Genomic DNA, 72089 nt, shown 5'->3' with positions numbered 1-72089 from the left:
GTGTGTTTAATCCATCACTAGAAATATGTCATAAAGCTCAACGTGACCAGTAGGATATCTGGACATCTGTGTCCTTAGAGTCCAGTGTTCTGTCTAACTCTGTTATACACAGTGCCCTCTATAATTATTGGGACAGTGAAGCATTTTTTCCTCTGTTGGCTCTATATCAAATCAAATCAAATTCAAACCATGAGGTTAAAGTGAGAAAGTTACAGACGCACAAATATCATACCCCCAAGACATGCTTACCTCTCACTATTACAATAACAGGGGAGGTTAACATTTTTAGGGGGTATGGTATTTGTGCGAATGTAACTTTCTCACTCATCAATATTCACCATTCTTTCAGGATTATCCGTAATCGTGGTAGCATCCACATTAATGTACAAGTGTTTAGAAACATATTCCATTCTTATTTACAATAAAAGTGACTCCAAAATGACACAATACATTATTTACCATTCATTTCTTTTGGAAACAAAATAATCTGAAACACAACCAAAACAAACAGAAAATCCATCCAACAAATGTGTAGTCACAAGCTTGACATAGCCATTGCATGCTATGAATATGGTACCAAATACTACACTTTTTACTACTTTAATACACATATAAGTGAATATGCCTTTGCTGCCCTAAAATGTTGGGACTATGTACAAAAAGGGCTGTAATCTTTCAATGGCTCGCCCGATATCGATGAAAATATCCTAAAATTAAAGCTGACAGTCTGCACTTTATTAACCTCATAGTCGTTGTTTGATTTCAAGTATAGAGCCAAAAGCAGAACAAATATTTTACTGTCCAAATAATTACGGAGGGCACAGTAATATACTTGTGTTGTCTCACTGGCAGAATTCACCCCTTGAGTGCTGCAGAACCTTGGGGCATCTCTCCATTTTCACTAGTTCTGTCTCAGTCCCTCAGGTGTCCAGTAAGTGATATGCACAAGCTGCATCTTTGAGTTACGTTCAGGTTGTTGAAACATTCCCAAGGTGTTCCTGAATATGGATGTGCAGACTGTGGCCCCCTGAGTTACGTTCAGCTCGACTGCACTGTTTCCACCTGTTGTTAAGAATTGATTACAGCACAACAACAGATTGGGAAACCAGTCTTCTGTGAGAAGACAGCTCTGTGAACAGAATCCCAGAGCTAGGAGAGAGGCCAGAGAGGGATGAAGTTGTGAGACAGCTAGTGAAACGGAACACCTTTTCTAGAGTTTATATCCATGGGACAACTCTGAAATGTTCCAGTTTGTTATCTTTTTGCTTTTTTTCAAACTAAAATGTTATGATTTAGCTAGATCTTGTGAAATCAACTCAGAATGAGTCATTGTTTTAATGCGAGAACATTATTAGTGCCACAGTTGCTGTTTGTGCAGTAGACCTGTGTAAGAGCAAGAAGAGAAACATAGTCCAGCAGAAAACATTTATTTGTATTTTTACATTTAGTTTAATGATGTAATTATGCATACAATGACCCCAATACCTTGCTGTTGAAACCCCAGTGCCATACAATGACTGAGGACAACAATAAGGCAAAGGGTTGTTTCTATGCATTCTGTTGATTGCAGGATTCTCCACCTCCTCTCTCTTTTTTCAGCTCAAATATGCCAAATTCTTAAACAATGCTGCTCTCTGATCTGTCCAATCTCTCCTAATTTTCGACTGTACTCTCTGATCTTTCCAAACTCTCCTGCTTCTCCACAGTACTCTCTGATCTTTCCAACCTCTCCTACTTCTCCACAGTACTCTCCGATCTTTCTAACCTCTCCTACTTCTCCACAGTACTCTCTGATCTTTCCAACCTCTCCTACTTCTCCACAGTACTCTCCGATCTTTCTAACCTCTCCTACTTCTCCAGAGTACTCTCTGATCTTTCCAACCTCTCCTACTTCTCCACAGTACTCTCCGATCTTTCTAACCTCTCCTACTTCTCCACAGTACTCTCTGATCTTTCCAAACTCTCCTACTTCTCCACAGTATTGGTTAGAGCCTGTAAGTAAGCATTTCACTGTAAGGTCTACACCTGTTGTATTCGGTGCACGTGACAAATACACTTTGGTTTGATTTGAGTACTCTCTGATCTTTCTAAACTCTCCTACTTCTCCACAGTACTCTCTGATCTTTCTAACCTCTCCTACTTCGCCACATTACTCTCTGATCTTTCTAACCTCTCCGATTTCTCCACAGTACTCTCCGATATTTCTAAACTCTTTTGCTTCTCCACAGTACTCTCTGATCTTTCTAAACTATTCTTCTTCTCCACAGTATTCTTTGATCTTTCTAAACTCTTCTACTTCTCCACAGTACTCTTTGATCTTTCTAACTTATCCTGCTTCTCCACAGTACTCTGATCTTTCCAACATCTCCTACTTTTCCACAGTACTCTGATATTTCTAAACTCTTCTGCTTCTCCACAGTACTCTCTGATATTTCTAAACTCTTTTACTTCTCCACAGTATTCTCTGATCTTACCAACCTCTCCTACTTTTCCACAGTACTCTCTGATATTTCTTACCTCTCCTACTTCTCCACAGTACTCTCTGGTCTTTCTAATCTCTCATACTTCTCCACAGTACTCTCTGATATTCCTAACCTCTCCTACTTCTCCACATACTCTCTGATCTTTCTAATCTCTCCTACTTTTCCACATTACTCTCTGATATTCCTAACCTCTCCTACTTCTCCACAGTACTCTCTGATCTTTCTAACCTCTCCTACATTTCCACAGTGTCACAAAACTTAACAAGGAGAATTAACTCTCTTTAACTCCCTGACATGTTTGTTTCCCAGACAGGGAATAAAATATAGCGTCGCTGTTGTGTATCACAAAATATATCACAATGTCAGAACAGAAATGTGTTTTGCCGTTATTTAAGTAAGTCAGTGTGTGTGTGTGTGTGTGTGTGTGTGTGTGTGTGTGTGTGTGTGTGTGTGTGTGTGTGTGTGTGTGTGTGTGTGTGTGTGGGTGTGTGTGCTTGTACCGTCTTTGCTGAAATTGGAGGAGTTTCCCCTTGGCAGCCTTTACAGAGGCTCTCAGAACCTTCCATCTGTGCTTGTTAACAAGATGCCAGTGAGCTGTACACATCATTTCAGCCCTCCCCTCTACCTCATAGACATAGTATGTGTTTACTCGCAGAGGAAAGCTGTTTCACGGTCCAGAAATGAATAGGGTAAGGGACTGAGTCAGGGAGATAATGACTCCCATTTTACGCAACGCCATTCACATCGTCAGATTAGATAGTGGGTGAAACTGTTTAGCTAAGATGTGTTGTGTAAATATCACTCTTAGCCTAATCTCTCACTATCTTGCTGATAATGGGAGGAATACCTACTTGCGAGTTTCTAGACCTCTGAGACACAGAGAGACATAGGACAATATAATCCTCTGCAGAAATATATATCGCTATCTTGGATGTCGATTGCTTACTGTTGACGGGCAGTAGGGGTAGCTTTCTTGGGAGAATATTCCTTCATTTAAACTAAAGTAGGTTGACTGTTTTAGTGAGATATACACTACATGACCAAAGTATGTGGACACCTGCTCGTTGAACATCTCATTCCAAAATCTTATGAATAAATATGGAGTTGGTCCCCCCTTTGCTGCTATAACAGCCTCCACTCTTCTGGGAAGGCTTTCCACTAGATGTTGGAACATTGCTGCAAGGACTTTCTTCCATTCAGCCACAAGATAATTAGTGAGGTCAGGCACTAATGTTGGGCGATTAGGCCTGGCTTGTAGTCGGCGTTCCAATTCATCCCAAAGGTTCTCGATGGGGTTGAGGTCAGGGCTCTGTGCAGGACAGTCATGTTCTTCCACACCGATCTCGACAAACAATTTCTGAATGGACCGCGCTTTTTGCATGAGGGCATTGTCATGCTTGTAAAGGAAAGGGCCTTCCCCAAACTGTTGACAGAAAGTTGGAAGCACAGAATCGTCTAGAATGTCATTGTATGCTGTAGCATTAAGATTTCCCTTCACTGGAACTAAGGAGTCTGAACCATGAGAAACAGCTCCAGACCACCAAACTTTACAGTTGGCATTATGCATTGGGGCTGTTCTCCTGGCATACGCCAACTCCAGATTCGTACGGCTGACTGCCAGATGGTGAACCATGATTCATCACTCCAGAGATTGCGCTTCCACTGATCAGAGTCCAATGGCAGCGAACTTTACACCACTTCAGCCGACGCTTGGCATTGCGCATGGTGATCTTGTGTGAGAATGCTCGGCCATGGAAATCCATTTCAATAAGCGCCAGACGAACAGTTATTGTGCTGACGTTGCTTCCAGAGGCTGTTCAGAACTCGATAGTGAGTGTTGCATCCGAGGACAGACGATTTTTACATGCTACATGGCAGTCCCGTTCTGTGAGCTTGTGTTGCCTACTCCAAATACACCTCTGCTGTTTTCAATCAAGATCGCAGCGATCACTGCCTCATTGCCTGCATCCGTAATGGGTCTGCCACCAAACGATCACCCCTCTTCACTGTCAAATGTTCCCTAAAACACTGCTGTGAGCAGACCTTTCTAATCAACCTTTCTAATCAATTGAGCATTTTAATAAGCATTTCTCTACGGCTGGCCATGGTTTCCACCTGGCTTCCCCTACCCCGGTCAACTGCCCGGCACCCTCCACAGCAACCCGCCAAAGCCCCCACCATTTCTCCTTCACCCAAATCCAGATAGCTGATGTTCTGAAAGAGCTGCAAAATCTGGACCCCTACAAATCAACTGGGCTAGACAATCTGGACCCTCTCTTTCTAAAATTATCTGCCGAAATTGTTGCAACCCCTATTACTAACCTGTTCAACCTCTCTTTCGTATTGTCTGAGATTCCAAAAGATTGGAAAGCTGCCGCGGTCATCCCCCTCTTCAAAGGGGGTGACACTCTAGACCCAAACTGCTACAGACCTATATCTTTCCTACCCTGTCTTTCTAAGGTCTTTGAAAGCCAAGTTAACCTGTTGGGGCTAGGGGGCAGTATTTGCACGGCCAGATAAAAAATTTACCCGATTTAAACTGGTTACTACTCTTGCCCAGAAACGAGAATATGCATATTATGAGTAGATTTGGATAGAAAACACTCTAAAGTTTCTAAAACTGTTTGAATGTTGTCTGTGAGTATAACAGAACTCATATGGCAGGCAAAAACCTGAGATGATTCCATGCAGGAAGTGGCCTGTCTGACAATTTGTTGTCCTTCTGTTGCATCTCTATTGACATTACAGCATCTGAGCTGTTACATGACACTTTCTAAGGCTTCCATTGGCTCTCTAAAGCCTTCAGAAAGCGGATTGACGTGTCTCCTGTCTCTGGGCAGAGTACAGGAGCAGAGTTTGTCAGTGGTCTGCCTGGGGACAGAGAGACTGGAGATGCGCGTTCACGAGACCTCACAATTTTTTTCTTTCCCTCTTTGAATGAATACAACGTTGTCCAGTTGGAATATTACTGCTATTTTACGAGAAAAATAGCATAAAAATGGATTTTAAACAGCGTTTGACATGCTTCTAAGTACGGTAATGGAATAATTTTAATTGTTTTGTCACGTCACCCTTCGGATAGTGACTTGAACGCACGAACAAAACGAAGCTATTATTTGGATATAACTATGGATTATTTGGAACCAAAACAACATTTGTTGTTGAAGTAGAAGTCCTGGGAATGCATTCTGACGAAGAACAGCAAAGGTAATCCAATTTTTCTTATAGTAAATCTGAGTTTGGTGAGGGCCAAACTTGGTGGGTGTCAAAATAGCTAGCTATGATGGCCGGGCTATCTACTCAGAATATTGCAAAATGTGCTTTCACCGAAAAGCTATTTTAAAAATCGGACACCGCGATTGCATAAAGGAGTTCTGTATCTATAATTCTTAAAATAATTGTTATGTTTTTTGTGAACGTTTATCGTGAGTAATTTAGTAAATTCACCGGAAGTGTTCGGTGGGAATGCTAGTTCTGAACGTCACATGCTAATGTAAAAAGCTGGTTTTTGATATAAATATCAACTTGATTGAACAAAACATGCATGTATTGTATAACATAATGTCCTAGGAGTGTCATCTGATGAAGATCATCAAAGGTTAGTGCTGCATTTAGCTGTGGTTTTGTTTTTGTGACATTATATGCTAGTTTGAAAAATGGGTGTCTGATTATTTCTTGCTGGGTACTCTGCTGACATAATCTAATGTTTTGCTTTCGCTGTAAAGCCTTTTTGAAATCGGACAGTGTGGTTAGAATCTAACCGTTAGATAAAGGAGAGTCTTGTCTTTAAAATGGTGTAAAATAGTAATATGTTTGAAAAATTGAAGTTTTGGGATTTTTGAGGAATTTGTAATTCGCGCCACGCCTATCATTGGATATTGGAGCAGGTGTTCCGCTAGCGGAACGTCTAGATGTAAGATTAACAAACAGATTACCGACCATTTCGAATCTCACCGTACCTTCCCCGCTATGCAATCTGGTTTCAGAGCTGGTCATGGGTGCACCTCAGCCACGCTCAAGGTCCTAAATAACATCATAACCGCCATCAATAAGATACATTACTGTGCAGCCATATTCATCGACCTGGCCAAGGCTTTCGACTCTGTCAATCACCACATTCTTTTTGGCAGACTCCGCAGCCTTGGTTTCTGAAATGATTGCCTCACCTGGTTGACCAACTACTTCTCTGATAGAGTTCAGTGTGTCAAATCAGAGGGCCTGTTGTCCGGACCTCTGGCAGTCTCTATGGGGTGCCACAGGGTTCAATTCTCGGGCCGAATCTCTTCTCTGTATGCATCAATGATGTCGCTCTTGCTGCTGGTGATTCTCTGATCCACCTCTACGCAGACTACACCATTCTATATACTTCTGGCCCATCTTTGGACACTGTGTTAACCTCTATGGGACCGGCGGGACGAATTCGTCCCACCTACGTAACAGCCACTGCCATCCTGTGGCGCGATTTTCAAAATCTTCAAAATCATATTACTTCAATTTCTCAAACATATGACTATTTTACAGCCATTTAAAGATAAGACTCTCGTTAATCTAACCACACTGTCCGATTTCAAAAAGGCTTTACAACGAAAGCAAAACATTAGATTATGTCAGCAGAGTACCAAGCCAGAAATAATCAGACACCCATTTTTCAAGCCAGCATATAATGTCACCAAAACCCAGAAGACAGCTAAATGCAGCACTCACCTTTGATGATCTTCATCAGATGACAACCCTAGGACATTATGTTATACAATACATGCATGTTTTGTTCAATCAAGTTCATATTTATATCAAAAACCAGCTTTTTACATTAGCATGTGACGTTCAGAACTAGCATACCCCCCGCAAACTTACGGGGAATTCGCTAACATTTTACTAAATTACTCACGATAAACGTTCACAAAAAGCATAACAATTATTTTAAGAATTATAGATACAGACCTCCTCTATGCACTCGATATGTCCGATTTTAAAATAGCTTTTGGTGAAAGCACATTTTGCAATATTCTAAGTACATAGCCCAGGCATCACGGGCTCGCTATTTAGACACCCGGCAAGTTTAGCACTCACCATAATCATATTTACTATTATAAAAATGTCATTACCTTTTGTTGTCTTCGTCAGAATGCACACCCAGGACGTCTACTTCAATAACAAATGTTGGTTTGGTCCAAAATAATCCATCGTTATATCCGAATAGCGGCGTTTTGTTCGATGCGTTCCAGACACTATCCGAAATAGTAAAGAAGTGTCGCGCTTGGCGCAATTCCTGACAATAAAATTCAAAGTATTCCATTGCCGTACGTCGAAGCATGTCAACCGCTGTTTAAAATCAATTTTTACGTCATTTTTCTCGTAGAAAAGCGATAAAATTCCGACAGGGAATCTCCTTTTCGGCAAACAGAGGAAAAAATCCCAAAGGCGGGGGCGGTCGGGGTCACGCGCATAAGCTAGTGTCTCTTGATGGGCCACTTGAGAAAGGCGATAATGTGTTTCAGCCTGGGGCTGGAATGACGACATTCTCTTTTTTCCCGGGCTCTGAGAGCCTATGGACGACGTGGGAAGTGTCACGTTAGAGCAGAGATCCTTAGTAAATGATAGAGATGGCAAAGAAGTTCCAGAAATGGTCAGACAGGCCACTTCCTGTAAAGGAATCTCTCAGGTTTTGACCTGCCATTTGAGTTCTGTTATACTCACAGACACCATTCAAACAGTTTTAGAAAATTTAGGGTGTTTTCTATCCATATGTAATAAGTATATGCATATTCTAGTTACTGAGTAGGAGTGGTAACCAGATTAAATCGGGTATGTTTTTTATCCAGCCGTGTCAATGCTGCCCCCTAGCCCTAACAGGTTAATTAACCTCCAGACGAGCTTCAATGCCATACAACTCTCCTTCCATTGGCCTCCAACTGCTCTTAAATGCAAGTAAAACTAAATGCATGCTATTCAATCGATCACTGCCCGCACTTGCCCGCCCGTCCAGCATCACTACTCTGGTCGGCTCTGACTTAGAATACGTGGACAACTACAAATACCTAGGTTTCTGGTTAGACTGTAAACTCTCCTTCCAGACTCACATTAACCATCTCCAATCCAAAAGTAAATCTAGAATCGGCTTCCTATATCGCAACATAGCATCCTTCACTCATGCTGCCAAACATACCCTTGTAAAACTGACCATCCTACCGATCCTCGACTTAGGCGATGTCATCTATAAAATAGCCTCCAACGCTCTACTCAACAAATTGGATGCAGTCTATCACAGTGCCATCCGTTTTGTCACCAAAGCAAAATACACTACCCACCACTGCGACCTGTACGCTCTCGTTGGTTGGCCCTCGCTTCATACTCGTCGCCAAACCCACTGGCTACAGGTTATCAACAAGTCTCTGCTAGGTAAAGCCCCACCTTATCTCAGCTCACTGGTCACCATAGCAGCACCCACTCGTAGCACGTGCTCCAGCAGGTATATCTCACTGGTCACCCCCAAAGCCAATTCCTCTTTGTTCGCCTTTCCTTCCAGTTCTCTGCTGCCAATGACTGGAACGAACTGCAAAAATCACTGAAGCTGGAGACTCATATCTCCCTCACTAGCTTTAAGCACCAGCTGTCAGAGTAACTCACAGATCACTCCACCTGTACATAGCCCATCTGTCAACAGCCCATTTATCAACCTCATCCCCATACTGTATTTATTTTATTTATCTTGCTCCTTTGCACCCCAGTATCTCTACTTGCACATTCATCTTCTGCACATCTACCATTCCAGTGTTTAATTGCTATTTTGTAATTACTTCGCCACCATGGCCTATTTATTGCCTTAACTCCCTTATCTTACCTCATTTGCACTCACTGTATATATACTTTTTGTTTTCTTTTTTCTTCTGTATTACTGACTGTATGTTTGTTTTACTCTATGTGTAACACTGTGTTGTTGTATGTGTCGAACTGCTTTGCTTTATCTTGGCCAGGTCACAGTTGCAAATGAGAACTTGTTCTCAACTATCCTACCTGGTTAAATAAAGGTGAGAAGAAAAAAAAAATGGATAAGCCATTCATGGATAAGCCATTGCTCCTAGAAACATTTGCATGGTTTTGTGCTTGATTTTACACACCTGTCAGCAATGGGTCTGACTGAAATAGCCGAATCCACTAAGTTGAATGGGTGTCCACATGATTTTGTATATTTAGTATAACTTTACTGTTGAAGTATAATTTTACCCAACCCAGTTTCAACCAGCGTTTTTTTTCTCCACCCAATAGTCTCAGAGTAGGGCAGAAACATAACACTTGGCAGGCTTTGTCATCCAGGACAGTGGGGGGTTAGGGTAATGAATGCCCTACAGAGGAAACCAGGAGAAGGGGAAGTCAGCAGCCTCGGTGCCCAGGGCAGAGAGCTCTGGATGGGACAGGAAAGCTCAGAGAGTTCCGCTGCCCTGGTCCTCTGGGAAGGAAGAACACGGCCGAGGAGAAAGAGGCTGTTTATGTAATGGAAGGAGAGAGGAAAGGGGAGATGGAGGGGAACGAAAGGAGAAGGGAGAAGAGAGAGGTGAAGGGGGATGAGAGAGGACGAACGGGGGACGGCGGTGCAATGAGTACACACATACAGACGGGTGCTTTAGACATTAGGGGCTGCAGGAACTCTGTAGTGATGGATGGGGCTGGAGTAGAACTGGGAGAAGACAAATGACTAAGGCCTTGTGTGGCCCTCCTAACCCCTCAACACACTGCCAGAGAGAGAGCGAGGGAGGGGGGGTTAGTAGAGAGTAAACAAGATAAATAAGTAAAATATAGTGGGAGTGAGAACCCAGTTGAAGAGAAAATTGAGAAAGATAGACTTTAGTATGCATTAATCAATTCTATGTGAACATCAAAATCAAATCAAATGTATTTATATAGCCCTTCTTACATCAGCTGATATCTCAAAGTGCTGTACAGAAACCCAGCCTAAAACCCCAAACAGCAAGCAATGCAGGTGTAGAAGCACTGTGGCTAGGAAAAACTCCCTAGAAAGGCCAAAACCTAGGAAGAAACCTAGAGAGGAACCAGACAGGAAGACCACGTCAGTGACTCAACCCACTCAAGTGACACACCCCTCCTAGGGACGTCATGAAAGAGCACCAGTAAGCCAGTGACTCAGCCCCTGTAATAGGATTAGAGGCAGAGAATCCCAGTTCGAGAGAGGGGAACCGGCCAGACAGAGACAGCAAGGGCGGTTCATTGCTCCAGAGCCTTTCCGTTCACCTTCACACTCCTGGGCCAGACAACACTCAATCATAGGACCTACTGAAGAGATGAGGCTTCAGTAAAGACTTAAAGGTTGAGACCGAGTCTGCGTCTCTCACATAGGTAGGCAGACCATTCCATAAAAATGGAGCTCTATAGGAGAAAGCCCTGCCTCCAGCTGTTTGCTTAGAAATTCTAGGGACAATTAGGAGGCCTGCATCTTTTGACCGTAGCGTACATGTAGGTATGTACGTCAGGACCAAATCGGAAAGATAGGTAGGAGCAAGCCCATGTAATGCTTTGTAGGTTAGCAGTTAAACCTTGAAATCAGCCCTTGCCTTAACAGGAAGCCAGTGTAGGGAGGCTAGCACTGGAGTAATATTGTCACGGCTGTCGAAAGGAGCAGACGAAAGTGCAGCGTGTTTGTAGTTCCACATTTTATTAAATCCGTGAAACTTTTGCAATACACACAATAACTGAAATTTACAAAAACAACAAACCGTGACACAGAGAAAAACAAACACTACTCAAAAGATAACAACCCACAAAAACCCAGGAAGAAATACCCCTACTTAAATATGATCTCCAATCAGAGGTAATGAGGACCAGCTGCCTCCAATTGGAGATCAACCCAAACAACCCCAACATAGAAATAGTAAAACTAGAACTTAAACATAGAAATAGAAAACATAGAAAAACACAACACCCCCTGTCACGCCCTGACCTACTCTACTATAGAAAATGATATCTTACTAGGGTCAGGACATGACAGTACCCCCCCCCCAAAGGTGCAGACTCCGAATGCAACATAAACCAACCAAAAGAAACCACAATGGAAAAGGGAGGGTAGGGAGGGTGATAATTGTCAATGGCGGCTCAAATGCAGTCCACATAAGCTTAACCTCCCCGCTCCACCCGCTGATCCCTCCGCTCTAGTACCACCGGACCGTGGATCGTCGTCGTCGAAACCGGACTGTAGATCTGGGCTGCAGGCCGCCGCCGGAGGTTCTGGGCTGCAGGCCGTCTCCAAAGGTTCCGGGCTGCAGGCCGTCTCAGGAGGTTCTGGACTGCAGGCTGTCTCAGGAGGTTCTGGACTGCAGGCCGTCTCAGGAGGTTCTGGACTGCAGGCCGTCTCCGAAGGTTCCGGACTGCAGGCCGTCTCCGAAGGTTCCGGACTGCAGGCCGTCTCCGAAGGTTCTGGACTGCAGGCCGTCTCAGGAGGTTCTGGACTGCAGGCCGTCTCAGGAGGTTCTGGACTGCAGGCCGTCTAAGGAGGTTCTGGACTGCAGGCCGTCTCAGGAGGTTCCGGACTGTAGACTGTCTCAGGAGGTTCCGGACTGTAGACCGTCTCAGGAGGTTCCGCCATGGATCATCTCTACAGGCTCCGGCCATGGATCATCCCTACAGACTTTTTGCCATGGATCATCTCTACAGGCTTCGGAAACATAGATCATCACTGGAGGCTTCCTTCGTGGAGCTGGAATAGGTCTCACCGGACTAGGGAACGTCGCTGGGAGTTCTGGACTAGGGAACGTCGCTGAAGGCTCTGGACTGGAGAGTGTCGCTGGAGGCTCCGGACTGGGGATCGTCGCTGAAGGTTCTGGATAAGGATAACCTGGGCCGAGAAGACGCACCGGAGACCAGGAACGCTGAGCAGGCATACTCCTTCCTGGCTGAATGCCAACTCTAGCATGGCACCTGGGAGGAGCTTGCACTGGCGACATAGTGGTGACACAGTGCGTATCTCAGCATAACATGGTGCTTGCTCGGTCACTCGCCCCCCACAGTAAGCACGGGGAGTTGGCACAGGTCTCCAACCTGACTCTGCCAATCTCCCCGTGTGCCCCCCCCCAAAATGTTTTGGGGCTGCCTCTCGCACTTGCCTCGCCGTTGGTATCGTGCCTCCTCTCGTCACCGCTCAGCTCTCGCTGCTTCCACTTGTTCCCATGGAAGGTGATCCCATCCAGCCTGGATCTCCTCTCATGTCCAGGATCCCTTGCCATCCAGAACTTCCTCCCAGGTCCATTCTTTTCCACACTGCTTGGTCCTTTTATGGTGGGTTATTCTGTTACGGCTGTCAAATAAATGGGACCAAGGCGCAGCGTGTAGAGTGCTCATACTTTTCTTTAATGAAGCACTTATTCAAAAACAACAAAACGACAGCCAACAGTTCCGTCAGATACACTTGACAAAACGGAAAACAACTACCCACAACAACACATGAAAAACAGGCTGCCTAAGTATGGCTTCCAATCAGAGACAACGATAGACAGCTGCCTCTGATTGGAAACCATACCTGGCCAAAACATAGAAAACGAAAACATAGAATGCCCTACCACCTATCACACCCGGACCTAACTAAACAAGAAAAACACACCTCTCCTAGGTCAGAGCGTGACAAATATGATCAAATTTTGGGGTTCAAGTCAGGATTCTAGCAGCCGTATTTAGCACAAACTGAAGTTTATTTAGTGCTTTATCCGGGTAGCCGGAAAGTAAAGCATTGCAGTAGTCTAACCTAGAAGTGACAAAAGCATGGATACATTTTTCTGCATCATTTTTAGACAGAAAGTTTCTGATTTTTGCAATGCTACGTAGATGTAAAAAAGCTGTCTTTGAAACAGTCTTGATATGTTCATCAAAAGAGAGATCAGGGTCCAGAGTAACGCCGAGGTCCTTCACAGGTTTATTTGAGACGACTGTACAACCATCAATAATTGTCAGATTCAACAGAAGATCTCTTTGTTTCCTGGGACCTAGAACAAGCATCTCTGTTTTGTCCGAGTTTAAGAGTAGAAAGTTTGCAGCCATCCACTTCCTTATGTCTGAAACACAGTTTTCTAGCGAGGGCAATTTTGGGGCTTCACCATGTTTCATTGAAATGTACAGCTGTGTATCATCCGCATAGCAGTGAAAGTTAACATCATTTTTTTGAATGACATCACCAAGAGGTAAAATATATAGTGAAAACAATAGTGGTCCTAAAACGGAACCTTGAGGAACACCGAAATTTACAGTTGATTTGTCAGAGGACAAACCATTCACAGAGACAAACTGATATCTTTCCAACAGATAAGATCTAAACCAGGCCAGAACTTGTCCGTGTAGACCAATTTGGGTTTCCAATCTTTCCAAAAGAATGTGGTGATCGATGGTATCAAAAGCAGCACTAAGGTCTAGGAGCACGAGGACAGATGCAGAGCCTCAGTCTGACGCCATTAAAAGGTAATTTACCACCTTCACAAGTGCAGGCTCAGTGCTATGATGGGGTCAAAAACCAGACTGAAGCGTTTCGTATACATTGTTTGTCTTCAGGAAGGCAGTGAGGTGCTGCGCAACAGCTTTTTCGAACATTTTTGAGAGGAATGGAAGATTCGATATAGGCCGATAGTTTTTTATATTTTCTGGGTCAAGGTTTGGCTTTTTCAAGAGATGCTTTATTACAGCCACTTTTAGTGAGTTTGGTACACATCCGGTGGATAGAGAGCCGTTTATTATGTTCAACATAGGAGGGCCAAGCACAGGAAGCAGCTCTTTCAGTAGTTTTGTTGGAATAGGGTCCAGTATGCAGCTTGAAGGTTTAGAGGCCATGATTATTTTCATCATTGTTTCAAGAGATATAGTACTAAAAAACGTTAGTGTCTCCCTTGATCCTAGGTCCTGGCAGAGTTGTGCAGACTCAGGACAACGAACCTTTGGAGGAATACGCCGATTTAAAGAGGAGTCCGTAATTTGCTTTCTAATGATCATGATCTTTTCCTCAAAGAAGTTCATGAATTTATTACTGCTGAAGTGAAAGCCATCCTCTCTTGGTGAATGTTGCTTTTCAACACAAATCAGTGGAGGCTGCTGAGGGGAGAATGGCTCATAATAATGGAATCGCATCAAACACCTGGAAACCATGTGTTTGATGTATTTGATACCATTCCACTGATTCTGCTCCTGCCATTTCCATGAGCCCGTCCTCCCCAATTAACTTCTATGGGCTAGGTGGGACGTTAGCGTCCCACTCTATTCAACAGCCAGTGGAATCGCGTGGCGCGAAATACAAATACCTCAAAAATGCTATAACTTCAATTTCTCAAACATATGACTATTTTACACCATTTTAAAGATAAGACTCTCGTTAATCCAACCACATTGTCCGATTTCAAAAAGGCTTTACAGCGAAAGCAAAACATTAGATTATGTCAGGAGAGTACCCAGCCAAAAATAATCACACAGCCATTTTCAAAGCAAGCATAAATGTCACAGACACCCAAAACACAGCTAAATGCAGCACTAACCTTTGATGATCTTCATCAGATGACACTCCTAGGACATTATGTTATACCATACATGCATGTTTTGTTCAATCAAGTTCATATTTATATCAAAAACCAGCTTTTTACATTAGCATGTGATGTTCAGAACTAGCATACCCACCGAAAACTTCCGGTGAATTTACTAAATTACTCATGATAAACGTTGACAAAATACATAACAATTATTTTAAGAATTCCTGTATAGATACAGAACTCCTTTATGTAACCGCTATGCCAGATTTTAAAATAGCTTTTCGGCGAAAGCACATTTTGCAATATTCTGAGTACATAGCTCAGCCATCACAGGCTAGCTATTCAGACACCCGCTAATGTTCAGAACTAGCATACCCACCGAAAACTTCCGGTGAATTTACTAAATTACTCATGATAAACGTTGACAAAATACATAACAATTATTTTAAGAATTCCTGTATAGATACAGAACTCCTTTATGTAACCGCTATGTCAGATTTTAAAATAGCTTTTCGGCGAAAGCACATTTTGCAATATTCTGAGTACATAGCTCAGCCATCACAGGCTAGCTATTCAGACACCCGCCAACGTAAACTCAGAATTACTATTAGAAAAATTGGATTACCTTTGCTGTTCTTCGTCAGAATGCACTCCCAGGACTACTTCAACAACAAATGTTGTTTTGGTTCCAAATAATCCATAGTTATATCCAAATACCTCCGTTTTGTTCGTGCGTTCAGGTCACTATCCAAAGGGTAACGCGCAAGCGCATTTCGTGACAAAAAATTCAAAATATTCCATTACCGTACTTAGAAGCATGTCTGTCACGTCCTGGCCAGTATAAGGGTTAATTGTTATTGTAGTTTGGTCAGGACGTGGCAGAGGGTATTTGTTTTATGTGGTTCAGGGTGGTGTTTTTGTAGTAAGGGCATTTGATTTAGTATTCCGGGGTTTTTGGGCACTGTTTGAGAGTCATGTGTTCTGTGTTTAGCCTTGTGCCTTGCCAGACTGTTTGTTGATCGTTCCTTCTCTTTTTTTGTTATTTTGGTGTTCATTTTGGAATTTATTAAAAGTCAAGATGAGCATACACATACCTGCGGCATTTTGGTCCTCCTTAACCAACGACAACCGTGACAATGTCAAACGCTGTTTAAAATCAATTTTTATGCTATTTTTCTCGTAAAATAGCGATAATATTCCAACCGGACAAAGTTGTATTCATTCAAAGAGGGAAAGAAAAAAATGGCGAGGTCTCGTGAACGCGCATCTCCAGTCTCTCTGTCCCCAGGCAGACCACTGACAAACTCTGCTCTTGTACTCTGCCCAGAGACAGGAGACGCGTCAATCTGCTTTCTGAAGGCTTTAGAGAGCCAATGAAAGTGTCACGTAACAGCTCAGATGCTGTTATTTCGATAGAGATGCAACAGAAGGACAACAAATTGTCAGACAGGCCACTTCCTTTATGGAATCTTCTCAGGTTTTTGCCTGCCATATGAGTTCTGTTATACTCACAGACACCATTCAAACAGTTTTAGAAACTTTAGAGTGTTTTCTATCCAAATCCACTAATAATATGCATATTCTCGTTTCTGGGCAAGAGTAGTAACCAGTTTAAATCGGGTACATTTTTTATCCCGACGTGAAAATACTGCCACCTAGCCCAGACAGGTTAAGGTGCCACCAACCTCCTGTGACACACATACACTCACACACACTTTGCACCATCTATAACTGTATGCATTATCTGTGTATTTGGTCTTCCTGGGAAGTGGATGTGAAGCTAGTTATGGTGTGGGAATGCCATCGCACCAAGTAATCTCCCGTTCGTGGAAATGTGAGCAGTCCTGCTAACAAAGTTAATGAAATACCCATATTTGGAGACCCTATTTGATTTTTAAAATTATATTCAGTCTGGTATGAAAACGCTAGCCCCTATCTGCAAAAGCAGGTGTCTGCGGAAAGCTGAGTATCTTGGCTATTGATCTGTGCCTTACATTCTTTGGTGTGACTTACTAAGATATATGGGGATAAGATGGCTGCTACCTACATTCCGATTAGCGTTGTGAAGCATAAACAAAACAAACACGGTATACGTTGATTCACACCGAAAGCCGTGACTCCGCAGATCATGATGATGTCTTATTTGTCTGCCTGTGACCTACCGTTATTGATCACCAGCCCGTGAGTCAAAACTGTTATTTTACACGTTTTCACCAAACATCTTACACAAGCTAAGCTTCAATTTGGTCTGTTTGAGCTATAGCTACATAGGGGGCATGAAATTAATCCTTAGGTTGGTAGGAACAAATCCAGACTATTGCCAATGTTATCTGATGATGTATGACTTAATGTCAACATCGACTGTCCACCATGTGACTATATCTTTCTGCATGAAAAATAAGATGAAAACACTTGGATATCCCCTGTATGTCCCCCGACACCACCACAATGTTTGAGAGAGGTTGGTGTTGTGTAAATGTAGTTTTATAGTGAACAATAACTGAAAGATTACTTTCAAAATAAAAAAAATGAAAAACTATTATTTGTGTGTGCTTGATCTTGTTTATTCTGAACTATGTAAGTCCTCCTATCTATCTTTCCTCATATCCTTCCTCATAATCTCCTAGATGTATTCTTTCCAAATATACAAAGTTTTGTCATGTCAGAATCATGTAATTACATATGAATAGCAGTTATATTTGGGTGTGTCTATTTAGGCGGAAATCAACATTTTGCCATTACATCGAAGGGGTTAAAGGGTACAAAAATGACTCACACACATGCTTGAACACACGCACAAATGAACACATCTTCTCAGAACCAGAGAATAAAAGGGGATTGGCTCCCATTGATGATTTCCATTCGTCCGGATGAGTCAGAGGCCTCTGCATGTGTGCGTATAGTCAACATGTTGATGTGTGACACGTGTCTGGGTTTGCGTAGGCCTGTGTAAATGTGTTAATTATTTAGTCGATAATATTCCCTCATTCTTTCAAACTCTGTTCTAGCCCAGTCCCACCATCTCTCCACTAGCTTACTGGGAACAGTCGAGCCAATTGGGTATGTGGTTCCACAATCACTGAGAATCAACGCTGGAATTTGACCCTGTATGATCAGTCACTTAGCAAAGCCAACATGGTATCATTGATAAGCCACAAAAAGTTCTGCTTTTGTGAAAAGATATGCATCACAAACCAAGACGCGTGGCACAGTGGTGACTTTCTCATCATAAAGTAACTGTCAACAAGTGTTCTGTTAGTTTTGGAATACCAGAGCGTCCTTGTAGAATTATTGTAGAAAGTTGTGTTCATTCAGAATGTTGTGACTTCCATTTTGGTACAATGTTGTAGAATCCGATTTAAAACACACACACAGGCCAAACTGTCTGGGGCTGCTCTACTGCTGAGGAGCGAGAGATGAGCCTTGGCTTAAGCTACTGTTGATTGCGAAGATGGAGGCATTTTTAAAATGGAAGTTAGAGAGTATGCCTATAGTGAAAAAGCCACATGATAGGGCTCCAGACTGCCACCATTTTGACGCATTTTGCAACCCGTTGACTTGGCCATGTGAGTTAAAACATTTATTGGTTACATCGGTGTGAGCTGCACATTCAAAATGTCCTTTTTTTTAGGAGGTGTAATTTTCCGTATGTTCAATATGAATAATAAAGTAAGGTCCAGACAAAGATCAAGTTGATGGTCGTTTATCTAAAAGCGTTGCATGGCTCACACACTCACGTTCATTGCTTGACTGACTACCATACATTGTAATACATCCACCATGAGATGTCATGTTAGGTTAGAGTTGTCGTAAACAATTATCAGTCTTACTTCAATGTTGTGTCTAAACATTACAGCATTCTTGTTTTTAGTTTTTTTCAGAATTTGAATTTGACTGTTTGCATGTAATCACAGTAAGTTAACAATTTACTCAAATGCAAACATGAAGCATTGTTTTGTCTCTCAACTGAGCATACAGTGCTTTTAAGACACAACTGAGCATACAGTGCTTTTAAGACACAACTGTCTCTTGTTTTTTGAAGTCATTTTTTAAATAATTATATTATTTCATTTTTTCAGCGTCTCTTGTTTTGTTGCAGTCTTTGTTTGTAGTCCGTGAGACTTGTCATAGTCACGGAGGTACGATGGAGGCTGTCTGTTACATCTAGTGGGGCACCTTTGTAGTGGTAGTGTGACAGTGACGGTGGCGTCTTCATCCGACTCAGGTGAGGAGTCCTTTATCTCCAGGTTGAGCTTCTTGAAGAATGATTTGTTCTTTGTGATGTAGTGTCCATACCTCATGGCCGTGACCATTGAGCCTTTGACCTTTGACACAGTGTAGGGTTCTGTGTTGTAGGGCGGTGTTTATTGTGCTTGGGTTGGCGGTGTAGCACGATATCACCTGGAGGAGGGAGAATATTAGGTGTGGCATCTGCGTTTGAGTGAGCCTTCAAATTTGCCTTGCCTTGTTGTCTCTGGTGGATTTCACAGTTTGTGTCACCTGGCTTGGTGGGGATAACTATGGGGATCTTTGTGTACATTTTGGGTTGAAACATAATTTCAGGCAGGTGCTGTCTCTGTGGTGCTGTGTGGTGTGGAACAGAACGGTACTCACGGATGAAAGTGTTGAGGTACTGTCTCCATGGAACACCTTGTGTTCCTGCCATGCGGATGGTTTTGCCTAGAGTGCACATGAACCGTTCTGCTGCAGTGTTAGCCTGCGGCCAGAGGGGTGTGATCGTGAGGTGGTGAAACCGTAGGTAGGTTGCAAACTGAGTCATTCGGTCACTGTTGAAAGGAGGGTCGTTGTCTGTTTTAATAACTCGGGGGATCCCAAACATGGAGGACCCCTTATCCATGATTGCGATGACAGCATTGGCTGATGTAGAGTGAACAACCTCCACAGCTGGATAGTGAGAATACTAATCTACAATGACTAGTAGATACTCTCCTGCACTAACACAATGCCAGGGGGCTTCTGGTAACTCAGCCATTTGAAGTGGTTCTGAGTGAGTGACTGGGGGTATTGGTCTGACACACAAAGCAGTTTCTAACAGTGGCTTCTGCCTGTCGGTCTCTGGAGGGAAACATTTTCTTGGAGGACTGTCTTAGTCTTAACAATGCCCTGATGTCCTTCATGGGTGAGCCGAAGCACTCTGCTTTGAAGAGCTGGGGGCGATGACTATCCTGTTGCCTCGTAGGATGATGTCATCGTTGGTTGACACAGTAAGCTCACTCCTAACGTGTTTGTGTCGTTTCACTGTAGCAGCGTGTGGTGTGTCATTTGTGATTGTGTGTCGTGTATTGTCTCTGATATGCAATTCGCTACACCAGCAATAACATCTGCTAAACCATGTATGTGACAAATAAAATTGGATTTGATTTGGGCACTGACCTTTTGTAGGGTAGGGTCTTTGTGTCTCTGTTTTGATTTCCTCCAGTGTCATTGCTTTGGGTGTGGCGTTCAGTGCCACGAAATTTACATTTTCTCCTGCCACTTTCTCTGCTCGTCAGCTGCCTTTGCTGGGAGTGGGTGATGGGACATGTAGTCTGCTGGGTTGTCGGCTCCTTTTCTACATTCGACTCTGTAGTTATATGGCTGAAGCCGGAGTCCCCACCTTTCGATCCGAGCAGGTGGCTTTGACCTCGGGTTGTTCCAGATCATCTCCAGTGGTTTGTTATCTGTTACCAGAGTGAATGGGTTCATATGTACACATGGAAGTGTTCACAACTCCATACAATGGCTAGTGCTTCGCGTTCTGTTTGCGAGTAGCATCTCTCCACGTTACTGAGTGCTCGGCTGGCGTACGCAACGCTGCGTCTTTCTCCCCGGTGTTTCTGGTAGAGCGTGGCACCCAGTCCGACTGGGCTGGCGTTCGCAATGAACTCTGTTTCTTTCTGTGGATCAAAGTATGACAGGGTAGTGTTGCTAGTTAAAGCATCTTTTAGCTTTTCCAGGGTTATTTCTGTTCCTCACCCCACTGCCATGGAACGGTCTCCTTTGTGAGCTCCCATAGTGGTTCAGTGATGGTGGCATAATCCTGGATGAAACATGAGCAGTAATTGGCCATGTTGAGAAGTTTCTTGATTTCACTTGCATTTTGGAGATTCCTGGCCTGGTGAATAGCGATGACTTTTTTTCGGGTCAGCTGTGATGTTGCCAGCAGGGAAGATGAACCCAAAGAACTCCAGTCTGGATTTATTGTCCTCACAATTATTGCAGTTGAGAGTCAGTCCACTCTCCTTGAGCCTCTGGAACACCACTCTCTGGCTGTTGTCGTGGTTAGCTTGTGTTGCTCCATACACAATGATGTCGTTGCTGGGGTTTTTTAACAGCTGCAATGCCTTGGAGTGTCTGACAGATGGCATTCTGGAACACCTCTGCAGCTGAAGAGATACCAAAGTTCAAATGCTTATACCTCCTCAGGCCTAGATGAGTGGGGAACGTGGTGATGTACCTGTTTTGGGGCTGTAGTTCAAGTTGGTGATATCCACCTTTCAGATCCAGCTGGGAAAACACTGTGGCTCCGTTGAGCTCATGGATGATGTCATCCATGGTGGGTGTGATGTTATGTTCACGTGGAATGGCTGTATTTGCTTCGCACATTTCTATGCAGATTCTGACCTTGTTGGGGTCCTTGGGCTTTGTGGGTGTCACGATGGGGAAGACGCAGGGTGTAGTGCCTGTCTCGACGATATCATCGGTCTCCAGTAACTGTAGCTCTTCTTCGACCTTCTTTCGGATGTGGAATGGTACACGCCTGTGTGGTTGACATATGGGCTGGGCATGGGTGTCTATGTGTAGTTTTACATGGAAATATTTCAGCTTTCCAATTCCATTGAACAGCTCTGGATGGCTGTCCATCAGTACATTTTCCACTGTGCGCTTGACTGGTGGGACGAGATGCGGAGTTGATTATCTTGATCAGGCCTAGCCTCTCAGCTGTTGGGTAGATTAGCAGGGAGTGGACATCACCTTGAATTACATAGAATGGGCTCTGAGTGTTCTCATCTCTTGCCTCTACATTGCATGTGAGTCACAGGAGGCTGGTGGCACCTTAATTGGGGAGGCCGGGCTCGTGGAATGGCTGGAGCGGAATTATTATGAGCCGTCCTCCCCTCAGTAGCCTCCACAGTGCACCAGCGATGGGCAATGGGATTGTGGAGCCATCAGAAAATATTTAGATTTTTGCTGGACTGAGCTGTGGCTATGGCTTCAGTGTATTGAAAACCACCTCACTGATAATGTTCACTGCAACCGCTGAGTCTATCAGAACTGCTACTCTGTTGTCGTAAACAATTATCAGTCTTACTGCACTGTCGTGCCTAAACATTACAGTACATTATTCTCATGAAACAACCTGTACTCAGGGGTAGATGTAACATAGTAAATGTAAATCTAGGACACTCCAGTTATTATTATATGTTATGTTTTGAATGGCATGTATTCATTTGTGGATGTCCATCATCCATTTCTTACAATATGTTATGAATTGCAATTTGTGCAATATGCAAAATGTTTGATATGTTACAAATTCCAATTTGTTGTGGCTAGGTGGTTAACTCTAACATTAGAGTTGGTCCTGTGTGGCTCGCTTGGTAGAGCATGGCACTTGCAATGCCAGGGTTGTGGGTTTGATTCCCATGGGGGACCAGTATGAAAAATGTATGCACTCACTACTGTAAGTCGCTCTGGATAAGAGCGTCAGCTAAATTACTAAAATGTAAAATTTTTTAAAATGTTAGCTAAGTGGCTGTTGTTAGCTAATTTAACGGTTAAAGTTTGGATTAGGGCTAGGGGTTAGGGTAAAAGTTTGGATTAAGGTTAGGGTTAAGGGGTTAAGGTTAGAGTTAGGGAAAGAGTTAGCTAACATGCTAAGTAGTTGCAAAATAACAAAAAAAGTAGTAAGTAGTTGCTAAAGTTGTCCATGATGAGATTTGAACATGCAACCTTTGGGTTGCTAGACATTCGCGTTACACCCTACTTTAGTTTTTGCATTAAGTAACCTTCTGTCTAGCCTTGTCGAGAACATGGCTTCTACTGCACAAAACCAGCAAAAAAAGTGTGGGAAATCAGTGATGCCTCGCAACACGTTACACTAATAAAATGCCTTGCTAATCAAAATGTGTTGATGTATGCTGTGTTTGTGGTGAACCGTGTGACTGTAACAGGAACAAACATAACCTTTTGCAAGGTGATGGGTTTAGAAAAGATAACTGGACCTGTCACACTGAGTGATGGCTTTAGAAGGGATAACGGGACCTGTCACACTGAGTGATGAGTTTAAAAGAGATAACGGGAGCTGTCACGCTGATTGATGGGTTTAGAAGAGATAACAGGACCTGTCACGCTGATTGATGGGTTTAGAAGAGATAACGGGACCTGTCACACTGAGTGATGAGTTTAGAAGAGATCATGGGACCTGTTACACTGAGTGATGGTGCCAATGACGTGGAAATAATCGGCTGTTTTTTGACGGAGAGAACAAATTCTAGAGTTAGAACGAAAAGATGTGCCACAACTGTCTCAACCCCTAGTAGTACCAAAAGAGTGTCTATTCAGGGACCCAGCAACAGACGACCAACCGCAAGACATAGGAATTCAACTATCAGTTGTTGGTTTTCATAAGTGACAACAATGAAAGTAAATACTCTAACTTCTAACAAAATAGCTATCTACAGCTAAGCTATCCTCTCTACAGCTAAGCTATCCTCTCTACAGCTAAGCTATCCTCTCTACAGCTAAGCTATCCTATCTACAGTGAAGCTATCCTCTCTACAGCTAAGCTATCCTCTCTACAGCTAAGCTATCCTATCTACAGTTAAGCTATCCTCTCTACAGCTGAGTTATCTACAGCTAGGCTATCTACAGCTTTTGGCATTAGGCCATGCAGCTACAGGTGAACTTTTGTTTGATTGTTGGTTTGTTTGTTTATTATCCCAGTATTAATCCTTACACTCTTCATAGACTTATATAGGAAGAAAACAGTGTTGAACAAGTCCTACAGGCTCACATTTGTAGGCTACATTTAATAATATCTTCAGTTGATCATAGTGATAATTGTAGCCTAGATAATTTATACCTAGTTCGTTTTTTTCCCTTGGCAAATTGCAAATGTGTTGCATAATGCATTACGACCGTCTCAGATATTAAAACCTTATTTTCCTTTTATTAAAGGTCACTGTTACAACTACTTCTGGTACAAAGTCATGGATACTTAGACGTCGTTTGGAAAGAATTGGTTTATGTCTTCAAGGTAATCGGCCCAGAGCAATACTAAAGTATTTGACGCAAGAACTGCAAACACCATGAGCGCCTCACAAAATAACTCATCCAAATTAAGCTGCCATGTCCAATTTGACATAGCACAGAAAGTCAGCAGGACCATTGGAGAGCAGACAGACCTCATGCAGTGATTTGTTAAAGACTGTGAGCTGAAGCCAGAGTCTGGAAAGCACTTAATCTCAGGTAGATCTGAGGACATTAACCATATAGTAAGTGTATTTCTTTTTCAGAAGATGTTTGCTTTGACACCTGGCAGGTTCTACCCTTACCAGAACTTCCAAATAAACCTGTTTCACAAATTGGACTATGAGGAACTAGCGTTGTGGATCAGCAACCACATACAGTCTCATACTGTACAGTCTGATGTTATCTGACACTCCATCAAGCTGTCTTCCATGGTACTGGATAAGTGAATGTTGTCTTGTGCTGTCCCTCCCTGCTCTTCCATATGCCTGCATGTAGGATTCAAGGTCTTGGGGTGGTCCATAGTTGACTACATGATGAACACCCTTAAAGTCTTGCCCCATTCCCAGGGCTGAAGTACCATCACAACTCTGAGTTTAGATGACTCATCTTTCAAGGCTGTGATGATGTGCAGTTGTATGTGTTCGGGTGTCTCTCTCAGGGAAAAACATGTTGAAAAGCCTGCCTTTCATGGGCAATTCCTGCCCATGAAAATGCTGAAAAGCCTTGTTGTACATCAAAGAACAGTCTTCATTTCTCTTACAGTATATGACCTTAGGGTCTGAGGTTCCTTTGATTACAACTCTGTGAGCAACCATGAAAACTTCTTTACAGTGTCATTAGACATCTTCTTCACTGCCAGTCTGATGTTGTCCCTGTCAGGACTTTTCACCACCTCAACCCATTGCTGCATGCCCACGTGCTTCATTATGCTCTTATTGTAGTCTTGGAAGCTGTAGCTGTGCGGCCAATACAGGAACAGGAACTGGTAGGATTGACCGCAGCTCGCACACCATTCCACAACACTTCCGAAAAGCAGCCTCCTACCCCTGTGCCTTACCCCTTTATAGGAAATGGGATAAAAACAACAAAATATGCATTAGTTGTCATAATAAAGGACTAAATCAAACTGGTTCAATGACAACATTGTCATATTGAAGGTAGACTGTGTCCTTTGTGTTAATTTAAAGGAGTGTTACTTTAAAAGATCCAACATCATTTAAAACAAGGGAAATGAAATCATGATCATGTATTGGTCACATCTTTACTAATGCCGCAGAAATGTGCTTTAAAGCAGTATCCAGATCCATCGGATGTAGTGATCACAATATAATAGCCTTAACTAGGAAAACCAAAGTTCCAAAAGTTAGGCCTAATATAGTGCCGCTGATCGGAAAACGTACTGTAAATTGAGAAATCATGTGACTAAACTAAAGAAAAAGAAGAAGAAAATGTACTATGAAAGAAATATAAATTATATAAAGAATGATAGTAAAAAGCTTTGGAGCACCGTAAATGACATTTTGGGAAAAAAGGCAAACTAGGCACCATCATTCATTGAATCAGATGTCTCATTCATCACAAAACCCACTGATATTGCCAACTACTTGTAATGATTTTTTCTTTGGCAAGATTAGCAAATTTAGGCATGACATGCCAACAACAAATACTGAATCTACATATTCATGCATAACTAACCAAATGATGAAAAAAAAAAATTGTAATTTTGAATTCCGTAAAGTGAGTGTGGAAGAGGTGAACAAATTATTGTTGTCTATCAACAATGAAAACTTCGATGGAAAATGACTGAGGATGATAGCGGACGATATTGTCACTCTTATTTGCCATCTCTTCAATCTAAGCCTACAGGAACGTGTGTCTTTCCGCTTCCCAACAAAAAGTCTTTCCGCTTCCCAAGAATAGCAAAGCATCACGGTATGGCAACAGCACCACCCTCGATCGCATGGCGCTACAGAGGGTTGTGCAGATAGCCTACCATATCACTAGAGCTTCCTACCAACTAGGGTCTCTATTTCAGGAGGTGTGAAAGGAAGGCCCGGAAAATTGTTAAGGACTCCAGCCACCCAAGCCATAGGCTGTTCTCTCTGCTTCCGCACAGCAAGAGGTACCGGTGTATCAAGTCTGACACCAATAGGCTCATGAACAGCTGAACAGCTTCTATCCCCAAGCCATAAGACTGCTATTTTTTTTGCATTGTCTCAATGCACACTCACGGGACTCTACACACTCACTCACACTGACACTCCAACACAAACATAACATGCACACACATTTATACTGACTCTACACACACGCACACAAATACAATCATAATTTATGGTACTACTACTCTGATAATCATATACCCTGATACCTAGACACCAGACCCCTATACATACAGTGCATTCTGAAAGTATTCAGACCCCTTGAATTTTTCCACATTTTGTTACGTTACAGCCTTATTCCAAAGTTTATTTTTTTAAATTCCCCTTATCAATCTAAACACAATACCCCATAATGACAAAACAAAAAACAGGTTTACAGAATTGTTGCAAATTTATAAAAATGTAAAAATGAAATAGCACATTTACATATGTTTTCAGACCCTTTAGTCAGTACTTTGTTGAAGCACCTTTGGCAGTGATTAAATCAAATCAAATTTTATTTGTCACATGCGCCTGTAACGGAGTGAGTGACTGGTTGCCGGGAAGTCAGGCGCAGGAGAGCAGAGATGGGTGATAACAGGTGAACTTTAATATACACCCTGGCCCAAAGGCACAGGCGAGGCAGCACAAAGCACAACCACGGTAACATGAATTAAATGGATTAAACAAAACAAACAAACCTAGGTTTGAAACAAATCTAGCGCAAGCCAGCCTGTAGTGTAACACCCTACACAAAGAACAATTCCACACACAGACATGGGGGAAAGAGAGGGTAATATACATTAGTCTGATGAGTGAATGTGAACCAGGTGTGCGGGAAAACAAGACAAAACAAATGGAAAATGAAAGGTGGAGCGGCGATGGCTAGAAGACCGGTGACGTCGACCGCCGACACCACCCGGACAAGGAGAGGGACCGACTTCGGTGGAAGTCGTGACAGCGCAAAATACAACAGGTGTAGACCTCAGCGTGAAATGCTTACTTACAAGCCCTTAACCAACAATGCAGTTCAAGAAATAGATTTCTGAAAATACTTCATAAATAAACTAAAGTAAAATATTCGAATCAAATCAAAAAGTAACTCAAGAAAATGACATTATATTAACAAAGATATATACAGGTTTTTTTTGGTACCAAGTCAATGTGCAGGGGTACAGGTCAGTCGAGGTAATTTGTAAAGTGACTATGCATAGATAATAAACAGTGAGTAGCAGCAGTGTAGAAACAAAGGGGGGGTCAATGTAGTCCAGGTGACCATTTGATTAATTGTTCAGCAGTCTTATGGCTTGGGGGGGTAGAAGCTGTTAAAACCTGTTGGGGATAGGGGGCAGTATTTGCATGGCCGGATAAAAAACGTACCCGATTTAAACTGGTTACTACTCTTGCTCAGAAACGAGAATATGCATATAATTAGTAGATTTGGATATAAAACACTCTAAAGTTTCTAAAACTGTTTGAATAGTGTCTGTGAGTATAACAGAACTCATATGCCAGGCCAACACCTGAGAAGATTCCATGCAGGATGCTCTCTGTCTGACAATTTGTTGTCCTTCTAGGTTATCTCTATCAAAAATACAACATCTCTGCTGTAACGTGACATTTTCTAAGGCTTCCATTGGCTCTTAGAAGGCGCCAGAAAGTGGAATGAAGTGTCTCCTGTCTCTGGGCGAAGAACCGCAGGAGATTTTGTGAGTGGTCAGGCTGGGAACAGTGACACTGGAGATGCGCATTCATGAGAATTCTCCATTTTTTTCTTATAGCCTTTGAATGAATACAACATCGCCCGGTTGGAATATTATCGCTATTTTACGAGAAAAATAGCATAAAAATTGATTTTAAACAGCGTTTGACATGCTTCTAAGTACGGTAATGGAATATTTTGTCATTTTTTGTCACGAAATGCGCTCGCGCATCACTCTTTGGATAGAGACCTGAACGCACAAACAAAACGGAGCTATTTGAATATAACTATGGATTATTTGGAACCAAAACAACATTTTTGTTGAAGTAGAAGTCCTGGCAGTGCATTCTGACAAAGAACAGCAAAGGTAATCCAATTTTTCTAATCGTAATTCTGAGTTTAGTGAGCGCCAAACTTGGTGGGTGTCAAATTAGCTAGCCTGTGATGGCCTATCTACTCAGAATATTGCAAAATGTGCTTTCGCTGAAAAGCTATTTTAACCCCTGGTCGGGACATCCAGCGAAAAATCCTATCGCCATCAGCATAACAAAATTATTATTTTTTTTTTTTCAAATATAGGACTATGTTATATCGTTTTATAGATACACCTCTCCTGAATCGAACCACGTTGTCCGATTTCAAAAAGGCTTTACAGCAAAAGCAAAACATTAGATTATGTTAGAGAAGTATATCGTAAAAGTAGCCACATAGCCATTTTCCGACCAACCACATGCATCACAAATAACCAAAAAACAGGTAAATGCAGCACTAACCTTTGACAATCTTCCTCAGATGACACTCCTAGGACATCATGTTACACAATACATGCATTCTTTTGTTCGATAAAGTTCATATTTATATATAAAAACAGCATTTTACATCGGCGCGTGACATTGACTAACTATTTTCCCTCAAATGCATCCGATGAAACAGCGCTACAATTTATTAAATTACTATTCGAAAACATTTTTAAAATGTAATATTGTCATTCTAAGATTTATAGATGAATATCTCTTGAAAGCACCTGTAATGCCAGATTTAAAAATAACTTTCCGTTACAGGTCAGCACCATCTTGGAACAATCGCATATCAAATCTATTCTTGTATACTATTGTCAATAATCCCTTACCTTTGATTATCTTCATCAGAAAGCACTTCCAGGAATCCCAGGTCCACAACAAATGTATTTTCGTTCGAAAAAGTTAATCCTTTACGTCCCAATAGCTTGTTCTTGTTAGCGCGTTCTGAAGGCTGCTCCAAAACTTCCGTCGGCTGCGGGACTCCTCTTTCAATAAAATGCATATTTTTAAATTTAGGTTCGTTCAAACATGTCATATGTTGTATAACATAAATCTTTCGGGCCTTTTTCAACCAGAGCTCCAATAAGATTCAAGGGGGACGATTGCATTGTCTTTCAAAACGTTTCGAAAGGGGAGGGTAGCCAGGGGCGCCGGCGTCATAATGGTGATGGCCCTCCTCATGTGACCACTTTCCACAGCGTCTCATTCAGTCAGTTTTCACAGTAGGAGACTCAAACCATTTTGTAAAGACTGGGGACATCTAGTGGAAGCAATAGGAAGTGCTCAATGAACCATTGCTCACAGTGTGATTTATAGGCAAAGTGATGAAGTTGAGTCCGCAATCTTTACAAAGTCTTGTTCAGAATTCCAAATCCTGTTACGATCGGTCTCGGGGTTTTGACTGCCATATGAGTTCTGTTATACTCACAGACACCATTCAAACAGTTTTAGAAACTTTAGGGTGTTTTCTATCCACAAGTATTAATTATATGCATATCCCAGCTTCTGAGTTTGAGTAGGAGGCCGTTTAAATGGGCACGAATTATTTTCAAAAATCGCTGTAGCGCCCCCTATCCTAGGCGACTGTCAAGAGGTTAAAATCTGACACCACGATTGCATAAACGAGTTCTGTATCTATAATTCTTAAAATAATTGTTATGTATTTTGTGAACGTTTATCATGAGTAATTTAGTAAATTCACTGGAAGTTTGCGGTGGGTATGCTAGTTCTGAACATCACATGCTAATGTAAAATGCTGGTTTTTGATATAAATATGAACTTGATTGAACAAAACATGCATGTATTGTATAACATAATGACCTAGGAGTGTCATCTGATGAAGATCATCAAAGGTTAGTGCTGCATTTAGCTGTGGTTTTAGGTTTTTGTGACATATATGCTTGCTTTGAAAATGGCTGTGTGATTATTTTTGGCAGGGTACTCTCCTGACATAATGTAATGTTTTGCTTTCGCTGTAAAGCCTTTTTGAAATCGGACAATGTGGTTAGATTAACGAGAGTCTTGTCTTTAAAATGGTGTAAAATAGTAATATGTTTGAGAAATTGAAGTTCTAGCATTTTTGAGGTATTTGTATTTCGTGCCACGCGATTCCACTGGCTGTTACGTAGGTGGGACGAATTCGTCCCGCCGGTCCCATAGAGGTTAAAGATGTGTCAAGGTATTGCTTGCCTGAGGTAAAATATCTCATGATGAACTGTAGACAACACTATCTACCAAGACAGTTCTCATCTATATTGTTCCGAAGCCACTCCTGAATTGTCTTGGCTGTGGGCTTAGTGTCATTGTCCTGTTGAGGTCCTGACCACTCTGGAGCAGGTTTTTGCTCCATTCATTAATCTCCCAGTCCCTGCAATTGAAAAACATCCCCACAGCATGATCCTGCCACCACCATGCTTCACCGTAGGGATGGTACCAGGTTTCCTCCAGACTTGACGCTTGGCATTCAGGCAACTCTTGGTTTGATCAGACCAGAACATTTTGTTTCCCATGGTCTGAGTCTTCAGGTGTCTTTTGGAAAACTTCAAGTGTTGTGCCTTTTACTGAAGAGTGGTTTCCGTCTGGCGCTCTAGCATTAAGGCCTGATTGGTAGAGTGCTGCAGAGATGGTTGTCCTTCTGGAACATTCTCCCACCTCCACAATGGAACTTTGGAGCTCTGTCAGAGTGATCATTGGGTTCTTGTTCCAAGGCCCTTCTCCCACGATTGCTCAGTTTGGCCGGGCAGCCAGCTCTAGGAAGAGTGTTTGTAGTTCCAAACTTTTTCCATTTAAGAATGATGGAGGCCACTGTGTTCTTGGGGACCTTTTAATGGTGCAGAAATATTTTGGTACCCTTCCGCAGATCTGTGCCTCGACACAATCTTGTCTCGGAGCTCTATGGACAATTCCTTCAACCTCGTGGCTTGGTTTTTACTCTGACATGCACTGTCAACTGTGGGACTTTATATTGACAGGTGTGTGCCTTTCCAAATCATGTCCAAAGAATTCAATTTACCACAGGTGGACTCCAATCAAGTTGTAGAAACAACTCAAGGATGATTAATGGAAACAGGATGCACCTGAGCTCAATTCCGAGTCTCATAGCAAAGGGTCTGAATAATTATGTAAATAAGCTATTTCATTTGCAAAAAAAAAAAAAAAGGGTTTCGCTTTGTTATTATGTGGTATTGTGTGTAGATTGATGAGGGGGAAAATATTTTAATACATTTTAGAATGAGGCTGTAACTTTACAAAAATGTGAAAAAGTCAAGGGGTCTAAATACTTGCCGAATGCACTGTATCTACCTCTATCATTCCAGTATCCCTGAAAAATTGTAAATATGGTTTTGGACCTGACCCTGTATATAGCTTCTTACTTTCTTGTGTTCTTCTTCCTTATTTCTTGTGTATTTTTGTTCTACCTTATGTTATTTTTAGGGCTACTTTGATATTTATTACTGCACTGTTGGGTTTGGAGCTTGCGTGAAAGCATTTCACTGTACTTGTGCACGTGACATATAAAGCTTGAAACTTCACAAACTGTGACTTTTCTAAACTGTAACCAAAGCAGATTTTCTAAACTTCACAGTGAACATCACATCCCCATCTGCTTTGTCTTTCTTCAGCCTGCATGTAAACTTTCTGCTGTTGGTATCCTACTGTAAGTAACACAAAAACCCAGATAAACAGACTACTGAGAACTGGTGAAACGTTCATGATGTGGAATAAATGAAAAAAATTGCAAAGAACAGTGTGATATGAAAAAAGGGCCTTGTCTGCACTTTGAAGTGTTTACAGCAGTGATGCAATACATTGAACAACGTGCCTCTGTTTCTGTTGTGATTGCTAATGTGTCATATACAGCAACAATTGCCCTTTACATAATAACCTCATACGGTTCTATTGTAACACATGAATTAGCGCATGTAGCTTCAGGGTTGAACTTGTCAATAGAAAGCTAGTAGAGCAACTGATCAGAACACGTTTAAACACATGTTTAGTTTGGTGAATGAAGGAAGTCCAGGGTTTATCTTCAAAAACACAACATTCGCTAGATACACCACAAAAGCCAATTAAAACATGAACTCGAAAGAATTCCTCTACGTTGATATTGACTCATTGTACAGATTTTTTTTAATTATTATTATTTTATTGTGTGTATTCTATTTTATCCTTCCAGCATCTCAGAAAGTTTAAGGCATATTGCTGTCTGCAATTGCTTTGGTAAATAGGCTAGCAGTCTTCAAAGACATCACCTTTTACTGCATTAGTGAGGCTAGATTGACTCTAGTTATTCGGAGGGTACATGTCATTAGAAGAGACAGTTGATTGGACCGTGGTATTGTGCGGATGGATCCCAGAGTGGTAGTTGAAAAAGTCAACAGACTTTGATCTTTCAAATTCCTCTCATATGTCTTTTATTCCAAGTCCAATATTGAGTCACATAAAGGCCTAGAGTACCCTTCAGTGCCTATAGGCCTAGTCTGATTGCCTGTACCAGTTTCAGTTTGGCTCAAGTCGTATTAATACCCTCAATTCCAGTGTTATTGTAGGATTTCTGTATAGGAGAGGAATTACATTATATGACCAGTTAGCTGGTTACTCATGGTATTAGCTGGTTACTCATGGTATTAGCTGGGTACTTATGGTAATGTGACATTTATCACCAGAGCAGACTCTTCATTAGGGGGCACTGTGCAGTGGTGCCCTGCAGCGTTTGTTTGTTTGTTGTTTAAACTCGTCCGTTTTTGTTGCTTTGTTTAACAGTGTTTTATGTTGCATCAGATTACCAATTAGGCTACAGCAAAGCGACATGACGTGCGTACGGTGGATTATTCTTCTACTTGGATTACTTTTGCTGGTACCTGAAACGGCACGCAACACTTTTGAGAAAGTCGGCGGCAACACACATGCGCTATAGCAGAAATTATCTTTTGCAATGTAACAACTCGCATTGGGGAGAATGGACCAAAGGGGACATACCTGCAGAGATGGTGAGACAAAACAACCAATGTGAAGGATTACTAAAGAAGAAAGAGGGAAAAGGAGGTGTGGCCAGAGGTTGAGGAGGAACAAAACAAAGATTCCGCTTCCAACTATCCTGCTCTCCAATGTCCAAACACTGAAGGGGAAAATGGACGAATTGTGGGCAAACTCACGGTATCTATATGAATACAGGGAGGCCTTGTGATGTCCTTCTCTGAAACTTGGCTGTCGGAGGCGGTGCCCGACTCTGAAGTCACCCCTGACAGATTCACTATTACTCGGATGGACAGAGACTAGTGAGGCTGCTGGTAAGGACCACTGAGAGGGAGTCTGTGTTCTGATAAATGATAGGTGGTGTTAAACTACAATTGTCAGGAAAAAAATCTGCACTCCTGATATAGAGCTACTGTCAGTGTCATTGCACCCGTTCTTCCTGCCCCGTGAATCCCACAGCCTTTTCTGACTGTTGTGTATATCCATCCAAGAGCAAACAGTGTAAATGTGAACAAAGAGATAGAAAAGGCAAGATACATGGATAAGGTGTAACAGACACTATCGTAGGGAAACTCTCCGGTACAAAGATAAGGTGCAACAGATAATGTTATAGGGAGACTCTCCAGTACAAGGATAAGGTGCAACAGACACTATCATAGGGAGACTCTCCAGTACAAGGATAAGGTGCAACAGATAATGTCATAGGGAGACTCTCCAGTACAAGGATAAGGTGCAACAAACACTGTCACAGGGAGACTGTCCAGTACAAAGATAAGGTGCAACAGATAATGTCATAGGGAGACTCTCCAGTACAAGGATAAGGTGTAACAGACACTATCATAGGGAGACTCTCCAGTACAAGGATAAGGTGCAACAGACACTATCATAGGGAGACTCTCCAGTACAAGGATAAGGTGCAACAGACACTATCATAGGGAGACTCTCCAGTACAAGGATAAGGTGTTACAGACACTTTCATAGGGAGACTCTCCAGTACAAGGATAAGGTGCAACAGATAATGCCTCAGGGAGACTCTTGGTCTGCCTGATTGTTAAGAATATGGCAAACGCCCCCATTCAAAGGGAGGCAACGTCTCCATCACTGCCCGGATGAGAGGGTGTGCCTCTCTACAGCCAATTAACTAAATTAGTTATTCACCTGCTTTGATGTAAGGGGCGCCACTGCTCCCCCAGCCTGTCTAGAGGAGGATATCATGGCGACCGAGAGTGTGCTTGTAATCAATGAGGACGTTGTGCAACGAGTGTTGGAAAGCACTGGAGCACGGAAGAGCCCGAGGCCGGATAACATATGTGGTTGTGAGATGGAACACTGTTCCGTTCAGCTAACCAGTGTGTTCTGCATTCTCTTCCAGCAGTCCCTGGATACACTGGAAATTCAATCTCTGTTAAAAAAATCTATTGTTGTACCTGTCCCACAAATCCTGTCATCCATCTTCATCAAATGATTATAGATCTGTCGCTCTGACCTCTCTCTTGATTAAATCTCTTGACAAGATCATCAAGGCATACATCATCAACACCACCAGACACCTGCTTGACCCTCTCCAATGTTCATACGGGTCAGAAAGAGGGACAGATGATGCCATCCTCTAGCTCTTACATCTGGTGTGCATGCATTTGGAGGGCAGTAAAACCCATGTGCGTATCATGTTCACAGATTTCTCCTCGGCATTTAACACAATCAATACATCTGTCCTCGCGGACAGACTGAGAGGAGATTTCGGACTTGATGCTACTGTATGCTTTTCACATGGATCACCAACTTCCTAACTGATAGGTCTCAGCAGGTAGGTGTTGGTAACACACTCTCTGAATTGTGCACTACTTCAGTTGGAACCCCACAGGGCAGTGTTCTTTCACCAGTACTATACGTACTGTATACAGACAGCTGCCGGAGACGTTCCCAATGCGCCACTTGATCAAATATGCTGACGACACTGCTTTGGTCATGTAACGGCTGTCTTCATAAATGGACCAAGGCGCAGCAGGTATGTGAATACTCATCTTTAATTAAAAATAAGGAGTAAAGCATCCACTTAACAACACAAAAAGGTGACAACAGTGACAGTTCTGCAGGCTATAAACGCAGTGCAAAAACAACCAGCCACAAAACCCCAGTGACAAACAACTCCTACATATATGACTCCCAATCAGGAACAGCGATCCCCAGCTGTTCCTGATCAGGAGTCACAAGACACACAGAACATTCAAACACACACACAAGACTGCCACGTCCTGACCCCCAAACTACTACAACAGCTCCATCTGCTGGTCAGGACGTGACAGGTCAGTCTCCTCGGAGAGGGTTGAGACCGAGCACGGACAGGCTCTGAATGATTTTACTGTCTGCTGTGAGTCATCCCATCTAAAATGAAATACATCAAAAACAAAGGACATGGTTATTGACTTTTGATGGAACACTACCATGCACACACCATCACTGATAAAAGGTGAGCCCATTGAAATAGTGGAGGAGTACAAATACCTTGGGCTAGTCATTGACAACAAGCTGTCCTGGGATCAGTGTACTGAAGCTATTTTGAAGAAAGGCCAATAGAGACTGTATTTCCTAAGGAATCTGCACGTTTTTAACATTGATCTAACCATCATGGTTCTCTATTATAAATCATTCATTGAGAGCATTCTGTCCTACTACTTTACCTGCTGGTTTGGGAATATCAAGGTTGCACGGAAAAATAAGTTGGGCAAGACAGTCAGGACTTGTGGGAAAATCATGGGACAGCAACAGCAGGAACTGTCATCTCTCTACCTGCGCAGAGCTCTCCATAAGCCGAATAAAATAGCAGTTCACTCTTCCCACCCACTCCATCCCGAATTTCAGCTGCTGGCTGCAGGTACAGAGTACCTAAGGTAAAAAAAGAAAATTGGGCCAAGTACTCTATTATTCTGAACGCAATTCTGCAATTTAGCAAAATCTTGGACGAGTTGCGCTTTAATCTGACATGGAAACCCAACCTACTGCACGTTACTAAGACATTGAAACCCAGCCTACTGCACTTTACTAAGACATTAAAACCCAGCCTAGCCTACTGCTTGTAAGTATTCTTTGCTGTTGTTTTTCTATTAGATTTTTTTTAAAATATGTGACATGTTTTATGACTGCAAAATTAATTGCCTCTCTGAGGACAGAAGTTTTCTGAATAGGAGGCTGGTGGAGAAGCAACTGGAGGACGGGCTCATTATAATGGCTGCAATGGAATCAATGGAACGCTACACAAAAAAATGGATGGGTTAAAAAAAAAACAGCGCTGGGTAACAGTGGACAGAACACACATTGGGTTATTTTGACCCAGCCAGTTGGGTCACTTTTTTTTGGTCACTATTACAGATGCGTAGCCTATTGGGGGCATGTCTATAAGCTCGTTATTTTTGCCACCTGTGAGAGTAAATGTCCTTCCTGTTCATCAAGTTAAGTATGTGCACTGCACATTTCTTTATTTTCTTTAATATTTTTGCACATTACTTATTTTAGTGAAATGCTTACTTACAAGCCCTTAACCAGCAATGCAGTTTAAAGAAAATCCTTAAAAAAAAGTCACAAATAAAAGTAACAAATAATTAAAGAGCAGCAGTAAAATTACTGCAACATGGATTACATGTTGCCTCTAATCCATGGCTTTTAGTTGGGGTATGTACGTACATTCACTGTGGGGACGATGTCATCGATGCACTTATTGACGAAGCCAGTGACTGATGTGTTGTACTCCTCAATGCCATTGGAAGAATTCCAGAACATATTCCAGTCTGTGCTAGCAAAATAGTTCTGTAGTTTAGCATCTGCTTCATCTGACCAATCTTTTATTGACTGAATCGTTGGTGCTTCCTGCTTTATTTTTTTGCTTGTAAGCAGGAATGAGGAGTATAGAATTATGATCAGATTTACCAAATGGAGGGCGAGGGAGAGATTTGTTTGCATCGCTGTACGTGGAGTAAATATGTCTTAGAGTTTTTTTCCCCAACTGGTTGCACATTTAATATGCTGATAGAAATGAGGTAAAACAGATTTAAGTTTCCCTGCATTAAAGTCCCTGGCCACCAGGAGCACCGCAACTGGATGAACGTTTTCTTGTTCGCTTATGGCGGTATACAGCTCATTGAATGCAGTCTTAGTGCCAGCATCGGTCTGTGGTGGAATATAGACAGTTATGAAAAATACAGATGTAAACTCTCTAGCTATATAGTGTGGTGTACAACTTTTCATGAGATTCTCTACCTCAGGCAAGCTGTCAGGAATCCCGCTTCCTGAGTCTGTTTTCTGCCTGAGCTGACTGTTTTTTTTTTGGAGTCTGTTTCCCGAGGTTCCTGAAAGCACCCTGTCTGGTTGCCAGGCAACAAAGCTAGGCGGGAGAACTCTCATCAGCAAACTTGATGATGGAGTTTGTGTCACGCAAAGCCACACAGTCGTGGGTGAACAGGGAGTACAGCAGAGGACTGAGGACACACCCCTGGGGGGCCCTATGTGACGAGTCAGCCTGTGATCTGCCCGTCAGGAAGTCGAGGGGCCTCATTTATCAATCATGCGTAGGCACAAATCTGTGCACAAATTATGTGTGAGATCATTTACACGCAAAGTGAGTTTTATCATTATGAACATTGGCTTGAGAGTGTGTGTATCTTTACACACAGCCATGACCATGCGTACGCACAGTGCCGAGTGATGGAATAAGGAAACTGTTTGTCAAGCGTAGAATAGGGAAAATACACATTGAGTGCAAAAAACATTAGGAGCACCTTCCTGATATTGAGTTGCACCCCTTTTGCCCTCAGAACAGCCTCAATTTGTCGGGGAATGGACTACAAGGTGTCGAAATACTGGCCCATGTTGACTCCAATGCTTCTCACAGTGTGTCATGTTGGCTGGATGTCCTTTGGGTGGTGGATCATTCTTGATACCCACGGGAAACTGTTGAGTGTGAAAAACCCAACAGAGGTGCAGTTCTTGACATACTCAAACCGGTGTGCCTGGCACCTACTACCATACCCCGTTCAAAGGCACTTCAATATTTTGTCTTGCCCATTCACCCTCTGAATGTCACACATACATAATTAATGTCTCAATTGTCTCAAGGATAACAATCATTCTTTAAATGGTCTCCCATTTATGTACACCGATTAGACGTTGATTTAACAGGTGACATGAATAAGTGATCATAGCTTTCACCGGGAATCACCTGCTCAGTTTATGTCATGGAAAGAACAGGTGTTCCTAATGTTTTGTACACTCAGTGTATGTTGAAAATGTCTGAAAATATGAGAGCAATAATTCAAATCAAATCAAATTTATTTTTATATAGCCCTTCGTACATCAGCTGATATTCTCAAAGTGCTGTACAGAAACCCAGCCTAAAACCCCAAACAGCAAGCAAAGCATGTGAAAGAAGCACGGTGGCTAGGAAAAACTCCCTAGGAAAAACTCCCTAGAAAGGCCAAAAACCTAGGAAGAAACCTAGAGAGGAACCAGGCTATGAGGGGTGGCCAGTCCTCTTCTGGCTGTGCAGGGTGGATATTATAACAGAACATGGTCAAGATGTTAAAATGTTAAAATGTTCATAAATGACCAGCATGGTCAAATAATAATAATCATAGTAGTTGTCGAGGGTGCAACAAGCATGTCCGGTGAACAGGTCAGGGTTCCATAGCCGCAGGCAGAACAGTTGAAACTGGAGCAGCAGCACGGCCAGGTGGACTGGGGACAGCAAGGAGTCATCATACCAGGTAGTCCTGAGGCATGGTCCTAGGGCTCAGGTCCTCCGAGAGAAAGACAGAAAGAGAGAAAGAGAGAATTAGAGAGAGCATATTTAAATACACACAGGACACCGGATAAGACAAGAGAAATACTCCAGATGTAACAGACTGACCCTAGCCCCCCGACACATAAACTACTGCAGCATAAATACTGGAGGCTGAGACAGGAGGGATCAGAAGACACTGTGGCCCCATCCGATGATACCCCCGGACAGGGCCAAACAGGCAGGATATAACCCCATCCACTTTGCCAAAGCACAGCCCCCACACCACTAGAGGGATGTCTCCAACCACCAACTTACTGTCCTAAGACAAGGCCGAGTATAGCCCACAACGATCTCCGCCATGGCACAACCCAAGGGGGGGCGCCAACCCAGACAGGAAGACCACGTCAGTGACTCAACCCACTCAAGTGACGCACCCCTCCCATGGACGGCATGGAAGAACACCAGTAGGCCAGTGACTCAGCCCCTGTAAAAGGGTTAGAGGCAGAGAATCCCAGTGGAAAGAGGGGAACCGGCAAGGCAGAGACAGCAAGGGCGGTTCGTTGCTCCAGCCTTTCCGTTCACCTTCACACTCCTGGGCCAGACTATACTTAATCATAGGACCTACTGAAGAGATAAGTCTTCAGTAAAGACTTAAAGGTTGAGACTGAGTCTGCATCTCTCACATTGATAGGCAGACCATTCCATAAAAATGGAGCTCTATAGGAGAAAGCCCTACCTCCAGCCGTTTGCTTCGAAATTCTAGGGACAATTAGGAGGCCTGCGTCTTGTGACCGTAGCGTACGTGTAGGTATGTACGGCAGGACCAAATCGGAAAGATAGGTAGGAGCAAGCCAATGTAATGCTTTGTAGGTTAGCAGTAAAACCTTGAAATCAGCCCTTGCCTTAACAGGAAGCCAGTGTAGGGAGGCTAGCACTGGAGTAATATGATCACATTTTTTGGTTCTAGTCAGGATTCTAGCAGCCGTATTTAGCACTAACTGAAGTTTATTTAGTGCTTTATCCGGGTAGCCGGAAAGTAGAGCATTGCAGTAGTCCAGCCTAGAAGTAACAAAAGCATGGATTAATTTTTCTGCGTCATTTTTGGACAGAACATTTCTGATGTTTGCAATGTTACGTAGATGGAAAAAAGCTGTCCTTGAAACAGTCTTGATATGTTCTTCAAAAGAGAGATCAGGGTCCAGAGTAACGCTGAGGTCCTTCACAGTTTTATTTGAGACGACTGTACAACCATCCAGATTAATTGTCAGATTCAACAGAAGATCTCTTTGTTTCTTGGGACCTAGAACAAGCATCTCTGTTTTGTCCGAGTTTAAAAGTAGAAAGTTTGCAGCCATCCACTTCTTTATGTCTGAAACACAGGCTTCTAGCGAGGGCAATTTTGGGGCTTCACCATGTTTCACTGAAATGTACAGCTGTGTGTCGTCCGCATAGCAGTGAAATTTAACATTATGTTTTCGAATGACATCCCCAAGAGGTAAAATATATAGTGAAAACAATAGTGGTCCTAAAACGGAACCTTGAGGAACACCGAAATTTACAATTGATTTGTCAGAGGACAAACCATTCACAGAGACAAACTGATATCTTTCCGACAGATAAGATCTAAACCAGGCCAGAACTTGTCCATGTAGACCAATTTGGGTTTCCAATCTCTCCAAAAGAATGTGGTGATCGATGGTATCAAAAGCGGCACTAAGATCTAGGAGCACGAGGACAGATGCAGAGCCTCGGTCTGACGTCATTAAAAGGTCATTTACCACCTTCACAAGTGCAGTCTCAGTGCTATGATGGGGTCTAAAACCAGACTGAAGCGTTTCGTATACATTGTTTGTCTTCAGGAAGGCAGTGAGTTGCTGTGCAACAGCTTTTTCTAAAATTTTTGAGAGGAATGGAAGATTCGATATAGGCCGATAGTTTTTTATAATTTCTGGATCAAGATTCGGCTTTTTCAAGAGAGGCTTTATTACTGCCACTTTTAGTGAGCTTTGTACACATCCGCTGGATTAGAGAGCCGTTTATTATGTTCAACATAGGAGGGCCAAGCACAGGAAGCAGCTCTTTCAGTAGTTTAGTTGGAATAGGGTCTAGTATGCAGCTTGAGGGTTTGGAGGCCATGATTATTTTCATCATTGCGTCAAGAGATATAGTACTAAAACACTTTAGTATCTCCCTTGATCCTAGGTCCTGGCAGAGTTGTGTAGACTCAGGACAATGGAGCTTTGGAGGAATACCCAGATTTAAAGAGGAGTCTGTAATTTGCTTTCTAATGATCATGATCTTTTCCTCAAAGAAGTTCATACATTTATTACTGCTGAAGTGAAAGCCATCCTCCATTTGCGAAGGCTGCTTTTTAGTTAGCTTTGCGACAGTATCAAAAAGAAATTTCGGATTGTTCTTATTTTCCTCAATTAAGTTGGAAAAATAGGATGATCGAGCTGCAGTAAGGGCTCTTCGATACTGCACGGTACTGTCTTTCCAAGCTAGTCGGAAGACTTCCAGTTTGGTGTGGCGCCATTTCCGTTCCAATTTTCTGGAAGCTTGCTTCAGAGCTCGTGTATTTTCTGTATACCAGGGAGCTAGTTTCTTATGACAGATGTTTTTAGTTTTTAAGGGTGCAACTGCATCTAGGGTATTGCGCAAGGTTAAATTGAGTTCCTCGGTTAGGTGGTTAACTGATTTTTGTCCTCTGACGTCCTTGGGTAGGCAGAGGCAGTCTGGAAGGGCATCAAGGAATCTTTGGGTTGTCTGAGAATTTATAGCACGACTTTTAATGCTCCTTGGTTGGGGTCTGAGCAGATTATTTGTTGCAATTGCAAACGTAATAAAATGGTGGTCCGATAGTCTAGGATTATGAGGAAAAACATTTAGATCCACAACATTTATTCCATGGGACAAAACTAGGTCCAGAGTATGACTGTGGCAGTGAGTAGGTCCAGAGACATGTTGGACAAAACCCACTGAGTCGATGATGGCTCCGAAAGCCTTTTGGAGTGGGTCTGTGGACTTTTCCATGTGAATGTTAAAGTCACCAAAAATTAGAATATTATCTGCTATGACTACAAGATCCGATAGGAATTCAGGGAACTCAGTGAGGAACACTGCATATGGCCCATGAGGCCTGTAAACAGTAGCTATAAAAAGTGATTGAGTAGGCTGCATAGATTTCATGACTAGAAGCTCAAAAGACGAAAACGTCATTGTTTTTTTTTTTGTAAATTGAAATTTGCTATCGTAAATGTTAGCAACACCTCCGCCTTTGCCGGATGCACGGGGGGTATTGTCACTAGTGTAACCAGGGGGTGAGGCCTCATTTAACACAGTAAATTCATCAGGCTTAAGCCATGTTTCAGTCAGGCCAATCACATCAAGATTATTATCAGTGATTAGTTCATTGACTATAACTGCCTTGGAAGTGAGGGATCTAACATCAAGTAACCCAATTTTGAGATGTGAGGTATCACAATCTCTTTCAATAATGGCAGGAATGGAGGAGGTCTTTATACTAGTGAGATTGCTAAAGCGAACACCGCCATTTTTAATTTTGCCCAACCTAGATCGAGGCACAGACACGGTCTCAATGGGGAAAGCTGAGCTGACTACGCTGACTGTGCTAGTGGCAGACTCCACTAAGCTGGCAGGCTGGCTAACAGCCTGCTGCCTGGCCTGCACCCTATTTCATTGTGGAGCTAGAGGAGTTAGAGCCCTGTCTATGTTCGTAGATAAGATGAGAGCACCCCTCCAGCTAGGATGGAGTCCGTCACTCCTCAACAGGCCAGGCTTGGTCCTGTTTGTGGGTGAGTCCCAGAAAGAGGGCCAATTATCTACAAATTCTATCTTTTGGGAGGGGCAGAAAACAGTTTTCAACCAGCGATTGAGTTGTGAGACTCTGCTGTAGAGCTCATCACTCCCCCTAACTGGGAGGGGGCCAGAGACAATTAATCGATGCCGACACATCTTTCTAGCTGATTTACACGCTGAAGCTATGTTGCGCTTGGTGACCTCTGACTATTTCATCCTAACATCGTTGGTGCCGACGTGGATAACAATATCTCTATACTCTCTACACTCGCCAGTTTTAGCTTTAGCCAGCACCGTCTTTAGATTAGCCTTAACGTCGGTAGCCCTGCCCCCTGGTAAACAGTGTATGATCACTGGATGACTAGTTTTAAGTCTAATACTGCGGGTAATGGAGTCGCCAATGACTAGGGTTTTCAATTTGTCAGAGCTAATGGTGGGAGCCGTCGGCGTCTCAGACCCCACAACGGGAGGAGTAGAGACCAGAGAAGTCTCGGCCTCCGACTCCGACTCGCTTAATGGGGAGAACCGGTTGAAAGTTTCTGTCGGCTGAATAAGCGACACCGGTTGAGCATTCCTACAGCGTTTCCCTCCAGAAGCCATGAGAAAGATGTCCGGCTGCGGGGACCGTGCGAGGGGGTTTATACTAACGTTACTATCTGTACTTACTGGTGGCACAGACGCTGTTTCATCCTTTCCTACACTGAAAATACCCTTGCCTAACGATCGCGTCTGAAGCTGGGCTTGCAGCACAGCTATCCTTGCCGTAAGGCGATTGTTCTCCTGTATATTATAAGTACAACAACTGCAATTAGAAGGCATCATGTTAAAACCTGTTAGGGCTAGGGGGCAGTATTGACACGGCTGGATAAAAAACATACCCGATTTAATCTGGTTACCACTCCTACCCAGTAACTAGAATATGCATATACTTATTACATATGGATAGAAAACACCCTACATTTTCTAAAACTGTTTGAATGGTGTCTGTGAGTATAACAGAACTCAAATGGCAGGTCAAAACCTGAGAGATTCCTTTACAGGAAGTGGCCTGTCTGACCATTTCTTGAACTTCTTTTCCATCTCTATCATTTACTAAGGATCTCTGCTCTAACGTGACACTTCCCACGTCGTCCATAGGCGCTCAGAGCCCGGGAAAAAACAGAATGTCGTCATTCCAGCCCCAGGCTGAAACACATTATCGCCTTTCTCAAGTGGCCGATCAAGGGACACTGGGCTTATGCGCGTGACCCGACCGCCCCCGCCTTTGGGATTTTTTTCCTCTGTTTGCCGAAAAGGAGATTCCCTGTCGGAATATTATCGCTTTTCTACGAGAAAAATGTCGTAAAAATTGATTTTAAACAGCGGTTGACATGCTTCGAAGTACGGTAATGGAATATTTAGAATTTTATTGTCACGAATTGCGCCATGCGCGCGACACTTCTTTACTATTTCGGATAGTGTCTGGAACGCATACGAACAAAACGCCGCTATTCGGATATAACGATGGATTATTTTGGACCAAACCAACATTTGTTATTGAAGTAGCAGTCCTGGGTGTGCATTCTGACGAAGACAACAAAAGGTAATCAAACTTTTATAATAGTAAATATGATTATGGTGAGTGCTAAACTTGCCGGGTGTCTAAATAGCGAGCCCGTGATGCCTGGGCTATGTACTTAGAATATTGCAAAATGTGCTTTCACCAAAAAGCTATTTTAAAATCGGACATATCGAGTGCATAGAGGAGGTCTGTATCTATAATTCTTAAAATAATTGTTATGCTTTTTGTGAACGTTTATCGTGAGTAATTTAGTAAAATGTTAGCGAATTCCCCGGAAGTTTGCGGGGGTATGCTAGTTCTGAACATCACATGCTAATGTAAAAAGCTGGTTTTTGATATAAATATGAACTTGATTGAACAAAACATGCATGTATTGTATAACATAATGTCCTAGGGTTGTCATCTGATGAAGATCATCAAAGGTGAGTGCTGCATTTAGCTGTCTTCTGGGTTTTGGTGACATTATATGCTGGCTTGAAAAATGGGTGTCTGATTATTTCTGGCTTGGTACTCTGCTGACATAATCTAATGTTTTGCTTTCGTTGTAAAGCCTTTTTGAAATCGGACAGTGTGGTTAGATTAACGAGAGTCTTGTCTTTAAATAGCTGTAAAATAGTCATATGTTTGAGAAATTGAAGTAATAGGATTTTTAACGTTTTGAAAATCGCGCCACAGGCTGCCAGTGGCTGTTACGTAGGTGGGACGCAAGCGTCCCACCTAGCCCATAGAGGTTAACCTCTTACATCTAGACGTTCCGCTAGCGGAACACCTGCTCCATTATCCAATGATGGGCGTGGCGCGAAATACAAACTCCTCTAAAATACAAAAACTTCCATTTTTCAAACATATGACTATTTCACAGCATTTTAAAGATAATGTTACTTAGCTTTGGCTGTTTGAAGTCCTGACGAACCATGTCCAGATAAAACCTCCGGGGTGAAAAAGTTGAGTGAGGGAAAAAGTAAAAATATACGGTAATGAAAAAGTAAAAAACCGTCAGGTAGCAAAGTAAGATCGGCAACAAAACGCACAGCAGCGTAAACAAGTCTGCAAGTTGTGACCGGAAACAGGAAACAGGAAAAAACTTTTCAATTTCATTGTATTTTCATTGTGAATTAATTTAACATATCTTGACAGGAATATCATTTGACATTATCAGTGCATTTGTCACGATAACAATCCATATAAAGTATAGTAATTTGTTAAATTAGAGGCACGTGTGAAAGGGAAACCATTGTTATAATACTATGAAAGACTAAGATAATGGGAAATCGAATGAGAGGCTGATCTTGCTCTGTTGAAAGATTTTGCACATGCTGCGTTTTGTAGAGAGTGCGTTTTTAGAGAAAGGTGTAACTTTTTTGCAGAACATGCAGATTGGCTCACCATTTCCCAAAAACATTCTTATAGGATTTTTGCGAGGATTTAAGGCCTACTTCAAAAAGGCAAACACATGCCATTCCAGTGCACATCCAAGTGCTATCCACCCTCAGGTTTTTGGCTACATGTACATTTCAGTGGAAGCTTTCCGATCGGTATTTCACAGCCCTCAATGAGCCAATGTTTTGGATCAGCAAAAAAATGTTTTAATTTGACCTTTATTTAACTAGTCAAGTACATATTCTTATTTACAATGACAGCCTAGGAACAGTGGATTAACTGCCTTGCTCAGGGGCAGAACAACAGATTTGTACCTTGTCAGCTCGGGAATTCGATCTAGCAACCTTCAGGTTACTAGTCCAACCCTCTAACCACTAAGCTACCTGCCGCCCCAAAATGAACTGTAACATACAACAGGTTGAAGTCAAGAGGGGTTTCTTTGCCATGATTCCATCAATGGGTTCTCAAATACGAATGGACCAATAGACGTCACCCACATGGCCATTAAATCACCATCCCAAAACAACTTAAACTATGAGAACAGAAAATGCATCCAACCTTAACCTACAGTATCACCTGCGCATTATGTGATACATAAAAGACGCTGCTGAATGTGGTGACAAGGAGGCGCGACTCGTTCATTCTGCAGAACAGCAATGTTGGCCTATACGCCTGCAGGTGGAAGCTGTTGAGGATGAACGGCCTACTCATTTACTGGTCAAGCCACAACTGAGTGAGGCAATTAAAACCTTTTGGTTGTACTCAACCACTAGCACCTCTATTTCAGTCGCCGGAGAAGTAAACATTTTTTAATAGCTTTTCATGAAAAGGCGTTGTTTATTTCCCAAGGCATGATTTACCATATCTGGTTAATTAGGCAAGTTTTGAAATGCAAATAGCCAACGTGCATGAGCACTGAGGCTGAGAACAATTGGTAATTATCAATGATGATCTCCTTCCGGTATGTCTATGACACTCTTCGGATGATAAATCAGACATTCAAAATAGTTTCTAGGCAATATTGATAAATGAGGCCCCAGGATCTAGTTGCAGAGTGTGGTGTCCAGACCCAGGGCTCTGAGCTCGGTGTCGAGCTTGGAGGGAACAAGTGTTGAATGCTAAACTGTATTCAATTAACAGCATTCTCACATACTGTAGGTATTTCTCTTGTCCAGATGTGTGTATAGCGATGGAAATGGCATCGTAAATTGGAGTGGCTTCAGTGTGCCTGGCATGCTGGCCTTAGTGTGGGCCATGACTATCCTTTTGAAGCACTTCGTGATGACCTGGGTGAGTGCGACAGGGTGATAGTCATTTGAGCATGTCACCTTATTTTGGGGGGGGGGCACTGGGAAGATGATGGTCTCCTTACAGCAGTTGGGGACTACATTCTGGGACAGCTGGTCAGCACACACTCTGCCAGGGATGGGCTGGCGGCGTTGTGAGTATTCACTCTTTTGAGTTTTCCTTTCTTCAGCCTTGGAGAGTGAAAGCACCTGATTGGCTGCAGCAGCGAGAATCTTCCTAGATAGCTTGGTATTGTCTGTTTCGTACTGATTGGCTCGGTATTGTCTGTTTCGAAGCGAGCATAGAATGTGTTAAGCTCATCTGGGAGGGAGGCTTCGTGGGCACCACACAGATGGATTTGCCTTTGTAGTTGGTGATAGTCTGTAGCCCTTGCCACATGCGTTTCTAGTCTGAGTTGTCGAACATCAATACAACTTTGTCTGTATTGTCTTTTTGAGTCCCTGATGGATTTGCAGAGCTTGTATGTGCTTGACCTTTTATGCACCGCAGCATTTTCCAGACAAATTGCTTGCAATAAAGTGCAGAAAATGTCCAACCTGTTGCATAAAGGCACATAGCTTTCTGTAAGCATGAGCAAGGTCACTTCCACAATTACAAATTATTTGGAATAAAACAAAAAGCATGACCTGGAGAAAGTGGATTCAATTGTGGATAAATTTCGTGTAAGGGTGTACAGTCAAGCCCGAAAGCATCTGTAATCTTCGTTCCTCACTTCTCACGCATTGCTTCTATCTACACTGCAACTCCTGCTCCAGCGCGGATCATTTAAATACCAGTGACTTCACGAGTGCTCTCATCTTTGGTACTCGCATTGGCACCAACATGTTCAGAACATAAGAAGGCAAAGAGGTCTTTCTCAAGCTGCGTTGAGATGGAAGCTAGCGTTCTAATAGAGGTGGAGACAACTTCAACGTCACAAGATGGCGATGTCAAAGATTATTTTCAATTCAAGATTATAATAATATAAAGACAACATATTTAAACGTCCATGCGTTAAGATCAACCCTGTCCAGAGACCTGCTTTGGATAAACGTGCACCATTCAGTGATGCACTTTGTAGCCTACTCTCTAACTTAACCTGTTCCTACTGTGTGCATTAGGACCTAACTGTCATTTTTATTGATACTGTGCATTAATTGTATTTTCACAAACATTTTTAGGGATGGGAGAGATACTCTGCCTATTTATTTGTACGGCTGTCACGTAGAGTAGGCCAGAAGGCTAAACTGGAAAACCTAACCTCTATAAAAAATAAAAAGATGGCGGAGCCGCAAAAGTTCTTCTGTGCAAAGGTGTTTATTTACATAGTGATTCCGGAACAAAACAACAGTACTGCCATCAAACGTATACCTTATGGGACAGCTTAAAAACAAAGCTGCCCCACCCACAGCTCAATCCAAAATGCCCCTCCTTGAACTGAAAGAGAGGCTCCTTTTGTAGGGGTAGCCCCTCCCCTCAGAACAATTAACACTAATTAATTAAGCAATTACCTATTCAACCTACAGTTTCCATTTATCTAAACATACCAAAATATATACATTGCAACACGTTTATGGAACAACATCACAATATAACATTTACAAAATTACATCACTACTGACAGTGTCTTCGAATATGCACATTTACATTAAGGAGCCATTCCGGACAGGCACTACAAAGTAAGCCCAATTCCCTTAGCTCGGGTCCTTATCCAGCATACCCGGAAGCTACAGAGATGGAGAGAGAGAGGAACAGAACAAACAACGCGCTCATCCATAACATCTAAGTATAATAAATATTGCTTATATTAACCTGTTAGGGCTAGGGGGCAGCATTTGCACGTCTGGATAAAAAAATGTACCCGATTTAATCTGGTTACTAATCCTACCCAGTAACTAGAATATGCATATACTTATTATATATGGATAGAAAACACTCTAAAGTTTCTAAAACTGTTTGAATGGTGTCTGTGAGTATAACAGAACTCATTTGGCAGGCAAAACCCTGAGACATTTTCTGACAGGAAGTGGATACCTGATGTGTTGTATTACCTTTAAACCTATCCCATTGAAAAACACAGGGGCTGAGGAATATTTTGGCACTTCCTATTGCTTCCACTAGATGTCACCAGCCTTTACAAAGTGTTTTGAGTCTTCTGGAGGGAGATCTGACCGAACAAGAGCCATGGAACGATGATGTCCCATTAGACACCTGGCGCGCGAGTTCATGTTGGGTACCCTCGTTCCAATACGTTATAAAAGAGTATGCATTCGTCCACCTTGAATATTATTCATGTTCTGGTTAAAAAGGCCCTAATGATTTATGCTATACAACGTTTGACATGTTTGAACGAACGTAAATATATTTTTTCCCCTCGTTCATGACGAGAAGTACGGCTGGCTTAGATCATGTGCTAACAAGACGGAGATTTTTGGACATAAATGATGAGCTTTTTTGAACAAAACTACATTCGTTATGGACCTGTGATACCTGGAAGTGACATCTGATGAAGAGAATCAAAGGTAATGGATTATTTACATAGTATTTTCGATTTTAGATCTCCCCAACATGACGTCTAGTCTGTATCGCAACGCGTATTTTTCTGGGCGCAGTGCTCAGATTATTGCAAAGTGTGATTTCCCAGTAAGGTTATTTTTAAATCTGGCAAGTTGATTGCGTTCAAGAGATGTAAATCTATAATTCTTTAAATGACAATATAATATTTTACCAATGTTTTCTAATTTTAATTATTTAATTTGTGACGCTGACTTGACTGCCGGTTATTGGAGGGAAACGATTTCCTCAACATCAATGCCATAGTAAAACGCTGTTTTTGTATATAAATATGAACTTGATAGGACTAAAAATGCATGCATTGTCTAACATAATGTCCTAGGAGTGTCATCTGATGGAGATTGTAAAAGGTTAGTGCATCATTTTAGCTGGTTTTATGGTTTTGGTGACCCTGTCTTTGACTTGACAAAACATTACACACAACTCTTGTAAATGTACTGTCCTAACATACTCTAAATTTATGCTTTCGCCATAAAACCTTTTTGAAATCGTAAAACGTGGTTAGATTAAGGAGATGTTTATCTTTCAAAGGGTGTAAAATAGTTGTATGTTTGAAAAATTTGAATTTTGACATTTATTTGGATTCAAATTTGCCGCTCTTGAAATGCACCTGCTGTTGATGGAGTGCACCACGGGTGGCACGCTAGCATCCCACCTAGCCCATAGAGGTTAAATATGAACACTGGTCTGTTTATTTCTTTATACCATAACCGGTTACTGACGTAAGTGTGAAATGTATGTACTAAGATAGAGAAGTTAACTTGTGTGTCGACCCACATTGTTAATTAACTTATCTGATAATGGAGCAGGGAGGAGTGATGAATGTGTGCGTGCGTTAGAGTACCAAATGCTGCCCGCGGCCTGTGACGGACTTCTACGTCACATTACCTTCCTCCTCTCCTGAAGCGACCAGGTTCGGGAGCCTGGATAGGTAGTCTGCCGTGACATTCTCTTTTCCTGCCTTATGACGGACACAGAACCTGAAGGGCTGGAGCTCCAGATACCACCTGGTCACACGAGAATTCTGGTCCTTCATGGTCTGGATCCAGGTCAGTGCTCTGTGGTCTGTGTGCAGGTCAAATTCCCTCCCAAGAAGGTAGTAACGGAGGCTATCTAGGGCCCACTTTATAGCCAGGCACTCCTTCTCGATTGTCGAATACCTGGTTTCCCTCGGCAACAGCTTCCGACTCAGGTACAGTACAGGAAGCTCTTCTCCTGGCTCCCCTTGGGCCAGTACAGCTCCAATTCCCACAGCCGAAGCGTCCACCTGCACGAGAAACCTCTTCTGAAAATCAGGGGTCTGGAGAACAGGGAATGAGCACAGTCGTGTTTTCAGTATCCTGAAGGCTTCCTCACACTCCTCAGTCCACTTCACAGGGTTGCTGGCCACCTTTGAAGTGAGGTTGGTCAGAGGGACAGCGATGGTCGAAAACTGCGGAATGAATCTCCGGTACCATCCTGCCAGACCTAGGAAGGACTTCACCTGTGTCTTGGTTCTGGGTTGAGGGCTGTTCCTGATGGACTCCACTTTGTCCACCTGAGGTCGAACTTCACCCTTACCCAGCTGGTAACCCAGGTACTTTGTCTCCTGTTTTGCCCACTCACACTTCAGGAGGTTAAGCGTGAGGCCTGCATCATGGATCTTCCCCAGGACTCTGCTAAGATGCTGTATGTGCTCCTCCCAGGAGTGACTGTAGATCACCATGTCGTCCAAGTAAGCAGCACAGTAATCATCACAGTCCTGCAGGACCTTGTCCATAAGCCTCTGGAAAGTCGCAGGGGCCCCATGAAGGCCAAACGGCATGACCTTAACCTGTTGGGTCTAGGGGGCAGCATTTGCACGTCTGGATAATTTTTTTTTACCCGATTTAATCTGGTTACTAATCCTACCCAGTAACTAGAATATGCATATACTTATTATATATGGATAGAAAACACTCTAAAGTTTCTAAAACTGTTTGAATGGTGTCTGTGAGTATAACAGAACTCATTTGGCAGGCAAAACCCTGAGACATTTTCTGACAGGAAGTGGATACCTGATGTGTTGTATTACCTTTAAACCTATCCCATTGAAAAACACAGGGGCTGAGGAATATTTTGGCACTTCCTATTGCTTCCACTAGATGTCACCAGCCTTTACAAAGTGTTTTGAGTCTTCTGGAGGGAGATCTGACCGAACAAGAGCCATGGAACGATGATGTCCCATTAGACACCTGGCGCGCGAGTTCATGTTGGGTACCCTCGTTCCAATACGTTATAAAAGAGTATGCATTCGTCCACCTTGAATATTATTCATGTTCTGGTTAAAAAAGGCCCTAATGATTTATGCTATACAACGTTTGACATGTTTGAACGAACGGAAATATATTTTTTCCCCTCGTTCATGACGAGAAGTCCGGCTGGCTTACATCATGTGCTAACGAGACGGAGATTTTTGGACATAAATGATGAGCTTTTTTGAACAAAACTACATTCGTTATGGACCTGTGATACCTGGAAGTGACATCTGATGAAGAGAATCAAAGGTAATGGATTATTTACATAGTATTTTCGATTTTAGATCTCCCCAACATGACGTCTAGTCTGTATCGCAACGCGTATTTTTCTGGGCGCAGTGCTCAGATTATTGCAAAGTGTGATTTCCCAGTAAGGTTATTTTTAAATCTGGCAAGTTGATTGCGTTCAAGAGATGTAAATCTATAATTCTTTAAATGACAATATAATATTTTACCAATGTTTTCTAATTTTAATTATTTAATTTGTGGTGTTGACTTGACTGCCGGTTATTGGAGGGAAACGATTTCCTCAACATCAATGCCATAGTAAAACGCTGTTTTTGGATATAAATATGAACTTGATAGAACTAAAAATGCATGCATTGTCTAACATAATGTCCTAGGAGTGTCATCTGATGGAGATTGTAAAAGGTTAGTGCATCATTTTAGCTGGTTTTATGGTTTTGGTGACCCTGTCTTTGACTTGACAAAACATTACACACAACTCTTGTAAATGTACTGTCCTAACATACTCTAAATTTATGCTTTCGCCGTAAAACCTTTTTGAAATCGTAAAACGTGGTTAGATTAAGGAGATGTTTATCTTTCAAATTGTGTAAAATAGTTGTATTTTTGAAAAATTTGAATTTTGACATTTATTTGGATTCAAATTTGCCGCTCTTGAAATGCACCTGCTGTTGATGGAGTGCACCACGGGTGGCACGCTAGCGTCCCACCTAGCCCCAAGAGGTTAAACTGGAACAGGCCCATCGGTGTCCGGAACGCAGTGTAGGCCTTGGATTGTTCGTCCAGGGGCACCTGCCAGTACCCTTTGCAGAGATCCAATGTGGTGATGTAATGAGCTCTACCGATTCTCTCCAGTAAGTCGTCAATGCGGGGCATGGGGTAGGCATCAAACTGGGAGATGGCATTCACCTTACGGAAGTCCATGCAGACACGCAAAGAGCCATCCTTCTTTGGGACAATGACAATAGGGCTGCTCCATTCACTTGATGATTGCTCGACAACATCCATCTCTATCATGGTGTGGACCTCCTCTTTGAGGGCTACCACCAGCCTCTCAGGCACACGGTAAGGATGCTGGCGGACAGGGTTCTGGCCAGGCTTCAAACGAATGACGTGTTTGGTTCTTCCTGGCCTCTGACTGAAGAGGGCCGGATACTTGCCAAACAGCTGCTTCAGCTCATCTTGCTTGTCTTCTTCTAGGTGAGCCAATATGACCTCTGCTCGTCCTTTCCATGCCTCTGTGACCCCATCCGACTCGTCCTCTTCTTCTACTCTGCGGACCAGAAAGGATTTTACCTTGGAGAGTTCCTCTTTCTCCTCCCAGGCCTTGAGGAGGTTCACATGGTAGGTTTGCTTCTCCTTACCCTTGTCCGGGTGCAGCACCTCGTAGGTCACCGGGCCCATCTTCCTCCCGATTAGGTACGGCCCTTGCCACTGCGCAAGGAGCTTGCTGGTAGACGAGGGAAGGAGGAGCAGGACTTTCTGTCCTGGCTCAAACTCTCTGTGGCGAGCGTGCTGGTCATACCCTCGCTTCTGGGCCTTCTGGGCTTGCTGAAGGTTAGCCCTAGCTTCCTCTCGGTACCGCTCCAGACTGTCTCGCATCTGGAGAACGTACTGGACAATCCCCTGTTCTGAGGTAGCTACTGGGGAACCTTCCCAGCACTTCTTCAGCAGGTCCAGTGGTCCCTGCACTGGCCATCCATAGAGGAGTTCGAATGGCGAGAAACCTGTCGATGCCTGAGGCACCTCCCTGTAAGCAAAAAGCAGAAAGGGTAACCACTTATCCCAGTCTTTACCAGTGTCAGCCACAAACTTCCTCAGCATGTTCTTGAGCGTTTGATTGAATCTCTCTACGAGCCCATCCGTTTGGGGATGGTAGGGAGTGGTCCTCAAGCCTTTAATGCCCAGCTGTCGGTGGAGTTGAACCATCAGTCGTGAAGTGAAGTTTGTGCCTTGGTCCGTCAGGATTTCATCAGGGATTCCTACACGAGAAAAGAGCTGAACAAGAGCACTGATTATTTTTGGAGTGGTTATGGAACGGAGTGGGAAGGCTTCTGGGAACCGGGTGGCATAGTCACAGATCACCAATATATACTTGTAACCTGCACTACTCTTCTCCAAGGTTCCAACAATGTCCATTGCTATTCTCTTGAATGGGGTAGAGATAACTGGCAGTGAACATAGAGGAGCCCGGTCAGACCTACGGACAGCACTGGTTTTCTGGCACGTGGGGCATGTTTTGCAGTATGTTTGTACATCAGTATACATGGAGGGCCAAAAGAAACGGGAGCCTAGCCTAAGATAGGTCTTATGTTGCCCTAGATGGCCTGCCCATGGAACTGTATGTGCAAGGTTGAGAACAAGTGGTCTACATGTAGATGGCACCACTAACCTCCTGCTATCTGCTTCTGACCCAAGGTAGAGTATGTGGTTGTCTACTGTGTATATTCCCCCACATGAAGATTGGCTGTCCCCAGCTAAGGCCTTATCAAATAAACCTTTCAAGGTTGCATCAGACTTCTGCAGTGTAGCAACATTTTGTGGAACTTCCCATTGCACTTCTAACCCAGACACATCAGCAACAGGCACAGGGGTTCCCACATACTTCTCAAGACGCCGCTGGCGGTGTGACTTTCTGGGCCCTTTGGTTCCCCCCTCACACAGACTATCACACAAGTCAGGCAGAGGTTGTAAAACAGCTTTGGCCTGTGCACGAGTGACAACTGAACATGACACCTGAACATCAGACTGGCAAACTGACTGCTCATATAGCTGACCCCCCACACTTCCCAACAGATCAGAGAGTACAGGCACATCCCTCCCCAAAATCATCTCAAAAGGTAGCTTCTCCATTACCCCAACTTTGAGGAGGTATTTCTGACCCTGAATCTCCACTGTGAGTTCAGCTGTGGGCTGCTGTGACTGGTCACCATGGACACATTGGATCAGTGTCTAGTGACCGTAATCAATGTCATTAACAGGTACATTACATTTTCTGATCAACGACAGGGAACTGCCGGTGTCAATCATTGCAGTAAGACTTTTACCATTCACTTTTACAGGTACCAAGACTGACCCTTCCCCAGTCTGTCTATTCTGAACACCATCCCCCTGCCACCATATGTCACGTAGAGTAGGCCAGAAGGCTAAACTGGAAAACCTAACCTCTATAAAAAATAAAAAGATGGCGGAGCCGCAAAAGTTCTTCTGTGCTAAGGTGTTTATTTACATAGTGATTCCGGAACAAAACAACAGTACTGCCATCAAACGTATACCTTATGGGACAGCTTAAAAACAAAGCTGCCCCACCCACAGCTCAATCCATAATGCCTCTCTATGAACTGAAAGAGAGGCTCCTTTTGTAGGGGTAGCCCCTCCCCTCAGAACAATTAACACTAATTAATTAAGCAATTACCTATTCAACCTACAGTTTCCATTTATCTAAACATACCAAAATATATACAGTGGGGGAAAAAAGTATTTAGTCAGCCACCAATTGTGCAAGTTCTCCCACTTAAAAAGATGAGAGAGGCCTGTAATTTTCATCATAGGTACACGTCAACAATGACAGACAAAATGAGAAAAACAAAATCCAGAAAATCACATTGTAGGATTTTTAATGAATTTATTTGCAAATTATGGTGGAAAATAAGTATTTGGTCAATAACAAAAGTTTATCTCAATACTTTGTTATATACCCTTTGTTGGCAATGACACAGGTCAAACGTTTTCTGTAAGTCTTCACAAGGTTTTCACACACTGTTGCTGGTATTTTGGCCCATTCCTCCATGCAGATCTCCTCTAGAGCAGTGATGTTTTGGGGCTGTCGCTGGGCAACACGGACTTTCAACTCCCTCCAAAGATTTTCTATGGGGTTGAGATCTGGAGACTGGCTAGGCCACTCCAGGACCTTGAAATGCTTCTTACGAAGCCACTCCTTCGTTGCCCGGGCGGTGTGTTTGGGATCATTGTCATGCTGAAAGACCCAGCCACGTTTCATCTTCAATGCCCTTGCTGATGGAAGGAGGTTTTCACTCAAAATCTCACGATACATGGCCCCATTCATTCTTTCCTTTACACGGATCAGTCGTCCTCGTCCCTTTGCAGAAAAACAGCCCCAAAGCATGATGTTTCCACCCCCATGCTTCACAGTAGGTATGGTGTTCTTTGGATGCAACTCAGCATTCTTTGTCCTCCAAACACGACGAGTTGAGTTTTTACCAAAAAGTTCTATTTTGGTTTCATCTGACCATATGACATTCTCCCAATCCTCTTCTGGATCATCCAAATGCTCTCTAGCAAACTTCAGACGGGCCTGAAAATGTACTGGCTTAAGCAGGGGACACGTCTGGCACTGCAGGATTTGAGTCCCTGGTGGCGTAGTGTGTTACTGATGGTAGGCTTTGTTACTTTGGTCCCAGCTCTCTGCAGGTCATTCACTAGGTCCCCCCGTGTGCTTCTGGGATTTTTGCTCACCGTTCTTGTGATCATTTTGACCCCACGGGGTGGGATCTTGCGTGGAGCCCCAGATCGAGGGAGATTATCAGTGGTCTTGTATGTCTTCCATTTCCTAATAATTGCTCCCACAGTTGATTTCTTCAAACCAAGCTGCTTACCTATTGCAGATTCAGTCTTCCCAGCCTGGTGCAGGTCTACAATTTTGTTTCTGGTGTCCTTTGACAGCTCTTTGGTCTTGGCCATAGTGGAGTTTGGAGTGTGACTGTTTGAGGTTGTGGACAGTTGTCTTTTATACTGATAACAAGTTCAAACAGGTGCCATTAACCTCTATGGGACCGGCGGGACGAATTCGTCCCACCTACGTAACATCCACTGCCAGCCTGTGGCGCGATTTTCAAAATCTTCAAAATCCTATTACTTCAATTTCTCAAACATATGACTATTTTACAGCCATTTAAAGATAAGACTCTCGTTAATCTAACCACACTGTCCGATTTCAAAAAGGCTTTACAACGAAAGCAAAACATTAGATTATGTCAGCAGAGTACCAAGCCAGAAATAATCAGACACCCATTTTTCAAGCCAGCATATAATGTCACCAAAACCCAGAAGACAGCTAAATGCAGCACTCACCTTTGATGATCTTCATCAGATGACAACCCTAGGACATTATGTTATACAATACATGCATGTTTTGTTCAATCAAGTTCATATATATATCAAAAACCAGCTTTTTACATTAGCATGTGACGTTCAGAACTAGCATACCCCCGCAAACTTACGGGGAATTCGCTAACATTTTACTAAATTACTCACGATAAACGTTCACAAAAAGCATAACAATTATTTTAAGAATTATAGATACAGACCTCCTCTATGCACTCGATATGTCCGATTTTAAAATAGCTTTTTGGTGAAAGCACATTTTGCAATATTCTAAGTATATAGCCCAGGCATCACGGGCTCGCTATTTAGACATCCGGCAAGTTTAGCACTCACCATAATCATATTTACTATTATAAAAATGTCATTACCTTTTGTTGTCTTCGTCAGAATGCACACCCAGGACGTCTACTTCAATAACAAATGTTGGTTTGGTCCAAAATAATCCATCGTTATATCCGAATAGCGGCGTTTTGTTCGTGCGTTCCAGACACTATCCGAAATAGTAAAGAAGTGTCGCGCGCTTGGCGCAATTCCTGACAATAAAATTCAAAGTATTCAATTGCCGTACGTCGAAGCATGTCAACCGCTGTTTAAAATCAATTTTTACGTCATTTTTCTCGTAGAAAAGCGGTAAAATTCCGACAGGGAATCTCCTTTTCGGCAAACAGAGGAAAAAATCCCAAAGGCGGGGCGGTCGGGGTCACGCGCATAAGCTAGTGTCTCTTGATGGGCCACTTGAGAAAGGCGATAATGTGTTTCAGCCTGGGGCTGGAATGACGACATTCTCTTTTTCCCGGGCTATGAGAGCCTATGGACGACGTGGGAAGTGTCACGTTAGAGCAGAGATCCTTAGTAAATGATAGAGATGGCAAAGAAGTTCCAGAAATGGTCAGACAGGCCACTTCCTGTAAAGGAATCTCTCAGGTTTTGACCTGCCATTTGAGTTCTGTTATACTCACAGACACCATTCAAACAGTTTTAGAAAATTTAGGGTGTTTTCTATCCATATGTAATAAGTATATGCATATTCTAGTTACTGAGTAGGAGTGGTAACCAGATTAAATCGGGTATGTTTTTTATCCAGCCGTGTCAATGCTGCCCCCTAGCCCTAACAGGTTAATACAGGTAACGAGTGGAGGACAGAGGAGCCTCTTAAAGAAGAAGTTACAGGTCTGTGAGAGCCAGAAATCTTGCTTGTTTGTAGGTGACCAAATACTTATTTTCCACCATAATTTGCAAATAAATTCATTACAAATCCTACAATGTGATTTTCTGGAATTTTCTTTCTCATTTTGTCTGTCATAGTTGACGTGTACCTATGATGAAAATTACAGGCCTCTCTCATCTTTTTAAGTGGGAGAACTTGCACAATTGGTGGCTGACTAAATACTTTTTTCCCCACTGTACATTGCAACACGTTTATGGAACAACATCACAATATAACATTTACAAAATTACATCACTACTGACAGTGTCTTCCAATATGCCCATTTACATTAATGAGCCATTCCGGACAGGCACTACAAAGTAAGCCCAATTCCCTTAGCTCGGGTCCTTATCCAGCATACCCGGAAGCTACAGAGATGGAGAGAGAGAGGAACAGAACAAACAACACGCTCATCCATAACATCTAAGTATAATAAATATTGCTTATATTAAATATGAACACTGGTCTGTTTATTTCTTTATACCATAACCGGTTACTGACGTAAGTGTGAAATGTATGTACTAAGATAGAGAAGTTAACCTGTTGGGGCTAGGGGGCAGTATTTTCACAGCTGGATAAAAAAACGTACCCGATTTAATCTGGTTACTAATCCTACCCAGTAACTAGAATATGCATATACTTATTATATATGGATAGAAAACACCCTAAAATTTCTAAAACTGTTTGAATGGTGTCTGTGAGTATAACAGAACTCAAATGGCAGGTCAAAACCTGAGAGATTCCTTTACAGGAAGTGGCCTGTCTGACCATTTCTGGAAATTCTTTGCCATCTCTATCTTTTACAAAGGATCTCTGCTCTAACGTGACACTTCCTACATCGTCCATGGGCGCTCAGAGCCCGGGAAAAAACAGAATGTCGTCATCCCAGCCCCAGGCTGAAACACATTATCGCCTTTCTCAAGTGGCCGATCAAGGGACTGTGGGCTTAGGCGCGTGACCTGGCCGCCCCCGTCTTTGTGATTTTTTTCCTCTGTTTGCCGAAAAGGAGATTCCCGGTCGGAATATTATCGCTTTTCTACGAGAAAAATGGCATAAAAATTGATTTTAAACAACGGTTGACATGCTTCGAAGTACGGTAAAGGAATATTTCGAAATGTTTTGTCACGAAATGCGCCATGCGCACGACCGTTATTTACCATTTCGGATAGTTTCTGGAACGCACGGACAAAACGCCGCTATTCGGATATAACGATGGATTATTTGGGACCAAACCAACATTTGTTATTGAAGTAGAAGTCCTGGGAGTGCATTCTGACGAAGAACAGGAAAGGTAAGACCATTTTTCTTATAGTAAATCTGATTATGGTGAATGCTAAACTTGCTGGGTGTCTAAATAGAATATTGCAAAATGTGCTTCATCCGAAAAGCTATTTTAAAATCGGACATATCGAGTGCATAGAGGAGTTCTGTATCTATAATTCTTAAAATAATTGTTATGCTTTTTGTGAACGTTTATCGTGAGTAATTTAGTAAATTGTTAGCGAATTCCCCGGAAGTTTGCGGGGTGTATGCTAGTTCTGAACGTCACATGCTAATTTAAAAAGCTGTTTTTTGATATAAATATGAACTTGATTGAACAAAACATGCATGTATTGTATAACATAATGTCCTAGGGTTGTCATCTGATGAAGATCATCAAAGGTTAGTGCTGCATTTAGGTGTCTTCTGGGTTTTTGTGACATTATATGCTAGCTTGAAAAATGGGTGTCTGATTATTTCTGGCTGGGTAGTCTGCTGACATAATCTAATGTTTTGCTTTCGTTGTAAAGCCTTTTTGAAATCGGACAGTGTGGTTAGATTAACGAGAGTCTTGTCTTTAAATAGCTGTAAAATAGTCATATGTTTGAGAAATTGAAGTAATAGCATTTCAAACGTTTTGAAAACCGCGCCACAGGATTCAACTGGTTGTTACGTAGGTGGGACGAATTCGTCCCACCTAGCCCAGAGAGGTTAACTTGTGTGTCGACCCACATTGTTAACTTATCTGATAATGGAGCAGGGAGGAGTGATGAATGTGTGCGTGCGTTAAAGTACCAAATGCTGCCCGCGGCCAGTGACGGACTTTTACGTCACAATGGCTGTGGACAGATTGGGGTTATTGGGACAGTATTAAGCCCAGTCTTCCCTTGTGAAATATCCACATGATTTCACATGTGGAAAATAACATGATTTCACATGTACAATTTTATTTCACATGTGAAACCATGTAGTTTTGTTACACTTGATATCGTTAGGAAGTCCCCGGAATGTCACAAAATATCCGCAGCGTTATCAACTTACACATGTCACACCCTTCGACATACATGATGCAAGTTTTATTATGCAACATGTCCTCATCTGGGATTTGAAATCACAACCTCTTGGTTCACAGCAGTCCTATCTTCATATTTCACCTCCATGTCTGTGTCAATGACTAAGTTCACCTGTATTCCTACACTTTGGACTCAAATTAAATCTCAGCTTTGTATAATACACTCAATCATCTTTGGTGTGAATAACATTAACCTGTCTGGGCAAGGTGGGACGTTTGTGTCCCACCCTAGTCAACAGCCAGTGGAATTGCGTCGCGCGAAATACAAAACCTCATAAATGCTATAACTTCAATTTCTCAAACATATGACTATTTTACACCATTTTATAGATACACCTCTCCTGAATCGAACCACGTTGTCCGATTTCAAAAAGGCTTTACTGCAAAAGCAAAACATTAGATTATGTTAGGAGAGTACCCTGCCAAAAAAAATCACACTGCCATTTTCAAAGCAACTAGATGCATCACAAATACCCAAAACACAGCTAAATGCAGCACTAACCTTTGAAATCTCCATCAGATGACACTCCTAGGACATCATGTTACACAATACATGCATTTTTTGTTCGATAAAGTTCATATTTATATATAAAAACAGCATTTTACATCGGCGCATGACGTTCAGAAAATATTTTCCCTCAAATGCTTCCGGTGAATCAGGGCTACAATTTACAAAATTACTATTCGAAAACATTGTTAAAATGTAATATTGTCATTCAAAGAATTATAGATTAACATCTCGTGAATGCAACCGCATTGCCAGATTTAAAAATAACTTTACTGGGAAATCACACTTTGCAATAAACGACGTGGTATGCTCAGAAAAATAGGCTAGGCGATACATGTTAGCGCCATCTTGGAACCATCTAAAATCAAAAATACTATTGTAAATATTCCCTTACCTTTGATTATCTTCATCAGAAGGCACTATCAGGAATCCCAGGTCCACAACAAATGTAGTTTTGTTCGAAAAAGTGAATAATTTATGTCCCAATAGTTTCTTCTTGTTAGCGCGTTCCGAAGACTACTCATAATGTACTGAAGCGCGCGGGACTTGTCGTCACGAATGTGCAAAAAATATATATTTACGTTCGTTCAAACATGTCAAATGTTGTATAACATAAATCTTTAGGGACTTTTTCAATCAGAGCTTCAATAATATTCAAGGCGGACGATTGCATTCTCTTACTAAACGTTTCGGAACAAAAGGGTTCCCATGGGTGCCCGCGTCATAGTAGTAATGGCCCTCCCCTTGTGACCAACTTCCCAAGCCTCTCTTTGGGTCAGTTTCTACCATAGAAGACTCAAACCACTTTGGAAAGACTGTTGACATCTAGTGGAAGCCTTAGGAAGTGCTAAATGATTAATAAGTCCCTGTGTGTTTCAATGGCAAAGGTTTGAAGTGATTCCACACACAGATTTCCACTTCCTATTAAGGATTTGTCTCAGGGTTTTGACTGCCATATGAGTTCTGTTATACTCACAGACACCATTCAAACAGTTTTAGAAACTTTAGAGTGTGTTCTATCCAAATCTACTAATTATATGCATATTCTAGTTACTGGGCAGGAGTAGTAACCAGATTAAATCGGGTACGTTTTTTATCCGGCTGTGCAAATACTGCCCCCTATCCCCAACAGGTTTTAATACAGAATACTATACCTCACCAACATTAGACAACTATACAGAAAACACTCAAATTGTTGAAATAAGTAAATGAAATCAGTGATGAGAGAATAGTCTGAATAACTAATATACTGAACAACTAAAATAGCAGTGCAGATAGCACTCTTTTGCTAAGTACAGAGATGCATTATAGGTAATGAACACATAGAGGACTTTCGAGATTGCTACAGACTTTGTGGTGCAGAAGAAAGATCAGAGTACCCCAAAGGTTGTGAGTTCAAATCCCAGGTGGGGTCATCTCAAAAGGTTAGAACTAAATGATCAAATGTCGTGTTGTGACTATCAATGTGTTTGACTGTTATTTTATAAAATAATTACATACCACGTTCAATTATTACTCAATTAAATTAATCATGTAAGAATTAATTAAGTAGTAATCTGGGGCACCATGGAAAAAGTTATTTAACAAGTTACTATCTCCCGACTAAACTCTAAAGATACAAAAATCTCTTACATCAGTCACAGTCAATTCATTCATTCTTATTTACCTTATCGGTCTCTTTCTGAATGTTGCAAAATTCTTGGATATCTGCACGAACACTAGCATAAATGATGAATCAGCGGTATACAAATTGGCTTAATTATTTATTTACTAAATAACTAAATAATCACACAGAATTACATAAACACACAAATAGGATAGCTTACACATTGATTACTACACAATGCAATGAAAAGTTCCTAGTGGACTAAACCGATATGACAGCTTGTTACACAAAATTGCGGATTCAAAAGAGAGGGAAAGGGAGAGACAAAGGAATTCCACTATTGTACATACAGCTGACAACTATGCTCATGGAAATGTGAAAACTTTGCACACATATTTACGTGTGTATATCTTTGCTGTCTCTGTTGAAAACACTTGATCCATCTATGGGGAGTAATTCGACAGAAAGTCTCTGGTTGTGTAAGTCTCTAGTAGTCCACCACAGGTCACCATGTCCTTTGTAGCTGTAGCTTCTCTGTCTCGTAGTGTCTGTTAGAACGGATCTTCCAGAGGAAGTGGTTGTTAGAATGTATCTTTCAAAGTACCACCCGGTGGTTATCTGTTGAGTTTACTAGACTAAAGTACCTAAACAGCTGCAGACTGAATGTTCCTGCGTAGTCTTCTTCTTCTTCGAGAAGAGTTTCAGAGTTTCTAACTATTTCGTACCTTTCAGCTCAAGCTGTCGGTCATGCTGGTCTAATGTAGTTCTAGAACCATTTTACACTCCCTTAGCAACCCGGCACTGTCTTGGTCTCTAGAGATTTAACCTCTTATGGCTAGGGGGCAGTATTTTCACGGCTGGATAAAAAACGTACCCGATTTAATCTGGTTACTAATCCTACCCAGTAACTAGAATATGCATATACTTATTATATATGGATAGAAAACACCCTAAAGTTTCTAAAACTGTTTGAATGGTGTCTGTGAGTATAACAGAACTCAAATGGCAGGTCAAAACCTGAGAGATTCCTTTACAGGAAGTGGCCTGTCTGGCCATTTCTGGAACTTCTTTGCCATCTTGATCTTTTACTAAGGATCTCTGCTCTAACGTGACACTTCCTACGTCGTCCATAGGCGCTCAGAGCCCTGGAAAAACCTGAATGTCGTCATCCCAGCCCCAGGCTGAAACACATTATCGCCTTTCTCAAGTGGCCGATCAAGGGACTGTGGGCTTAGGCGCGTGACCTGGCTGCCCCCGTCTTTGTGATTTTTTTCCTCTGTTTGCCGAAAAGGAGATTCCCGGTCAGAATATTATCGCTTTTCTACGAGAAAAATGGCATAAAAATTGATTTTAAACAGCGGTTGACATGCTTCGAAGTACGGTAATGGAATATTTAGAAATCTTTTGTCACGAATTGCGCCATGCGTGCGACCCTTCTTTACCATTTCGGATAGTGTCTGGAACGCACGAACAAAACGCCGCTATTCGGATATAACGATGGATTATTTTGGACCAAACCAACATTTGTTATTGAAGTAGAAGTCCTGGGAGTGCATTCTGACGAAGACAACAAAGGTAATGAAACTTTTGTAATAGTAAATCGGAGTTTGATCAGGGCTAAACTTGGTCGGTGTCTAAATGGCTAGCCGTGATGGCTGCGCTATCTACTGAGAATATTGCAAAATGTGCTTTCACCGAAAAGCTATTTTAAAATCGGACATATCGAGTGCATAGAGGAGTTCTGTATCTATAATTCTTAAAATAATTGTTATGTTTTTTGTGAACGTTTATCGTGAGTAATTTTGTAAATTCACCGGATGTTTGCGGGGGGTATGCTAGTTCTGAACGTCACATGCTAATGTAAAAAGCTGGTTTTTGATATAAATATGAACTTGATTGAACAAAACATGCATGCATTGTATAGCATAATGTCCTAGGGTTGTCATCTGATAAAGATCATCAAAGGTTAGTGCTGCATTTAGCTGTGGTTTTGTTTTTTGTGACATTATATGCTAGCTTGAAAAATGGGTGTCTGATTATTTCTGGCTTGGTACTCTGCTGACATAATCTAATGTTTTGCTTTCGCTGTAAAGCCTTTTTGAAATCGGACAGTGTGGTTAGATAAAGGAGAGTCTTGTCTTTAAAATGCTGTGAAATAGTCATATGTTTGAAAAATTGAAGTTTTTAGTATTTTTAAGGAATTTGTCATTCGTGCCACGCCTATCATTGGATATTGGAGCAGGTGTTCCGCTAGCGGAACGTCTAGATGTAAGAGGTTAAAGTTCTACCATTTCAACGTGCAGCCACACTCCATGTTTTTCTGGTCTCGTAGATTCTAACCATTCGTGATGTCCGGTCTAATATGTTAATTCATCACAAGGGGTTTTATGCACTCTGACAAAAGGGGCGTTCCATGATGCCGACATAATGTCTGTGCTCACGTGGGTGTGGCCACTTACTGGTTAAGACTTTATATGACAAACAACTCTCTCATTTAAAAGGCTAACATCACATTACATCTTCTCACAAATAGTTTCATATTTAATCATATAAGTTCCACAACATTTAAATGTGAATCTGATAACTGGGACATATACATTTGTCAAGGTACAGTTATTTAGTTATACTGTCCTTCATGATATCACAAAACAGCAACTGTTGGACATGGTTACTCCTTAAATACCCACAGACCATTCCCAATGTTTGGATTACAGAAATATTGTTTCATTATCCGGCCTTTTGATGTTGTAGTTTTGGCAGGAGGACTCTCCTTGTAACAAAAGGTTTCTTCCCCTTCAAGAGCCCAAAGCCAGAGTTTCTACAAGGTATTTATGACCGTCATAAAATGGCCAACTTCACCCGTCTCCCCCTCTGAGGGAGAGAGAGGGTACTGTAGAGCGGACTCACTGTAACCTGATCCTTCAGATACTCATAGGAGAGTCATGACAGTAATGACAGAACACTGTACCAGTTACCTTAAAACCCCCTCCATGTTTTGGGGTGGCAGGTAGCCTAGTGGTTAGAGCATTGGCCTAGTAACCGAAAGGTTGCAAGATCAAATCCCTCAGCTGACAAGGTAAAAAGTCTGTCGTTCTGCTCCTGAACAAGGCTGAACCTCTTACATCTAGACGTTCCGCTAGCGGAACACCTGCTCCAATATCCAATGATGGGCGTGGCGCAAAATACAAACTCCTCTAAAATCCCAAAACTTCCATTTTTCAAACATATGACTATTTCACAGCATTTTAAAGACAAGACTCTCGTTAATCTAACCACACTGTCCGATTTCAAAAAGGCTTTACAGCGAAAGCAAAACATTACATTATGTCAGCAGAGTACCCAGCCAGAAATAATCAGACACCCATTTTTCAAGCTAGTATATAATGTCACAAAAAACAAAACCACAGCTAAATGCAGCACTAACCTTTGATGATCTTCATCAGATGACAACCCTAGGACATTATGTTATACAATGCATGCATGTTTTGTTCAATCAAGTTCATATTTATATAAAAAACCAGCTTTTTTACATTAGCATGTGACGTTCAGAACTAGCATACCCCCCGCAAACATCCGGTGAATTTACTAAATTACTCACGATAAACGTTCACAAAAAACATAACAATTATTTTAAGAATTATAGATACAGAACTCCTCTATGCACTCGATATGTCCGATTTTAAAATAGCTTTTTGGTGAAAGCACATTTTGCAATATTCTCAGTAGATAGCCCAGCCATCACGGCTAGCCATTTAGACACCGACCAAGTTTAGCCCTGACCAAACTCCGATTTACTATTACAAAAGTTTGATTACCTTTGTTGTCTTCGTCAGAATGCACTCCCAGGACTGCTACTTCAATAACAAATGTTGGTTTGGTCCAAAATAATCCATTGTTATATCCAAATAGACACTATTCTAGACACTATCCGAAGTGTAAATAAGGGTCACGAGCATGGCGCAATTCGTGACAAAAGATTTCTAAATATTCCATTACCGTACTTCGAAGCATGTCAACCGCTGTTTAAAATCAATTTTTATGCCATTTTTCTCGTAGAAAAGCGATAATATTCCGACCGGGAATCTGCGTTTAGGTAAACAGAGGAAAGTAAACAAAGCATTCTGTCGACGCGGGCACGCGCTTGAGTCTCACAGTACTGTAACCAGCCACTACCCAAACGCGCTACTTTTTTTCAGCCAGAGCCTGCAAAGCCACGATTCAGCTTTTTGCCGCCTTCTGAGAGCCCATTGGAGCCGTAGGAAGTGTCACGTAACAGCAGAGATCGTCTGTAATGGATAGAGATGGCAAAGAAGGCCAAGAAATGGTCAGACAGGGTACTTCCTGTACAGAATCTTCTCAGGTTTTGGCCTGCCAAATGAGTTCTGTTATACTCACAGACACCATTCAAACAGTTTTAGAAACTTTGGAGTGTTTTCTATCCAATGCTAATAATTATATGCATATTCTAGTTTCTGGGCAGGAGTAATAATCAGATTAAATCGGGTACGTTTTTTATCCGGCTGTGAAAATACTGCCCCCTATCCATAACAGGTTAACCCACTGTTCTGAGGCCATCATTGAAAATAAGAATTTGTCCTTAGCTGACTTGCCTAGTCAAATACAGGTAAAATAAGTTGTTCACATGTATTCAATATAAAGTTCACATGTTAACACCACCTTTTCATATGAGGAGAATAATGTTTTCACCTCACATGTGAATTGCAGATTGACATGTGGAATTGTGAGTTTCACCTGTGAAAAACGTTCATATGTGAAAATGTAATTAGCATTTTCACAAGTTAAAAACTTTGACATGCGAAAACCTAAATCTCACATGTGGAATTGCATTTCACATGTTAAAATTTAATTTCCAATTTCACATGTGAAAAACGTTTAAATGTTTTCACGTGAAGTTTCATGTTATCACATGTTTCTTTTACATGTTACATGTTATTACATTAACTTCACATAAGATTCATGTTGTTTTTCCATAAGGGTTAAATCATTGGATAACAAAAGTAGGCTGTAATGATGAGAGTATATGACTATTGACTATAAAAGTGTGCTGTTTTTTTGTCGTTTTATACAGCTTATGTTATAAAGGGAGATCCAAGGCAGGTTGGATTAATTAGCATACAGGGAGGGACCAGGAAATCTGGTCAAAATGTGGATGCAGTGGGCAGATAAGAGAAAAATGTTGTTAACATGAGTATACGCAACAAATCTCGATCAGATCGTGATCGGATCATCTTGATCGAATGACAACAACCACCTGTTAATGCAAGGTGTAACCACGGCTGGGTCAAAATAACCCAACGTGTTCTGTAAAATATTTACCCAAATTGGGTTGTTTTTAACCTAGCATTTACACATCAAACACATGGAAACACTAACAGCGTGTTTAACTCTGTTCCATTGAGTTAATTCCAGCCATTACAATGATCCCGTCCTCTTATCGGTCGTCCCAACAGCCTCTTCTGGCACACATACACATACACACAAACACACAAAGCACGCACACATTAGCAATGGTTGCAGAGTTCTCATCAACCTTGGAAAGGCAGTCTCGGTCTTTAATGTCATTACTTAATATCAAGCTAGATGAAGAATGCTGCAGTCTGATCACGGACACATCACACAAAAGCACAAATGCTCTAGTGTCACCTGCACATTATTGAAAAATGAACACTGAATACTTGGAAGGCATATTTGAATGCCAAGCATTCAATCGTTCTCGAGCATAACCTTGATGATCTGAGAGGTGTGGTATTTCAGACAATTACTGGTAGCTTTCATTTGCAAGGACAGATAAGCAATTCGTTTGGGAAAATACTTAATGGGACAGACGTTCAGAAAACAAAGATGATGCATGTTCTGGAAAGGCCTGAGCTGTCAATCTCATCCTACCTCCCCTTCCCTCAGCAGTATTGTGTCTGTGAACATGACCTCAACATGCTCTTGCCCAGTGGGTGATGACATATTTCTCTTCATTACCAGTGATACAGTGACTGATCATTAGGTCATTGCATTATGACAGATCACAGGGCCTAGTCTCGACAACTAAAGTTACACAACATATTGAAGCTTGGAACGATCATACACCTGTTGATTTGCCGCTCGCCGCAGGTCCTCCTATCTAGCTGCTTCCACTTGTTCCACTTCCATCTCTTGCCTTAGACGCCAGTCAAACGGTGTTTAATGATATGATGCAGTCTCTTTGTGGCATCTCCTAATAAAGTGTCACTGTGCAGCCTCTGGTATTTGCCTTGGATAGGTCTGGAGGACAAACCGGGCAGGTGCTGGCTCCCCATCTTACATGTGTTTCACGACTGTCATCCGTTCCACCACTGAAGTTTTACTGTTTACCTCCATTTGTTGGTGTTGGTTTAGGCAAGGTAAGACATTTATTTGGGAACTTGAGTGGAGCGTAGTGGAGGCTAGTTCTAAGGGCGACACAAATGATATGACTGAAAGTCAAAGATGTCCCTTTTATGATAGCTATTTCTTTTCATTAGCATCTCCCCATCTGAACTTGTTTCGCTCAGGGTTCGACTTTGATTGAGGGTTTGTGAAGCGGCACAATTATTCAGGCTAGACCCCTTGATGAAAACCCAGAGGCATTATTGAATCCCATAATTAGACTCCAAAACCAATCTCCCTCTCCCTCCATTTCTGGCCAAAACTGTTGATGTCCTACTGGAAGTTTGACATTTCTTAAAGTCTTCAAACTAACTAAGCCAAGCCATTCCTGTGATGATAATCCCAGTGAAAGTTACTTTGGTCGTAGTAGTTAAGACAGTTAGACTCATGGTCCCACCTAAGTAGTTAAGACAGACTCATGGTCCCACCTCAGTAGTTAAGACAGACTCATGGTCCCACCTTAACAGATAAGCCAGTTAGACTCATGGTCCCACCTCAGTAGTTAAGCCAGTTAGACTCATGGTCCCACCTCAGCAGATAAGACAGTTAGACTCATGGTCCCACCTCGGTAGTTAAGCCAGTTAGACTCATGGTCCCACCTCAGTAGTTAAGACAGTTAGACTCATGGTCCCACCTCAGTAGTTAAGACAGTTAGACTCATGGTCCCACCTCGGTAGATAAGACAGTTAGACTCATGGTCCCACCTCAGCAGATAAGACAGTTAGACTCATGGTCCCACCTCGGTAGTTAAGCCAGTTAGACTCATGGTCCCACCTCAGTAGTTAAGACAGTTAGACTCATGGTCCCACCTCAGTAGTTAAGACAGTTAGACTCATGGTCCCACCTCGGTAGATAAGACAGTTAGACTCATGGTCCCACCTCAGTAGATAAGCCAGTTAGACTCATGGTTCCACCTCAGTAGATAAGCCAGTTAGACCCATGGTCCCACCTCAATAGATAAGCCAGTTAGACTCATGGTCCCACCTCAGTAGATAAGCCAGTGACTCATGGTCCCACCTCAATAGATAAGCCAGTTAGACTCATGGTCCCACCTCAGTAGATAAGCCAGTTAGACTCATGGTCCCACCTCGGTAGATAAGCCAGTTAGACTCATGGGCCCACCTCAGTAGATAAGCCAGTTAGACTCATGGTCCCACCTCAGTAGATAAGCCAGTTAGACTCATGATCCCACCTCAATAGATAAGCCAGTTAGACTCATGGTCCCACCTCAGTAGATAAGCCAGTTAGACTCATGGGCCCACCTCAGTAGATAAGCCAGTTAGACTCATGGTCCCATCTCAGTAGTTAACACACTTTTATTTAAAAGGGAGGGAAATTAATCAGTCACGTCAAAATTCAACCAAAACTTTAAGAAATAAATTAATAACACATTTGACCTGTAGGTTGTTAACAAAGTAAAATAATGAAAACAATAATAGTATAAGTAAGTTTGCATTTTCTTCAGCCAAAAAGTGAAACAGTTGGAATAGAGCCCTTGAAACCCCAGTGATATCAGATGGGAGAAGAGTGTGTGTTCAAGTGCTTGGCCTGCAGCTTTGGCACATTAGGAAAAGCCACTTCTCAGCCAATGCCACTGAGAAAGAGTGAGACAGAGATGAAGTAGATGTCTATGTGTGTATAATACGTAGTGATAGCACTCTCTCTCTCTCTCTCTCACATACACACACACACACACACACACACACACACACACACACACACACACACACCCACAAGCACTTGTGCACATACACTATGTGCTTACAGAACGATGAAAGACAGGCAGAGGGATGAAAGACAGGCAGACAGGCAGACAGGCAGGCAGACAGACAGACAGACAGACAGACAGACAGACAGACAGACAGACAGACAGACAGACAGACAGACAGACAGACAGACAGACAGACAGACAGACAGACAGACAGACAGACAGACAGACAGACAGACAGACAGACAGACAGACAGACAGACAGAGGGATGAAAGACAGACACTCCTAGGGATGAAAGACAGACACTCCTAGGGATGAAAGACAAACAGACAGAGGGATGAAAGACAGACAGACAGAGGGATGAAAGACAGACAGACAGAGGGATGAAAGACAGACAGACAGAGGGATGAAAGACAGACAGACAGAGGGATGAAAGACAGACAGACAGATGAAAGACAGACAGACAGACAGACAGACAGACAGACAGATTAAAGAATGGATGAAAGAAACTGTAATTTAAGCCCTTCTTTGACACAATAGATCACAGGGAGCGATGACACTGCAATATTTTCCTACTGCACAACACAGCCATTGATTTAGCCATACGAAATTAATGGAGTCAAATAGAGTCCATTTCAGCAGAAATTAGTTTAGTCAAATTGATTTAGAATTGAATGAATAGGGGAGGAAGTGTTTGGCAGATCTCTTTGTGGAAGAATGGACTGCTGCTCAGGGGAATTGATGTTGCTCCGATGGAACTCACAAAAGCCAGAGCTAACAGCCTGCATGATTTTATTGATTGAGGTTGTTGTAAATTGAATGGACAAGCTAGCAGTAATCTTATTAGATGGCGGAGGGAGATAAACAAACACAAACAAGTAGCTCACACACACACACACACACACAC

This window comes from Salmo salar, chromosome ssa19, assembly GCF_905237065.1.
Source record: "Salmo salar chromosome ssa19, Ssal_v3.1, whole genome shotgun sequence".
Lineage (NCBI taxonomy): Eukaryota > Metazoa > Chordata > Actinopteri > Salmoniformes > Salmonidae > Salmo > Salmo salar.
Note: the sequence above shows the minus strand (reverse complement) of the source record.